The sequence below is a fragment of the Pteronotus mesoamericanus genome, unplaced genomic scaffold, assembly GCF_021234165.1.
Source record: "Pteronotus mesoamericanus isolate MK-2021 breed Mesoamerican mustached bat unplaced genomic scaffold, CSHL_Meso_final contig_121, whole genome shotgun sequence".
NCBI classification, from domain to species: domain Eukaryota; kingdom Metazoa; phylum Chordata; class Mammalia; order Chiroptera; family Mormoopidae; genus Pteronotus; species Pteronotus mesoamericanus.
The window spans coordinates 2,044,011-2,113,379 of record NW_026555046.1 but is presented as its reverse complement, the minus strand read 5'-3'; the positions used below and the strand labels follow the sequence as shown (position 1 = coordinate 2,113,379).

The 69,369-nt window shown below is 45.8% G+C and overlaps 3 protein-coding genes and 1 pseudogene across 3 annotated transcripts; 2 read left to right on the top strand and 2 right to left on the bottom strand.

Moving 5' to 3' along the window:
- Nucleotides 1-15,072: 15,072 nt before the first annotated feature.
- SNRNP200 (small nuclear ribonucleoprotein U5 subunit 200) lies at nt 15,073-44,529 on the top strand. Its single transcript, XM_054585916.1, has 45 exons — nt 15,073-15,248; nt 15,637-15,800; nt 19,258-19,429; nt 20,169-20,361; nt 20,828-20,883; nt 22,190-22,288; nt 22,634-22,786; nt 22,890-22,989; nt 23,150-23,286; nt 23,837-23,920; nt 24,302-24,475; nt 24,762-24,899; nt 25,152-25,307; nt 25,873-26,043; nt 27,454-27,647; nt 27,846-27,969; nt 29,306-29,455; nt 29,696-29,806; nt 30,350-30,481; nt 30,651-30,839; nt 31,173-31,370; nt 31,739-31,891; nt 31,999-32,079; nt 32,349-32,432; nt 33,047-33,153; nt 33,496-33,614; nt 33,876-34,030; nt 34,145-34,334; nt 34,505-34,678; nt 35,564-35,724; nt 36,042-36,269; nt 36,614-36,805; nt 36,893-37,071; nt 37,297-37,448; nt 38,235-38,343; nt 39,819-39,927; nt 40,405-40,594; nt 40,690-40,854; nt 41,059-41,180; nt 41,398-41,541; nt 41,650-41,826; nt 42,113-42,273; nt 42,377-42,458; nt 43,905-43,997; nt 44,089-44,529. Exons 1-45 carry the CDS (start codon nt 15,204-15,206, stop codon nt 44,230-44,232), a joined length of 6,411 nt encoding a protein of 2,136 aa, XP_054441891.1. The 5' UTR covers nt 15,073-15,203; the 3' UTR covers nt 44,233-44,529.
- Nucleotides 17,136-17,821, bottom strand: LOC129080093 (solute carrier family 25 member 16-like; annotated as a pseudogene).
- Nucleotides 44,530-45,196: 667 nt separating the features above from the next.
- On the bottom strand, nt 45,197-51,163 carry CIAO1 (cytosolic iron-sulfur assembly component 1). Its single transcript, XM_054585901.1, has 7 exons — nt 50,892-51,163; nt 50,239-50,387; nt 49,997-50,108; nt 49,803-49,891; nt 49,368-49,569; nt 48,411-48,498; nt 45,197-47,550 (listed from the first exon to the last, which is right to left on the bottom strand). Exons 1-7 carry the CDS (start codon nt 51,028-51,030, stop codon nt 47,310-47,312), a joined length of 1,020 nt encoding a protein of 339 aa, XP_054441876.1. The 5' UTR covers nt 51,031-51,163; the 3' UTR covers nt 45,197-47,309.
- A 209-nt stretch (nt 51,164-51,372) lies between these two features.
- TMEM127 (transmembrane protein 127) lies at nt 51,373-66,051 on the top strand. Its single transcript, XM_054585889.1, has 4 exons — nt 51,373-51,487; nt 51,826-52,143; nt 62,687-62,851; nt 63,590-66,051. Exons 2-4 carry the CDS (start codon nt 51,900-51,902, stop codon nt 63,895-63,897), a joined length of 717 nt encoding a protein of 238 aa, XP_054441864.1. The 5' UTR covers nt 51,373-51,487; nt 51,826-51,899; the 3' UTR covers nt 63,898-66,051.
- Nucleotides 66,052-69,369: the final 3,318 nt, after the last annotated feature.

Here is a 69,369-nt window from a genome sequence, read left to right as displayed (position 1 = left end):
ATTACATTTTTATTTATATTTTAAGTATATTTTATTATGTTATTATAGTTGTCCCATTTTTCTTCCCTTTGTCATCCTCTGCCTTGCACCCCCATTCCCTCCAGCATTCCCCCCACCCTTTGTTCATGTCCATGGGTTGTACATATAAGGTCTTTGGTTTCTCCACTTCCTATACTATTCTTAATCTCCCGCAGTCTATCTTATACTTACAATTTATGCTTCTTTTTTCCTGTACCTTTTCCCCCATTCTCCTCTCTCCCCCTCCCTGCTGATAATCCTTCATGTGACCTCCATTTCTGTAATTCTGTGCCTGTTCTAGTTGTTTGCTTAGTTTGTACGGGGGACTCTGGCTTGCGAAGTCCCCAGATTTGCCATGGATGGAAGAAAGAGTCATTCCAGACACTGTTTGTCTGTCAAGGAAAGAGAAAGGTGATTCTCTCTCAAGGAGAATGCCCTGAGCCCTAATGCTCAGTGGCTTTTATTGAGAGGGTTACCAGCAGGGTGATAGTTAACAGGGATGTATAAGTAATCTAATTACATCAGTATCTTAAGTTTACAGAGAGTAGGTGATGTTTGAAGAAGACAAATGGCAGGAACACACCAAATTGTTTGGGTCCAAGATGAGTAACCAAAATAGAGCCAAATGGGATTTGTGTCAGGGTCCAGGGATTTTGTAAATTTCCTTCCCAGCCTTGAGGTGATTATCTGGTATAAGATTAACAGAGCTTGAGGGAGAAACAAAGCATGCTTCAAGGGTTATATTTTACTTCTAGGCCTTATTTCCCCCGGGGGCCCTTGGAGCTATTATTGGGTCCTGCCTATCAACCACATTACCAGTGTTCTGGCCAAAACTTATGGAGCCTCTCCCAGGCCCCAGCTTGCGCAGGACTACAGTCCCAATACCACTCAAAACAGTCCCCAACAAGTTTGTGTTGTTGGTTCAGTTGCTGATAGTTGTGAGTTTGTCGTCATTTTAATATTCATAGTTTTGATCTTCTTTTTCTTAGATAAGTCCCTTTAACATTTCACATAATAAGGGTTTGGTGACGATGAACTCCTTCAGCTTTCCCTTATCTGGGAAGCACTTTATCTGCCCTTCCGTTCTAAATGATAGCTTTTCTGGGTAGAGTAATCTTGGACATAGGTTCTTGGTTTTCATGACTTTGACTACTTCCTTCCAGCCCCTTCTTGCCCAGATGGTTTCTTTTGAGAAATCAGCTGATAGTCTTATGGGAATGCCATTGTAGGTAACTGTCTCCTTTTCTCTTGCTACTTTTAAGATTCTTTCCTTATCTTTAACCTTAGGTAATGTAATTGTGATGTGCCTTGGTGTGTGTTTCCTTGGGTACCACTTCTTCGGGACTCTCTGAGCTTCCGGGATTTTTATGCTTATTTTCTTCACCAGTTTGGGGAAGTTTTCTTTCATTATTTTTTCCAATAAGTTTTCAATTTCCTGTTCTTCCTCTTTTCCTCCTGGCACCCCTATGATTCAGATATTGGAACATTTAAAGGTGTCCCAGAGGTTCCTAAGTCTCTCCTCATTGTTTTGAATCCTTGTTTCTTCATTTTGTTCTGGCTGAATGTTTATTTCTTCCTTCTGTTCCAAATTGTTGATTTGAGTCCTGGTTTTCTTCCCTACATTGATGGTTCCCTGTCTATTTTTCTTTATTTCATTTTGCATAGCCTTCACTTCTTCCTCTATTTTGCAACCATACTCAACCATTTCTGTGAGCATCCAGACTACCAGTGTCTTCAACTCTGCATTTGATAAGTTGGCTAACTCCTCATTGCTTTTTTTTTTACACTATTCTTTTCTTTAAAGATTTTATTTATTTAGTTTTAGAGTTAGAGGGGGAGGGATAGAGAAAGAGACAGAGAGAAACACTGATGTGGGAGAAATACATCAATTGGTAGCCTCTCATACTTTCCCAACCGGGGACCTGGCCTGCAACCCAGGCACATGCCCTGACTGGTAATCGAATTGGCAACATTTCAGTTCACAGGCTGGCACTCAATCCACTGAGCCACAGTTGCCAGGGCCATTTTATGTAATTTTCATCTGTTCTTTCATTTGGACCATATTTCTTTTTCTTGGTGCACCTGTTACATTGTAAGGGGCAGAGCCTTAGGTATTCACCAGGGCAGGGCAACCATCTTCACTTTGTTGTGGTGCTCCATATGGAGTGGGCTCAGAGAGGGAACTGGACGCTTGCTCAGCTCTCGCTCCTCTTTCAGTAACTTCCTGCACTTCCCACAAGTGGATTGTGCCCTTTTAGGTACTGATTCCCAGGTGGGTGGGCTTATATTCATTCTAGGACCGTGTGGGCCTCTCCAGTGGACTCTCCTGTGAGACTGGCAGTTTCTCTAGTCACTGAAACCCCCAAAGATTTTTATAGCTAGAGGTGTTGAGACTTCATTTGCCCAGCGCTGAAACCCTGGGTTGCATGGTCTGTCTCACTCCCCAGTTGATCCCCCTGGGTTATGCACACCTAAATGTGGGATCGCCCAGTCTGTCAGGTGCTGCTTGTCGTGTGTCTTTTCCACCCCAGTTGCCCATCTCCACCCCTCCTATCTGTCTGGATAAATATTTCTTCTTTAACTCCTTGGTTGTCAGACTTCCATACAGTTCAATTTTCTGGCAATTATGGTTGTTTTTTGTTTTTAAATTGGTTGTTATTCTTCTTTTTTTTGTGCGAGGAAGTGAAGTGTATCAACCTGTGCCTCCTTCTAGGCCAGAAGTCACTAAGTCTGTTCTTTTGAAGTTAGTTCCTAGGATTCTTATATAAACATGCTGTTTATCTACAAGCTACATATTAGAGTCAGCACTTACAGAAACAATGTCAAAATAATTATGGGGTGAATTATAATTCCCAGCTACAATTTTTCACTGTTACAATATTGTGCATTTAATGCCATTTTATCATTCATATTCAATGCGATTTTGACTTGCATTTCCCTAATGAGAAATGATGTTGAATATCTTTTCATGTGCTCATTGACCATTTGTATATTATCTTTGGGAGATTATTCAAATCCTTTGTCCATTTTATAATTGGGATTTTTTGTCTTATAATTAACTTGTAAGAATTCTTTTTATATTCTGGATACTAGTCTTTAATCAATCTTTTCACTTTCCTGATGGTGTCTGTTAGAGCATCAGTATTTTAAATTTTGATGAAGTCTTATTTATTTTTCTTTTGTTGTTTTTGTTTTTGGTGTCATCTCTAAGAAACCATTATCTAACCCAAGGTCATGAAGATTAACCCCTATGTCTTCTTGTAAGAATTTTACAGTTTTAGTTCTCACATTTAAACTTATTATCCATTTTTCAGTTAATATTTGTTATGGTATGTGACAGGGGTATAAATTTATCCTTTTGCATGTGAATATCCAGTTGTTCCGACACCATTTGGTGGAAAAAACTCTTCCTTCCTTGTTGCATTGTCTTGGTACTCTTCTCAAAAATCATTTGTTCATAAATGTATTGGATTATTTCTGGACTTTCAATTCCATTCTATTGACTTTTATGTTTAGCTCTCCTTTAATCTTACAACAAACTGGCTGAAACTTCATTCTACAGGTTATGAGGAAAACAGAATCTCTCCACCACCAGAAGTCTGGGAATTCTCAGGGACGTATTTTCCCTCCATTACCTCTTGTACTACATTCTTGCTTTCACTGAGTTCTCTCTCAGTTTTGGGTCTTTTCTTCTGTGACCTAGCCTTTCCCTCTCCATTTCAACTTTCCCTGGACACTACTTCCAGTCCTTCATCCCCTTCATGAGCACAACAGTGTGCAGAAAACTCCCACTCAGGGTTTGCATAAATGGAGAATGCTGCAAAATTTATGTGGGTAGCAACCAAAAACAATTTGAACATCAATATCTAAAAGTTCATTACCCAATCTCCATGCCAGAAATTTTTTCTTTGCTTGTGGATCCCTATGCTCTTGACTGATTGTCATCTTCCTGGGCTCTTTTGCCTCCTGGCCACCTTTCTCTTCTCTATGTGCCAACCTCTAACTTCCACTCCTCTTCCTTTTCTTATTCAGTTCTGTCCTTCACTTACCCTCACCAAGACCCTCAGTTTCACCCTTTTCAAAAAGAGGTCCCATGAAGTTTCCTTAAACTGGCTCTACCAACAGAACTTCCACCTCTGACATAAGCATTGCCCTTTCCCTAGAGCAAGGACACATAGATGTCATTTTTTTTCCTTCCTGTACATACGTTTCTGTGTGATAATCCTTTCTTGGCTGCAGCCTCAAGTGGGAAGCTGAATTACTCTATCTTTAACGCTCTCTTCAGTTCTCATGACCTATGTAAATGTCCAAATACATCTAAATTACTAAATGGAGGATTAAATTTGGTAGAGACTACTTAGAGAGGAAAAGGAAAGACAAGGGAATTTTCCTTTTTTCCCCTGCCTCAGATTTCCGTGTGGCCCAGGCTTGACTGTGCACATGACTACCACTCCTAGAGAAATGAGGAACAGAATCCTGGAAATACTTTTCAAACCCTTTTGTGTTAGGTGGTTGAGCCACAGCATGACTATGGAATAACAATTAGTCTTGAAGATTCAGATTGCAATAACATTCAGTGAGCCCCCATCTCAAGTTGAGCAGTTTGTTAGTGGTTTTTTTTTTTTCTTTTTAGAGAGGGGAAGGAAGGGAGAGCCCACACAATGGGTCCTTTGTCTGGAGGCTTTTATCTCTTTCTTGCAGGCTGTAATCTTAGGGGAGGTCTGGAGGAGGGTTTTAGTAGAGTATTCATCAGTTTTCCAAGTGTGCCTTTTCAGGCTCATGATCTACACTGACTGGTAAGTGACAGGGCAGGGGGTCTATAGCCATTGCAGTTGGTTCTGCACTTGACCCCCATCCCTGGTTTTGTTGCTTTTTTGGGCCTGAAGCTGAAACACAACTGAGGCCTGGATGTTATCTCTAGGAAGGTGACCTTTTGTATCTGGCTATAAATTGCTCTGCCATTGTAGTCAGCTATTGGTCTCAGTTTTCCTATTCCACTTGCCTAGAAGTTTTCCTAGCTTCTTAACATCCTATCTCACTATGAGGAAAGTTCTATTGCCTCAGTTTTAAGGATGACAAAATAAAGCTCATACAGAGATACCAGGTAGCTACCTCAAGGTCCCATAGCCACTGGGGAGCAGAGCTGCCACGATGATGACTGTCTTTTGGAAGGCCCATTAGAGATCATCATCTGGTCATGGCTGCAAACTCCATAGCTGCAGGAACCAGGCAGGTAACACCAAGGAGTGAGGGAGCCAGGTATGAGAACACAGCAGCAGTAGGAGGAGCAGGGGGTGAAGCGTGAGTCCTCCAAGGCTGGCAAATGCTGATTAGCACTGGAAGGTATGCCATGTATGAATGTAGATCTCCAGTGGCCAGTGTAGATTTCTCCCTAGATGCTGGAAATCCAGGTTTTGTGTGAACTATCCCAATTTTTAAAGAAGTAACGAATAATGAGCCAAACAAATGACCTCTGTAGGTCAAATTGGGCCCAGGATGTTAGGGTGGTCCATGACATGGGCTGTGAAAGAATTCACAAAGAGAAGAAAGTGTAGAGAACAAAGTTTTCATTCACTCTCCAAGAAAGGAGAGGGGCATGGTGTGAAGACATGCACTAGCATTGAGCAGTACAGGCTTTGAGCTTTTATTGGATTATAATTAGATTAAAAAGAGGTAGGAGATTGCCATTGTGTGGTCCCTGGGCTGTTGGGGCATTATAACACAAGGCTGCCATTGGTTCCAATGTTATCTTCTGTCTGTGGCTGTAGGGAGCGGTCAGGTCTGTTCCTGCTTTCCAGTAATTTCCAGTCCTGGAGACATAAGCTCAGAAGAGTAAAATGGCAGTCATGTTTAACAAGATCATAGGCCTGCTAGGCAGATGGTGCCACAATAGCAAATGGGGCTGACCTTATCCTTTCATCCCCGCTCTGGTTTTAAAATGCATTTATTCTTAATGACCTGGCCCAGTTCTGGTTTTGCAGAGTAGGGGCAAAGTTCTTGTCTTTTGTAACTACTTCAGGTGGGCTAGGGCTGTAGAGATAGATGTTCCTGCCTGTGGGTCCTGGAGTGGGTCATTAAGGAGAAGAGGGTGGAATTGGACAGCCCCAGAAACAAGAGCTGTGGCTGGAGACCATTTGTGGAGAGAATATTCCAGAGCCCAGAGGCTCTGTTGAATGAAGGATATGAGATATTTGAGGAGACATGACCTAAAAACAAGAATAAAGAAAAAGGCTTCTGTAGGTCCTAGGAAGGAAACTAGTCAGGAAAACGAAGACCAGATATTGAACCTAAAGTCCCAAAAAGGGAGAGGCAGAGTAGTAGGTGAATCCTGTGTGGCTGACACTGCATCAGTAGCTCTCAATAATTCTGGGTCAAAAGACGAAAGAAAGAAATGAAACATTAGCTTGGAAGAAAACTAGGAAACTAGGATTCAATCAGTTTTTGGGTGCAATTGAACATTGTTATTTCTACTGAAACACAGTTTCTCTCCCTAAAACCACCCTCATTTTATTAAAGAGACTGTATATAAGTTTAGTTTCAATTTGACCTGAGCTAGGTTGATGGAGTCTTAGATATGGCACCAGCTTACTGGCTCTGTCAAGGGAGGGTTTCGAAAAGGGATAATGGCCTCTGCTCGCCTTCATGCCAGACACTTCAGTTTCTCTCTGTATGCCACTGGTGCCTTTCAAGCTGCTACCCTGGTGCTGGAACTAAGAGGGAGTCAGTCTGTCTAGTGCTGCGACCCGTGCAGAGTGGCTCCCTGAGTGGGAGTGACGGGAGATTGAGAAAGGACAACACAACACAAAGACAGAACACAGGACAATTTAGAGAAAAACGAGGGCCAGGTGTAACATTGTCCTCTGATGGAGAGACAATGACAATGACCACAGTCTCCACGTTTATTTTATAAGGGTTGGTTAGATAAAGCTCAAGGGAGTTTTGCAGACTTAGGGGAACACTGTGGGTGTGGATTGTTCCATTCCCAGGCTATCTACATGATAAAACTTTCTTCTGCAGAGGTTGCAGTCCTCTTCAGCGGAGCTTGCAGGTATCTACTCCCTTCTCAACACCCCTGAGCTTGAGCCAGCTTGGCCAGTTGCCAGCTTGCTCTGCTTTGCAGGTAACAAGCAGTCAAGGGTGGCTTTGCCAAGTGCTTAACCTGGCTTTTGACGTCAGCCTTCACCATCCCCCACAGTGTAAAGAGTCGCAGATTGACTCTGTGGGGTATGTAAACTACATGGGAATTAAGGGCAAGTTTTCAGTGAATGGAGTGCCATAGAAAAAGAAATGGGGGATGGACTGCAGAGTGCTGGTCATCATATGGATGTGTATGCATCTTCTATTGATGATATTTTGGAAGATGAAGAACATTATGCAGATCAGTTAAAGGAGTATCTTTTTTATGCAGAAGCCATACGGGAACTGTGTGCAGGAAACATGAACTTGTGCAGTATGACTTGGAGGTGGCTGCTCAGGACTTAGCATCCAAGAAGCAGCAATGTGAGAAACTGGCAACTGGGACTATGAGAACTTTTTCTTTGAATGGAATGACTGTGAAGCCCTTCAGTCAAGAAACTCCAGAGTAGAGAGAAGCCAGAATCAAGGTGCTTGAAGAACAAATAAGCGAAGGAGAACAGCAGCTAAGTCTAAAAATCTGAAAGGCAGAGGATTTGTGAAAAATGTTTGAGCAGGTATTGAAAGCTTCAAAGAGCAAAAGAACCGTGACTTAAAGGAGGCCCTCATAAGCTATGCAGTCATGTGGATCAATATAAGCAAAAAGGGAATTCAAGTTTGGACCAATTCTAAGGAATGCTTTAGCAAAATGTAATCTTGTGAATTTAATTTCTCTTCAATCAAAGTGCCCTAGAACAAAAGCACAAGTAAATCAAAATTTAACTTGCTACCCAGTCTACACAAAAATATATAAGTTGAGTCAATTCAGCTTTCTTTAATTTAATTGTACATGTGTTTATATAGCACAAAAGGATCAATTTAAATGAAGATTATATATAATAATTTGAGGTTTTGGGGACTGGTGCTGATTCCAAAAGTTAACTTGATTAAAATATACCAACAGATAGTTTTTCAGGCTTCTGAACCAATGACTGAATGTCAAGATGTTGTGTAATTTCTAGATGTTCATTTCAGTTCCAGTTGTTTTACATCTGTTTATGTAGAGAGTTTTTTCCTAAGATTAAATTCCTACATTTACTTGGTAATACCTACTAATCTGTTATAGGGAGTTATTTTTTCTTGCCTTATAGCTGAGCTGTTCGGTTTGACAAAGCTCAGCAGAAGCGCACCGTGAAATCGAAGGTCTCCTCCCACAGCCATCGATGCCCCTATAACACATGCGCACACCGGAAGAATGCCTTAGGTTTGTGTTTTACCAGAATTTTGGTACCAGTCAGAAGTTTTATGCTGCCAACAAAGAATCTGCTTCTCAGATATATAATGGAGTACATTGTTATGATCTAGGAATTGCTGTATAGAATTTGAGTATGTTAAAAATAAGCATTAAATTCTTCTCAGATAATTCCCAACTTCAGTGATGTGCCTGAATTTACTCTGCTTGGCTTTCTACATATGGCATTTCAGGATACAAGATGTAGAATTTCAATGTACAAGATATATGTATTGGTATCTTCATTATTAATGTCCTTCTTTTCTATTGCTTGGCTATAATTTTTGTAAAGATAAATCATGTTTTTTGGTGTGTGTTTTTGTGGTAATGTTCAGAAGCCAAGCACCCTTATTTTGCTAGCATTGCCGAATCTTACATATGCTCATTACTAGTAATTATGTTAAAAAAAAAGAAAATGCCCATTACTGTTCAGCATCTGACTTTTTTATATGTTTAAAATATTGTTGGATTTCTGTATTGTCTGCCAAATACAATAAATAAATGAAGTATACAATTTGGCCTGATTATTTGCATGAACACAACAAGAAGAACAATTAATTACATACACTTTTTCAAATCTGCTTTACTGGAATTTTCACAAAGAACCTTCAGATTGAGTTTTAGTCACCCTTCAAGGCAAAGAAGCCAAGCCACACAGTTGCCATCTGGTTTTGTCTGAAATGTCTATTAGTTTGAGAGGACTCCTCAAGTTCTTGAGGTTCCCCAAAAGTCTTGAGGTTCCTTCCTTGCCGTCTTTCAGGAAAACAACCTTCTCTCCTTACCTGGAAAGACTGCCATGAACCACATGACCAAACAAGGTACTGGGCCATTTCTGCAAGGGGCTCCTTATTTGCTTCAAAAGTCAATCTTAGCTCCTTAAGGCTTTCTGGTGACATCCGGAGCCCAGGCATGACTCTTTCAATCATGACATTCCAGACAAAGACTTGGTTAATAAAACCACATTTGGAAACTGGTGCTATTAAAAGAGAACAGATTCTTACTGGGTATATGCAAACAAGCATATCGCCATAAAAATAATACTTACGAAGAGTTGCCAAATTCTGGAGGGATTAAGTAGGGAGAAAAATATAAATGTTTCAGTATTGCTTACGAAGGTATAACTTACAAATTGTTCTAGGGAAGATAACAAGTTTTCTTATTCTGGAAAACAAAAAGATTGAAAATTAGCAATATTTTGAACAAAGTCGTAAGAATAACAATTATCTTTAGTTCATTTAGTGCCATATAATCAATATTGTTTGTCTTATTTGCCAGTATTTCCATGAATTTAGTAATTCTAAGGATTCTATAAATCTTTATTTATGTCAAAGATATAACCTACTTAGATACCTGCAATTTAGAGTAAATTACAGTCCTTTTCATGAACCTGTTTAAAGATACATTTACAAACTCATTAGAGTAAAACAGTGACTGTTTATAAATAACTAAATTTAAAATGACATGGTTATAAATTTTATTAAAATGCAATTGATAAAGAACTTTGATTTTTTGTAAAGTATAATATTTCAGGATAACAATTTCTTAATAAGTAATAATTACTATGAAATAACATAAAAGAACAATATAAAGCCCATATTTTTAGATTTAACTCACAATCTTAATATATATATAAAGACCAGTCTGTGAGGTTTTAAAATGCTGTATAGGAATTATCGGTACTGTTCATTGAGCATTGGAAACAATTCACAAATTCCCAGTGTGTGGATTACAAACACCCAGAGTCCCACTGCTTGGTGTCCCCACAGGGAACCATCACTCTTGGCTTGTCCAGTGTCACCGACAGGACACCTGTTACCCCTAAGAGCTTCCTCTTTGAACTTGATTTTAAATCTTTGCACGTTCCTCCCTACGGCATGCTGAAATTTCTAGAAAATCTATTTTGATAAAAATATATGTATACAAATAAAATAGTTATTATTATTCTGTTTGGCAAAGCTCCCCATGTAATTTTGAATATATTATATTGGCCTAATTAGCTCAAAAACTTCTTTTATTGTGTGAGGAGAAAACAAATCCTTGAGGTATTCCGGGGCCTCATTGGAATACTCAAAGTCATTTCTCAGTTTTTAAAATTTAAACTTTGGGAAGGTTGTTATATTTAACCAAAGGATTATAACAAACTTTTTGTAAAGCAACACATTTTTGTTAGTAATCCTAAAAGACATTAATCAAACCTAAAACCAGTTTTAATATCAAATATTTTGTCCAAACCACAGGATTCTGTTTAATTTATATTAGTATTTAATTCCATTAGGCCACTAAAGCATTATATCCTAGTTATACCATCTGGAGGCAGAAAATGTACCACATGTAACACACAAATACATATTACTTAAAGACTACTCATATGAAGATTGAACATATAAAGACCATACACACAATTTGAATTACTAACTTTTGTAAAGGAAGTGTAAGATTTCTGTTATTTGCTTTTGACAACTTTCAAGAAGACTGCAAAAGTGATGGAAGGCCCTAAATACCAAGCAAGAAGACCTGTTGAGACTCTCAATAAAAGCTTTAAGGACTATGAATGAGTGGTGGAAATAGTTTTTGCTCCAAGGAGTCTAGCACAGGGAAGGGCCTGGGTGTGGCTGCTTTGGCCCCTGAAAGGTTGGAAACCTGGTAATAGAAGATATATGCTTCAGATGGAAGACCAGGAGTTATAGTCCACACCAGCAGAGAAATAGAAAGAGATTGACATGTTTACCCTGTCCCTGAGGGTGAGGTTACAAATGAGGAGAGCATCAGCCAGCTGCCCTGGGAATGGATTTACCCCTCTCAGACAGGGGACTCAACTCCATACCTGCCTGTGGCTATGTTTACCTACTGCCCTGAGGGTAGCCTTACCAATACCCAGAGCACCAAACAAAGGGGAAGGAATGGGTCCCTTTGGACGTCAGGGGTGATCTGTTTCTGACTCACTGGACCCTGTGTCCCAGGTGTCACCTCGGGACGGTCATATAGGTTTACTCCATGTCCTTACCTTCTATCTCAGCATTGACAAAATGCATTTTGATGAAGGATTTATTCCACAGCTGACAGGTGGGTTTCCCCACACCAGTGAGGGCAAGAGAAAATGTAATGGAAACAACTCCAGGTACCACCGGAGTCATCAAAGAATGTCACCAGAGGGGAATTAGGCGGAGGAAGGGGCACTGGAGACTAAGCTTTCTTTTTTCACAAATTTAAAACTTTCACAACCTTCACAAACCTTTTAGCAGCTTTCTTACCCTTTAGAAATAACCATTTTTAGAATAACTCACTTTCAATCCCTGTCCTTTAAAATTGCATCCCCATGCCTTATGCCTTCTATTATTAAAACCATACAATTTTTTCCCAACTTAATTTTAACTTAACATTTAGAAACCTTAATTTCCCATAATGATTAAAAGTAAGCAACTGGCATTCCCTAGGTTGATTTATGAACACATCTCATGACTGTTAGAAACAGCTTTCTCTATTGGCAAACGCACTCTCACTTTCAAGAAACACAACTCCGATAAAGCACAAGACGTTCATCTACAACTCCAAATTCACTCCACAGTCTCTCTGTACTGAAAAGCCAAAAGCAGGTCTAGCAATCTATGTTTCAGTATTTTTGTTTTATTTCAAAATACCTAGACATTCAATAATCTTTATCAGAATTTACTAATTTAGAAAGGAATAGCTGAAATAAATTAAATTCATTTGCTCAGATATAGCTAAGGTTTTCCCCAATTAATAAGAAGCAAGCTTCTCCTAGAAGGATTCTAGTTTCATCAGGTGAAGGGGCAGAAAAGTGGCTTGAGTTTGAAATGACACTTTTTTCTCTGCATTGAGATGCAGGCCCAATTTTTCCCCAGGATTTAGCAGCTCCTTGGTCTCCAGGAGGAGAATATAGAGTGTTTTACACTTGAGTGTGTGTGAGATTTTTTTTCTCCCTTTTTGTACTCTTGTTTTTACTAGATGTGGGACCAGTGGAGCCAAGCCTAATTCCAAATGGTGGTTGAATGCGGGACTTGGGTTAGGCAGGTAAGGAATAGCATCACCCCTGCTGGGTGATACGGATTAAAAGAGCAGGATCTTAGGGGATTAGGGTGCTGCTCAGCTGAAAACAAATATGGGGGTGGAGGTGTGGTAGACTGAGGCAAATTTTAATGAAATGGAATAGTTAGGAGAAAGAAGCCTGGAATCCCCCTGAAGGTTAAAATCTTGTCTCCTCTCAATAACTAAACCTAAAGAGGAGATTGAGATGGCAACAGTAAAGGTCGAGTTGGAGGACAGTATTATAGTTAACAAATCCATTCATGGGCCAGACTTCCTGGTCATCCAGTTTGGACTGAGGCCAGGCCATGTTGCAATAGAAAAATCAAGCACTTGGGCTCGAGGTCAGTAAGTCTCAGAGCCTTCAAGTTCTTAAGTAGACAACTCGATGGGGGAGTCCCAGGGCAGGGTAGTATTGCCCATGGTGAAATAGGAAGGGTATCTCAGGGACGAGAATAACTGAGCAGGGGAAGGTTTGAAGAGGGTGTCCCCAACTCAAACAGCCGTAGAGATCTGTGGCCAGAGCTGAGTGTCCTTGAGCCTGAGGGTAGACCAAACACAAGGTTCTGCCTCAGAGTCAGGTGTCCCTGGGCCCTGACAGCAGAACTAACCAGCAGGAAGACAGTTGGAGGCGTTCCTCCCAGCCAAAACCCTGCAAAAGTGATAGAGCCAGTCCCGGGTTTATGACAGTGAGATGAGGGGATAAGCTATCACTGTCTATAGGGTTTTCTTCCCCAGATTCAGAGACATACCAGTTGCTGGCCGTGAAGATGGGTGAGGAGGAGGCTGCCTGCAGAGCCCAGACAGACAGAGGATAAGAATCCTCTCTCCCAACCTCATAGAGACAGGGTTAAGGGGTTTGCGTGGGTCTAACTTCCACTGCCCACTGCTCTCCTAGTTGCAAGTCTCAGGAGGCTGGAGGAAAGGGAGAAATAGAGAATGTCCCCGTATGGGCCACCAAAATGTTAGGGTGGTTGGTGATGCGGCTGTGAAAGAATTCACAAAGAGAAGAAAGTGTAGAGAATAAAGTTTTCATTCACTCTCCAAGAAAGGAGAGGGGCATGGTGTGGTGAGATACATTAGCATTGAGGGATGGGGGCTTTGAGCTTTTATTGGATTATAGTTGGATTAAAAAAGGGTGGGGGTTGCTGTCGTGTGGTCCCTGGACTGTTGGGGTGTTATAACAAGAGGCTGCTGTTTGTTCTAATGCCATCTTCTGCCTGTGGTTATAGGGAGCAGTTAGTTCTGTTCTTGCTTTCCAGTAATTTCCAGTCCTGGGGACATAAGCTCAGAAGAGTAAAATGGCAGTCATGTTTAACAAGATCATAGGCCTGCTAGGCAGATGGTGCCACAATAGCAAATGGGGCTGACTTTATCTTCTTACAGAGGGCTGCAGTTGAGGATAATTCATTTATTTTTAAAAAACAACAGCCTTTAAGTGAAGTACTCATTCAGCTGTTAGTTGCCATGTCACAGGTAAGAACTGGTTGATTAGGGGTGGGAGGGCAGGGGCTTTGTCATACAAGGGTGTCCAGCCTATTGGCATCTCTGGGACACATGTGAAGAAGAGTTGTCTTGGACTACACATTAAATACACAAACACTAACAAAAACTGGTGAGCAAAAATAAGGTTTTAAGGAAATTTACAATTTTGTGTTGGGCTGCATTTGTAGCCATCCTGGGCCTCGTGAAGCTTGCAGGCCACGGGTTGGACACACCTGAAAGGTTATAAATTAAATTCAAGCCCTGACTGGTGTGGCTCCGTGGGTTGAGTGTTGGCCTGCAAGTTGAAAGGTAGGTCCTGTTTGACATTTGCCTGGTCCGGGCACATGCCTGGGTTGCGGGCCAGGCTCCCCTCCACCCCACATGGGGACACGCAAGAAGCAACCAATTGCTGTTTCCTTCTCACATTGATGTTTCTCTCCCTTTCTCCCTCTTTTCCCCTCTAATAATAAAATAAATACAATTTTAAAAAGAAAGATATTAAGTTCATTGTCTTTAAGGAGTTAATCCCTGCCAGGAGGGCAGCTGCCTTCACCAAGGCTCCTGGAGAGAGCCCTGCTGTGGTACGTGACAAACGTTTGGGAGCGAATTGAGGGCTCTGGCTGGCCTAGGGCTATAGGTAGGGTAGATGGGGGAACAAATTTCTTTCAATTCTTAAATACAGAAGAGAAATCCAAAGAAAGCTACCAGACACACACACACACACACTCGAATCACTCGCTGGGTGCTTTAAATTTCAGCCAGAAATGAGCCCTTACGTGCCTGCACAGGTCACGGGAAAGTTGCTGGAGTGTCAGAAGCGAGTAGAAAAGTGCTTGGGTTAGGACACGGGGTGAGCAGGCATAAGTTTTGTCACGAAGCTGTCTTTGGAGTTGAAGGCTGGAGTCCGAGGTGTGAGGAGAGCATGGGACGTGGTTCTTAAGTGGCGGGTGGTGGTCGGACAAAGTCGGGGACGGGGCACGGGGTACAGTCCCTGCATTCCGGACTGGGAACACGGCAGCCTCACCCAGAAGGCCACGGGGCACCGCCGCGTACCCGCGCATCCGCTCAAAACCGACCCCACTTGTACTTTCGGCCCGCGATCCGGAAGCGGAAGCGGAGACGAGCTGGTTTGTTTCCGCCTCCAGTTCGTCTCTCCAGCGTAGTTCAGGCCTCGGGGGATCGCTGCGCGGTGGGCGACCGTCGCGTGAGAGTAACGAGAGCGGATCGCTGAGATCCCGGAGCGGCCGCCGCCATGGCGGATGTGACCGCCCGAAGCCTGCAGTACGAGTACAAAGCGGTGCGTGTGGAGTCGGGGAGGACTCCGGGCTCGGGAGCCGAGTGGGAGCGGGAGGCTGGGGCAGGTGGCTTAAAACTGAAGGCCTACAGGAGAACCACGAACGCGGCATGCCCACCCCCTTGTAGATGCCACCCCCAACGTGCCCAGCCCTTTCTTTCTCCTGTGGGGGCTTTGATGGGCAGTTAGGAGCGGCAGTGGCCTACGGATTTGCTTGCGGGTTGCTAACGCACAATTTTGCCATGCTGTTTTCTTATTGAGGAAAACATCTTTGTTATCAGCGCTTAGTTGCTCCGATTTTCACTTCGTTATCATCCCCTGGTATCCTTGTGATATTCCGGAATTGGCCTTGCTCATGTCAGAACTTGGATAATACTGTGATCTGTTTCAGAACTCCAATCTTGTCCTCCAAGCTGACCGTTCACTCATTGACCGGACCCGCCGGGATGAACCCACAGGAGAAGTGCTATCCCTGGTTGGGAAGCTGGAGGGCACCCGGATGGGGGATAAGGCGCAACGGACCAAACCGCAGATGCAGGAGGAAAGAAGAGCCAAGTGAGTACCAAGGGGAGAATGATTTTTCTTCAAATGCAAAGACCACCCTTTCTTGAACATTTCAACAGTGTTTTTGCTGAAGTGCTGAGTGCAAGATGAGACATCAGTGGCGTTAAAACAACTTAATGAGTGTAAAAACAACATGAGAGTTAAAAGGTTCTTTGGTCTTAACAAGCATACCTGAAGTAGAAAACAACTTTTAGACTTTTTTTTTTTTTTTTTAAAGATCCTTAACGGAGGATACATTCATTGATTTAAGAGAGGGAGGGAGAGAGAAAGAGAAAAAAAATCAGTTCTACAAATCGCTATTTCTGATGACAAAACTACAACCCCTCCCATTTGTCATACTTAAAACACAAAAAGTACTCTAAACACAATAAATGGAATTCTTACATTTTAAACCATTTTAATAAAAAGAATAGCAATTCAGTTCATTTTACATTTCTACTTAAAGTTTTTATATTGCACTAAAATTATTTATATGAAAGAACTAGTTGATGTATCATGATGATACTTGAGAAACAGTCTTTGACATTCACATCTATATTGATGGATATTTCACAGTCCACTTAAATAAATTTTCTAGTATACAACAAATCATCTAACAAAGCAAATCTATAATGCTAATCTATTTTGAGAGAATATAGTCAGTATTTACTATTACTGTCTTTAGAAAATACATCGACTTAAAAATATATCAGTCATAGTACTTGCTAATAACATTTGAGCAATAACTGAAAATTTGTCATTTATTGTTGAGTCTCTGTATGACTACTTTTTAAATACAATGTTTATTTTTTTTTAAATGAAGAGAAAAGATGTTTGTCCTTTTATCTAGTAGAGCAGAATTTTATGAAGAGAAATAATAAGAATAATACTTTAATGCTGACTTCTAAGCTATGGTTTATATAACTTAAAAGTTCAGTTTTCATCATTCTGCTGCAAAGCCTGTGTGTAATATAATAATCAATGTTAGAGTCTTTGAAAATTATTATTATAATTTATAGCTTAGAACAGCATGGAAAAGCTAATGGCAACCTCTCGAGTCCCATTTTAAGTTATTTGTACTTCTAAATGACACCTTTAAATGATTTCAAATCACCTAACTGATTAGCCAGCATCAGTTTAGGACTTTTTTGTCATTGCTCTGTGGTGTAACTTTTGGCATCAAAAGGTAAAATAAGCAGTTTTGATTTGTGATGAATAAAATAATCAAGTACTTAAATAATCCCAGTGGTTCAGGTGAAGGTAAATATCCCCCTTCAAGAAATGTCCTGCCCAAAATTAAAGTAACATTTAAATTTCTTTCTCTGAGAGTTTATTAAGGAAAGGAAGTCACATTTTTTTAAAATTGAGGTGAAAAAACTGCTACATAAGTTCATATGTTGTAAAAGCCACTGCTTGAGAGGGAATACAGTGAATGTAGTTCAGAGATAAACCATGATACAATCCTTTTTGAACTCTATGGTGTACTCTATGTACTTAATAGTCTCCTGCATGGTAAGGCACTTTTCAAATTCTGGAAGAACAGTTCCTAATTGCATTCGCCTACAAGTTACATCAAATGGGTAGGATATAGTCAGTGCTATTGCTCCAGCAATACCACCACAAAGTAAGTTTATGTGAGTTTTCTGATGAAGGTCTGCCAAGGATAGGAGCATGGGAAGGCCCTACACTCTTTCAGGTAGCAAAAGTAAAAAACAAAACACCTGTATAGGGAGCCATTCCTAATATAGTAGGCATTAGGCCTCTGTAAAATTCAAGGAAACCACCTTCCTTTGCATAAATTCTTTTGAATTCATGAATAATTCTGTTTAAGTGTGTTCCCCTTTCACCTGGAATGCTAAGCTACTCTAACCATGTCAAGAGGGTAAGTACAGAAAACTGCTGTCATAGCTGCCATGGATCCATCCATTAATCTCTGCACATGGCCGGAAAATCCCAGATTTGTAGTAATTTACATTTTATAATGCTCAAATGCCGTAGGGAAAGATTTGGATCATCATTGCACCGTTCCCTTTATATGGATCCAAGATCTCCTTCCTTTTGGGGAACAACACCATGCAGAAAATACTCCTAAATGTTTGTATGGTGATTGTGAGCTTGTAATAAAACCTTTACTTAATCCAAAAGAGCAACTGTTTTAGCTCAGCATCCTGCATTACCAGTGATCAGGATCCTTCCAGTAGAAGTAGAAGAAGGGGAAGCCAGTGGTGAGCTGGCTGTGGGTCCTCTGCCTGTGGCATTGCAGCAAGAGGCTTGGGTGCCGCCAGGGCTGTTGCCGCAGCATTCAGAACAAGGGCTGCATGGAGCTTCAATTGCCAATTTACAATCCAAGGACTGAGACCATGACCATTGCTGTCACAGAGAGGGCACTTGCTGGCCTCTAGGGAGGGTGGGGTCCAACTTTTAGGTCTTATTTTATTATTTTTTAAAAAGATTTTATTTATTTAATAATTTTTTAGAGAGACGGGAAGGGAGGGAGAGAGGGAAATATCAGTGTGTGGTTGCCTCTCAAGCCCCCCCCTACTGGGGACGTGGCCTGCAACCCAAGCATGGGCCCTGCCTGGGAATCGAACCAGCGACTATTTTGTTTGCAGGCCAGCACTCAATCCACTGAGCCACACCAGCCAGGGCATTTTTCTTTTTAAAACAAATTATTGATTTTAGAGACAAAGGAAGTGGGGGGAGGGAGAGGGGGAGAGAGAGAGAGAGAGAAAAACATCTATCTGTTGTCTTCCCATATATGCCCTGACCAGGAGTCTTCCCTCATTTGTCTTTCCCATTGGTCTTCCACTTTGCAAAGTATGACTTTTTTTTCAGTTCTGGTATAGTTTTGGGGGAATTGATGGCAGTAGATTACTTTGAAGCTATAGTTTCTCTGGCTATAAAAAGAAAATGTATTTAAAAAATAGTCAAAATCACATTGTATAATGTCATACAAAATAAAAAGGGTTTTTTTAAAAAAATTTAATTTATATTTTTTTATCCTCACCTGAGGACATTTTTTTGTTGCTTTGAGAGAGAGAGAAACATCAATCAGTTGCCTCTCGTTTGTGCCCTGACCATGGACCAAACCCTCAACCTAGGTATGTGCCCTAACTGGGAATTGAACCTGCCATATTTTGGTCCTCAGGATGATGCTCTAATTAGCTAAGCCACCCTGGCCAGGGCAAAAAGGGTTATGTTTTTTAAATGAATGAGCTGTTTCATTGTAACATTCAGTGTGTCTAGTGAGAGAATGACAGGGGAATCTCTATTACTTTGTTCCTATAAAGAAATAACTCCTGCAAATGACTAAGGCCAAATGAGAATTATTTATTGAGATACAGATTCATGTTTTTAAATATTACCTGTGTGCCATGAAGCTGTGAAGGAGAGGTGGGTGGGCTTGATTTAGTCTTGTCTCTGGGAAGGAAGGGTCTTCCTCTTCACCATCACACTTCATGTCCATTAGGCGAAGAAAGCGTGATGAGGACCGGCATGACATCAACAAGATGAAGGGGTACACTCTGCTCTCAGAGGGCATCGATGAGATGGTAGGCATCATCTATAAGCCTAAAACCAAAGAGACCCGGGAGACCTACGAAGTGCTGCTCAGCTTCATCCAGGCTGCCCTTGGGGACCAGGTAAGGCAGCCAGAGAGTGAAGTCATGGTTTTGAGGGAGAGAGACACAACTGGAAGGTGCCAGAAAAACTTTACCGGTGGATGTTCCTTTGTGGACTCTGCCAATATGCAGAAGTGGCTAATGTTTCTTGAGCACTTACTTTATCTGGGATAATACCATATGTGTCTTTTAGAGTCCTCATGTTATCTCCATGATTAAGTGCTATTAATACTCATTTTCAGTTTTATTGAAGAAAGATGTGAGACAAAGAATAGTTACATAATTTTCCCAAGTCACAAATTTTGTATTTGGCAGAGCCAGGATAAGAACCAGGTAGTCAATATCCAGAATTGGCTCTTAACCATTATACATGTGTGGTTAGATTAAGAGCCTTTATGAGTCCTGGAGAGGCTCTGGTTGAGGTGGGTGTTAGAGGAGGCGAGAATGGAGAATTACTGAAAGTTGAGCAGGCTAGAAAAGACCAGAGTGCCTTTGCCACCTGGAGAAATGTGGCAGGCTCAGAAATGTAGTGGAATTTGTGTCCTTTTACTTCCTAAGACCAGCTACCTAATCTTTTTAATATGGGTTTTCTTTCACTTGTGTAACTTGGTGGCATTTTTTATTTACGCTAATGAAATGCTCAGAACCTGGGATGCAGATTTTAAAGATGTATTACTTCACATCCAGTTCTCACATGATGCTTTATCAGTGATGTTCTGCCTCTCATTGTTCTAATTTTTATTTTTTTTTTTGCTTCTAGCCACGTGATATCCTTTGTGGGGCAGCTGATGAAGTTCTAGCGGTCCTAAAGAATGAAAAACTTCGTGACAAGGAAAGGAGAAAGGAGATTGACCTCTTGCTGGGGCAGACAGATGATACCAGATACCATGTGCTAGTGAACTTGGGTAAAAAGATCACAGACTACGGCGGAGACAAGGAAATCCAGAATATGGGTAACTGAGCTTTTTATGCCCTGATCCTATTAACTGGTTGCTGTTGACCCATAAATGTGATCTTCTAGCTTCAATCATTAAAACACCTGAATGTGTCAGTTCCCATGATCTAGTGTTTTTTGAGGAGTTATGATTGATGGATACGAGAATCCCTAGAATAGAAGCCATTACTTACTCTGGACCCTTTTCTTGTATAGAACATCAGGAAAACTTGGGCAGAACCTGGGGGACTCAAGTGGCTGAGCAAGCAGAGCAGGGTTGTACCCAAGGTTGGCAGGTGGTAGGGGGCCTCGCTGGTGGGAGTACAGATGACTCTGTTAATGTTGATCCTTGAGTGTCTATTGAGTCCTTGGACCTGAGATCTGTCCTGAGGAGAGGAAGTCAGCAGCTGGGGAGGAAGTGTGCTCCATAGCGCCTCAGTTCACTGACTGTTCACCGTCCTCTTTCTTTAATCTCATTGTTTCAGATGACAACATTGATGAGACATATGGTGTGAATGTACAGTTTGAGTCTGATGAGGAGGTGAGTGTTAAAACAAATGGACCTAGTTTATTCTTATTTTTTGAAATTGTTACAATGTAAGGAAGCTCCCTAACTTCCTTATAGGAAGGAAGCCAGATAAACTTGATGGTGTTGTATGGGTGTTAAACTTGGGCATAAGTATTATTTTGCTAAAAAAATTATTATGGTCATCTTCAGGTTTAATAAAGCAAATTAAACTTACAATTATAAATTAATACAATAATTTAAGTGCATCAGAAACAAGAAAAAGATAAGTACAGTATATACCTTTTTTGAAGGTGTATGCTACCACATTTTACTGCATTTTAACTTTACTGTGATAATGTCCCACTGGTTGGTGCTCTGTCCCACGGCCAGTTTCAAAAGAATGTATATTTGCCCAAGAGCATAGGCATGTTTTGTACATGGATGTTTAAGTAACACTTGCAGCATCCACTGAGGTTTGCCACCTAATCATAATTCCTTGACTATAACTAAATAGGAACAAATAGAGATTTTGAAAATCTTTGCAAAGTTGCCCTATAATTCTTGGTGTGTGAGTTTGACTCAGGAAGATAAAGTACTGGACTTGGAATTCCATGTGCTAGGACTGGAAAAAGGGGCAGTATAGGAGAGTCAGGAGAGAGCATCAAACTGGCAGCAGGAGATCTGAATTTTGGTTCTGTATCTTGGGCAGGTCTTTTGCCTCAGTTTCTCCATCTAGTAAATGAGATGAGTGAATAGTTCACTACTAAGCACCTGCCTTTAGTACAGTTAATAGAATTTTTTATTTTTAGCATCAAGAACCTGAAAGAAGGCTTTGCTCTTAGAGCGCCTTCATATAACAAATGCTTATTATTAAGTTCCTGCTTTAAACATAATACTGTGCTGAGTCCATGGTATAGTGTGAGCCAGTGGGTGTGGAAAGACTGTTGAGCAAGCCAAATATGGTCTGCACTTCTGGATCCAAGCTTGTTTCTCCTGAATAACTCTTCTCTCCTGCTTGCTGTGAGCTCTTTTTGAATATGCATTGATTGTGTGTTTATGAGAGAGAGTGTAGTCCATTTGGTTGCTTTTGTGGCAGCCTCAGGTGAGAAGCAGAAAAGAGAGCAGAATCACCTAATGAAGCCATGCCATGTAGACTGAGAGTATTGAGGTCATGCCATTAAATGTACTCTGGCTAAGGCTGACCCTGGTCCCAGTAGGCTGTTGGTTTCATCCTGAAGCCATCGTTGTAACCAATCTTTAAGTGATTCAGGGGAGAGATTCTGTGGGGATGTCAGGATCAGCTCCAAGTCGTGGATTGGGGTTGGTGCTCTTTCCACAGGAAGGTGATGAAGATGTGTATGGGGAGGTTCGAGAAGAGGCATCTGATGATGACATGGAAGGGGATGAGGCTGTGGTGCGCTGTACCCTCTCGGCTAATGTGAGTAAAGTCTGCTCTTTCCCACTGCAGCAGGCCAGGTTCTTTCCCATATGGAGGTCCTGTTATCTCATTTATTGAGCTCCCTTTTAGGGTAGGCCATAACAAACATTTAATGTCTTGATTTTCTTAAGATTTTAGTCAGTCATCCTCCCTCCCAAAGGCATTTGTTCATGAGATCTTAGTTTGGTGTGCTCTCGAATTCACTATAGCAGGCTTTTCTTTCCTCTGGAAAGTTCCCAATAGAAGGTGGGCTACAGGTGGTGAGTAGAGCTTTGTTGTGGGATGATGGAAAAGTAGTTGGGGCAGCCAGAAACGTGGTCAGCTCAGTGCCTGGTATTTGTGCAGCTTGTAGCCTCTGGTGAGCTGATGAGTTCTAAGAAGAAGGATTTGCACCCTCGGGACATTGATGCATTTTGGCTACAGCGGCAGCTTAGTCGCTTTTATGATGATGCCATTGTGTCTCAGAAGAAGGCAGACGAAGTGTTGGAAATCTTAAAGGTATGGCCAAGGTCATATTTTTGCATTTAGTGTATCTTGGGGTATGGGGCAGTGTATGAAGCAGACAGTTGCGTCTTTAATCCTGGTGTTATCTTCTCTGCAGACAGCCAGTGATGATCGCGAGTGTGAAAACCAGTTGGTGTTGCTCCTCGGTTTCAACACTTTCGATTTTATTAAAGTGCTGCGGCAGCACAGGATGATGAGTGAGTATACAGTGGCCCCTCCCGTAGTGTGTGTGCACATGTGTGATGGAGACTGTTGCCTTCATAGCTTCTGCACATGTTTCATTCATTTACCCCAAGGTTGAAGGTTGATTTAATTCACTGCCTCCTCACCTTCTCTTTCTCCTTTTGCCCTTGGCAGTTTTATACTGCACCTTGCTGGCCAGTGCACAGAGTGAACCTGAAAAGGAAAGGATCATGGGAAAGATGGAAGCTGATCCAGAGCTGTCAAAGTTTCTCTACCAGCTCCATGAAACAGAGAAGGAGGATCTGATCCGTGTAAGGGCCAGGCTGGTTTTCCTGTCTGATTCTGGAGCTAGAGTGTTTGCTTTAGAAGAGACATTAGTTAGAAGATTGCAGCATAAAGCTAAATACCTATTAAGAGGAAGGTGAAGAAGTAAAGTATTTCTCTACATTTTTTGATATTTGTCAGTGATACACATTAGAATTTACAAATTCACAATTGATGTGGCTGAGAGACCCCTGACCTGCTGTCTTCGCCTGCACTGTGGGCCCTTTCCTGTATGTTTACATACTAAATCATGGTATCTCCTGAAAACAGAGGAAAGGACATGTGTTTGCTGAACAGAGGGAGAGCCTTGACACTGAATTGTTGACCATCTGTTTTTGAAACCCCTACACTATGCAGTCTCTTAAAAAGCCATTTCCTTGCTTTCATCTTCTGGCAAGTATCAACATAAAGGGCTGTCTTTCTGTTTTGGAACTTACTGGTCAGCAGCCATGAGTCAAGCTGAGCTACGGACGGACTGAGAAGGACAAGAGCCTAGAATGGTGATAAATTGTTGCCTTTTTTCTTTCCCCACTACAGGAGGAGCGGTCACGGAGGGAGCGAGTGCGGCAGTCCCGAATGGACACCGACCTGGAAACCATGGATCTGGACCAGGGTGGGGAGGTCGGTGTCAGGGCCCCTTTTCCAAGGCTGTGTTGGAGAAAACTCATTTGCTCAGCCTCCTGACTCCCTCCCTCCCTCCCTCCCTCCCTCTCTCCCTCTCTTCCTTTCCTCCTTCCTTTGTTCCTTCCTTCCTCCCTCCCTCCTTTCCTTCCTTCCATTTTATTTTTTATTTTAGAGAGGGGAAGGGAGAGAGAAAGAGAGGGAAAGAAACATGAATGTGTGGTTGCCTCTTGAGCGCCCCCTACTGGGGACTTGGCCTGCAGCCCAGGCATGTGCCCTGACTAGGGATTGAACTGGCGACCCTTTGGTTCACAGACCAGTGCTCAGTCCACTGAGTCACACCATCCAGGGCCTGACTTTCTTTGTTTTTCCTACTCTCAGGCATTGGCTCCAAGGCAGGTTTTGGACTTGGAAGACCTGGTTTTTACCCAGGGGAGCCACTTTATGGCCAACAAACGCTGTCAGCTTCCAGATGGATCCTTCCGTCGCCAGCGCAAAGGTTATGAAGAGGTGCATGTTCCTGCACTGAAGCCCAAGCCCTTTGGCTCTGAGGAAGTGAGTTAATTGTTTTTCTTGGTTTTCTCCTCAGGTTACCTCCCTTTCAGTTTGGATTTCAACCCATTGACCACAATGGGACCTCATCTTGTAGACAGCTTATCCCAGAAGTGGAAGCTTTTCTCCTTTGATTTTGAGCCTAGGGAACAACACTGATCCCTCTGGTCTGGCTTTTAGTGGAGAGTACACAGGGAGCTTGCCAGGAAACGTAGTCCTGGAGATCCCTCAAGAGCACAGTCTGCTCAGGGTGCTGCCAATATAATACGAATGCCCATCTTCCTTTCAGCAACTGCTTCCAGTGGAGAAGCTGCCCAAGTATGCCCAGGCTGGATTTGAGGGTTTCAAAACGCTGAACCGGATCCAGAGTAAGCTCTACCGGGCCGCCCTGGAGACAGATGAGAACCTGCTACTGTGCGCTCCCACTGTAAGCACTGCCCTGGCTGTTGCTTTGTTGTAGAATGTGGTGTATGTTTTTGGTGGCAAGAGTGCTCATCTTCACCCAAACACCCCTTTGATGAAATCAAATCTTCATCCTTTGATGAAAGAGATGTTAAATGGTTGAATAAAATTCTTGGGACATGCTCTAGTCTCTGCTTTGATGGTAAGCCCTTGGGAGTTAGGGCAATGAGCATTCCCAGGTAAACAGGCCTATTCTCATCCTTGACCTCTGTCTCAGGGTGCTGGTAAGACCAACGTGGCCTTGATGTGTATGCTCCGGGAGATTGGGAAGCACATTAACATGGATGGCACTATCAACGTGGATGACTTCAAGATCATCTACATTGCTCCCATGCGGTCCTTGGTGCAGGAGATGGTGGGCAGCTTTGGAAAGGTAAGGATAGAACTCTCTTCCAGAAGATGCTGGCTACGCTATCACAGGTTAGGGGCACGCCTGGTGCTTCACTGCTTCTTGAATCAGGGCATCTCTGCAATGCCTCAGATGGTGTTTTTTCCAGTTCAAGCATGGTGCCTGACCCAGGTAACAAAGTGTTTCTGAACCAAGAATGTCTTTGACCTATCCTGGCCTTTGCAAGGGTTTATCGTCTTTCTGTCACCCTCTGTATAGCAGTTTTCTCCCGCTCTTACCGGCACTGTGGGAATAGTTATGAAGCCCTCATGTGGCTGGAGTTGATAATAGACCTGCTGGTGTTAGTCTGCATCCTGTGATCTACACATCTCCATTTCTCCCTCATGTGTGAAAGCTCCCAGAGAGCCTCTGTCTGCTACATTTGCCCGAGTGTAAACTTGGATTTGTTCATAGGGTCAATCTGATTCACAGGATATTTCTCTAATAGTTTGATACCTACTTCCAATACCTTGTGCTCAGACTTTTTAGACAGTTTGGTGCCAAGACCCCCTGCAAGCATTCTTGCCTGATGTGCTTTTCCTCCACCCAGCGCCTGGCCACATACGGCATCACTGTTGCAGAACTGACTGGTGACCACCAGCTGTGCAAGGAGGAGATCAGCGCCACCCAGATCATTGTCTGTACCCCTGAGAAGTGGGACATCATTACTCGCAAGGGTGGGGAGCGGACCTACACCCAGCTCGTACGGCTCATCATTCTGGTGAGCAGGGGGTGCTTGTTGGGGCACATAGATCAGTCTGGTCCAGAAACTTTTCTCTATTTACTGGCCTTCGTAGTGACCCCTATTGTCAGCATTGCTTTTACCATTAAATGAAAACCTGCACTTCATTGAAAATTTCCTAGTAGGTGCACAATGATTGCTATATTATTATTTATATCTTATTTATATCTGAAATATTTTGAGACAGATGTAAACAGACAAACGAAAAACTAATTGTGTCCTCCCAGAACATCAACAGGATTTATAAACATAAATAGTCCATTCTCAGAGGGAATGAGTGAGGAGTCAGGATGTTGTGTTCCATAGAAGCAAAGTGCCTGGAGACCAGTCACCGAATCTGAGTGTGGTTCAGGTTGTCTGGGAAAGCAGAAAGAAGGGCTCACATGTTGATTTTCAGTGTTCTAGAGAATGAGCTGGCAAGCTGTGGCTGCTGGGTTTTGTTTTATTGGAACGCAGCCATACCTATTGTTTAGATACTGTTTACAGCTGCCTTTGAGCTGTCTGTGACTGAATTGAATATTTGTAACAGGCTGTGGCCCACAGACCTAAAGTATTGACTATCTGGCCCTTTAAGAAAAAGTTTGCTGCCTTGGCTGGTGTGGCTAGGTGGATTGAGCACTGGCCTGCAAACTGAAAAGTTGCCAGTTCAGTTCCCTGTTAGGGCACATGCCTGGGTTGTAGTCCATGTCCCAAGTTTGGGGCATGTGAGAGGCGGCTGATCGATGTTTCTCTTGCACATTGATGTTTCTTTTCCCTTTTTTTCCTCTCTAAAAAAATTAAATCTTTTTATAAAAAGAAAAAGGAAAAGTTTGCCAGCTCCTACTTCAGAACTTTGCTACACAAAGTCTTGGTAGAAATAGAGTCCCTGGTCCCACCTCAGAGCTACCAAAATGCAGTGGGCATTTTAATAAGGTCCCCTGCTGCTTTGTTCCATACAAAAATTTGAGAAGCACTGCCTGAGGCCGGATGAACTCACCATTTTATGCACAATATCTTTTGTTCTTGGTGAAGGTAATAACCCAGAGGTGAAGCCTTTATTTGATATAAATGTGGTTTGATCAGAAGCTTTGTTTTCAGTAAAGAAGTAAAAACCTTTGCATGAAATTATGAACCACTTTACCTGCAGTGTCAAGTTTTTTTTCCATAAAACATTGTTTTACTAAATTGTAACAAAACAGCTTGTTGCAGAGCATGTTATTTCCTGGACAGGCTTGGGGGAGTGCTTATGGTGAATTTTGTGTCATCATTTGGTTTCTATACCTTGGGATCCCTTCTCTTGTCTTCTTTATTTGGCATATTAGGTATGTGTCTACAAAACACAACTATTGTCAGGAAATGGGGCTCTATTTCTCTAGTCCTGGAGGTAATTTGCTGTTCTCCATTCCTTAGGATGAGATCCATCTTCTCCATGATGACAGAGGTCCTGTCTTAGAAGCTTTGGTGGCCCGGGCCATCCGAAACATTGAGATGACCCAAGAGGATGTAAGACTCATTGGGCTTAGTGCCACCCTCCCCAACTATGAAGATGTGGCCACCTTTCTGCGTGTTGATCCTGCCAAGGGCCTCTTCTACTTTGACAATAGGTATGAGGAGACAGGGAGAAGTTGAATGAGGTGACCTTCCTGTTGTCCTTCCCCTTTGCTATGGAGCTTTGTTGGTTTGGGTTTTGATGTGGTATGACTACAGAAATAGGAATATTGTCCCTGGGCAGTGAAAAGGACCATTTATTTCCTTGACATTTTGCGCCAAAAACCTCATTTGCCTAACTGTTGAACTTCTAGCTTCCGTCCAGTGCCTCTGGAGCAGACTTATGTAGGCATCACAGAGAAAAAAGCTATCAAGCGTTTCCAGATCATGAATGAAATAGTCTATGAGAAGATCATGGAACATGCAGGAAAAAATCAGGTCTGTCTGTGATTTCTTATCATTCTTGAACTCTGTTCTTTTGAATTCTTGGTTTAGTAATAACTAGGCAGGATTGACAGATATAAAGAGAGGAGACGCAAGCCAACAATATCAGGAATGAAATGGATATTACAGAACCTGTAGCCATTGAAAGGATAATAAAGAAATACTCTAAAAACGTTTTACACATAAATTTGACAACCTGGAAGAAATGGGCCATTTCTTTAAAAACTACCAACTACCAAAATTCAACCTAGATGAAACAGATAGACTGAATAGTACTATAAACCATTAAAGAAACTGAATTTATAACTTACAAACTCCCAAGAAAGAAATCCTGAGGTTCAGATAATCGGTCTATCTATCTGCATTTTCAAGGGTTTCTTCCATAAAAGGTCTGGGTGGCGTACACTGAAAATGTAACACCATAAAAATAAAGATAAAAATTAGCTTGTGAAAGAGGACATTTGACTGGAAAGTATGATACAATTTTTCAATTGAAAACTAGCTTTAGCCATGTTAACCAAGACAAAAACTAAGGAAAAGTGATAGATTATATATTTTTGTCTGATAAACAGCATTGAATTTAGGTGAAGAGATGAATTTAAATGAAGAGACAGATCTTTTCTTGTCACTAATACTTGGAGGACTTTATTTCCTACAAAATGGTGCTCACCTCATACTGAGCCATTTCTTTTTTTTTTTTATCCTCACCTGAGGGCATTGCTTTTAGAGAGAGGGGGAGAGGAAGGGAGAGAGAAACATTGCTTTGAGAGAAAAGCATCAGTTCTCTCTGGGGGTTGTATACTCCTGGACTGAGGCTCGAACCTGCAACCTAGGTATGTGCTCTGACCGGGAATTGAACTCTCAACCTTTCAGTTACGGGACAGTGCTCCAACCAACTGAGCCATACCGGCCAGGGTCTGAGACATTTCTTAACATTCTTTTATAAAAGCCTGTGCTTGTTGTTTCATAAGTATTTTAGCTATTATTTTGCAGACACGTTCTTGTGGCTTATTGAACACAAATTCTTAACTGAGATTCCTGAATTTGCATCCTTGTTGTATGTAAATTTGCTATTCATACTAACGATGCTGAGAGTTAAGTTTCGTTTCCCAGTTCGAGAACTACCTCACTGTTCTGGATGATTCATTCTCTTAGGGTCTTACCAGCTCTGTTTAGGCTTCTGAGACAGTCCATTCCTGCCATGGCTCCTCTTCAAGACCGCCACTTCTGGCCTTACGAGGGTTCCAGCCTCTGGTTCTTGCTGCTGGTGCTGTGGGAGGGACTGTAGGAGCTGTGTCTATTGACTGTGGCAAACCTGGTTTCTACTTAGGTGCTAGTGTTTGTCCACTCCCGGAAGGAGACTGGGAAGACGGCCAGGGCCATCCGGGACATGTGCCTAGAGAAGGACACTCTGGGTCTGTTTCTGAGAGAGGGCTCTGCCTCCACAGAAGTCCTTCGGACGGAAGCTGAGCAGTGCAAGGTGAGAAGAGGCAGGCCAGTTCTGTCATTATCGTCTGGGAACTGCCTCAATCCAAGGTTGTCCAGACAGTCTCAGGACTGTACCCTCGTGCTGCTGTTTCACACCGGTTAAGGCTGATTATCTGGATGTGGATGTATGGAGTAGGTAATGGGAGGGTCTCATGTGAAGATATTTATTTCCTCTCTGGGAGAGTTCCCACAGGAAGGCACACCTCTTCACCTGTTTTTTTCTGTTCCACAGAACCTGGAGCTGAAGGATCTCCTGCCCTATGGCTTTGCTATTCATCACGCGGGCATGACCAGAGTTGACAGAACACTTGTAGAGGATCTTTTTGCTGATAAACACATTCAGGTGAGGGGGGATGAAGCACAGGCTTCAGAAGACTCAGAATGTCAAAGGTTGTGCAATATGTTTGTGCCTGGTGCTTTGTTGTTTCTGGCTCAGGTGACCCGTGTCAGAGAGTTGTGGTAGGCACAGTTGTGGTCCCACCTTTCCTAGCTCTTCACATACTGCCTGGGGGAAGGTGAATGAGTTTAAGGAAGTGTCTAGAAGCATAGCATGTCGGTGACTCCAGATAGTGCCAAATAAAGCATCACACAGTCAGGGCCTTCCTCAATTCACCACTTCCCCTGGGAGAGCCTGTGTGTTTAACTGTTTGGAAACCCTAAGTTGATTAATATAGGTCTGCACTTCTGCCTGTTAGGTACCTGTAGGTCCTTGAAAGGTTGTTTGTTGAGTAGATGAGGTATCTGAGGACACTGTTTCCTCTTTATTTTGGTGTTGCACTAATAAGGATAGGACCCACTTTGGTGCTGTTAGAAGCTCTGGGACTGGTTGCCTAGAGAAGTTGGGGATATTGACCCTCTGGTGGTAACATCTGTTTTGTCTCTGTAGGTTTTAGTTTCCACAGCAACTCTGGCTTGGGGTGTGAATCTTCCCGCACATACGGTCATCATCAAAGGCACCCAGGTGTATAGTCCAGAGAAGGGGCGCTGGACAGAACTGGGGGCACTGGACATTCTGCAGGTACAGATCCTTTGAGTCCGCTCTGTGTGGGGAAGAGTACCCTGTGTACAGAATGCAAGGATGCTGCAAATATGGCAGATGGAAGGCGAAGGTCTATAAAGGAGAAACCTGGAATCCCACTCAGCAGCCCTGTGTCCACAGCCCTCTTGGTTTGCTATCTCCATCCTAGATGCTGGGACGTGCCGGAAGACCCCAGTATGACACCAAGGGTGAAGGCATACTCATCACATCTCATGGGGAACTTCAGTACTACCTGTCCCTCCTCAACCAACAGCTTCCTATTGAGAGCCAGATGGTGTCAAAGCTGCCTGACATGCTCAATGCAGAAATCGTGCTGGGCAATGTCCAGAATGCAAAGGTAGGGAGGGCGCTGCTCTTGGTGCCTCTTACCTTCTCCAGAGAAGCCAGGGTACCAGGAGTGGGATGGACTGTGCGGTGCTGCAGGCCACCAGCATCCAGGGTCCTCCAGCTTCAGTATGAATAGTCTCAAGCTGCTTGAGTCTGTGGCTGACAGTTCCCCTTGTTGCAAGATCTTAGAACGGACTCCCTTTTTTGTAATGAAATATTGTAAACCCTCAGAATATATTTAATACACATTCTTATAATTGAAAATTAATTTCTAATGATTCTTGGGAGCTTTTCATTTGGACACCAGTTCTCCATGGTAAGATCCAGGAGCTGTCTCTTGTAGGATGCGGTGAACTGGCTGGGTTATGCCTACCTGTATATCCGAATGCTCCGATCCCCAACCCTGTATGGCATCTCTCATGATGATCTCAAGGGAGACCCCCTGCTGGACCAGCGCCGACTGGATCTGGTTCATACTGCTGCCTTGATGCTGGATAAGAACAATCTGGTCAAGTATGACAAGAAGACAGGCAACTTCCAGGTGAGTGGGCTGAGGGATGGAAGCAGAGATCTCAACAAAAGTCATCACCCCAGGAGATGTTTTCAAATCACTCTTAAATTTGAGGCCTGCCTCATGCCCATTGCTTGGAACAGTAGAAAACAGGTGGGGTTGCACTGTGCTGATTGACAGTGTTTCCTTTCTGGAACTTTAGTGGAGGTGGCTAATTTATCTGCCTTTTCTGTGTGGGTATCAGTTCACTGTAGGTCGGATTATTGTGCCATCTTTCTTCACGTGCTTGGGCCAGGCTCTTGTATTATGATGTGTTCACGCAGTGGGCTCCTGTTGTCTGCAGTGAGAGGTTGCAGTCTGTTAATGCTTGCAGTGGATTGTGTCTTCCTGCTTCATAGGTGACAGAACTGGGTCGTATAGCCAGCCACTACTACATCACCAATGACACAGTGCAGACCTACAACCAGCTGCTGAAGCCTACTCTGAGCGAAATTGAGCTTTTCAGAGTCTTCTCGTTGTCTTCAGAGTTTAAGAACATCACTGTGAGAGAGGTGAGCCCACAGCATGTTGCGATGGGTAGTTGGTACCGCCAGGTCGCTGGATGGGTTCTCTCCTTGGCCATTGGGCGTTTTCTTGACCTGTTTCCTTCTTGTGGCAGGAGGAGAAGCTGGAGCTGCAGAAGCTGCTGGAGAGGGTGCCCATCCCTGTAAAGGAGAGCATTGAGGAGCCCAGTGCGAAGGTGAGCCCAGCACCACTACTTGGGATAAAGAAAGGTGGTTTTCAGAATCTTGTGAAAGTTGGACCTTGGATTGGGATTTGTGCTTGGTAACTTGCTTCGTCCTCCCAGCAGCCTTTTCATGTGTTCTTTTCATATGGAGCAACGGTTACTTAATGTCTATATCAAGAGCTGTGTGATTACCGGGCATGGATGCGCAGAGCAGAAGGGTGATTTTATTTCCTTGGACTGTTCATGATTGGCTGCCTTCTGGCCGACCTTGCCTTTTCCAGATCAATGTGCTTCTTCAAGCCTTCATCTCGCAGCTGAAACTGGAGGGCTTTGCACTGATGGCTGACATGGTGTATGTCACACAGGTGAGGGCAGAGTTGTGCCGCGTGGAGAGGAGGCATGAATAGTTCACTCCTCTGTGTGCTGTGTCTGTCTTGGAGAAAGCAGGCTGAACACAAGTAAGGGTGTGGGAAACGCCGAGGTTTGTTTGCCCTAGCTGGCTCATTGGTTGATCCATGTGTGGTACAGCCAGTCTGGTTTACTGCACTCGAGCATGTGGGAAAGTATAGGCCTCAAGAAAGTGCCTGGAGGGCTCCACAGAGAGATTCACGGGACACAGCATCAGCTTCCCTAGAGAGTGACTTCCTACTGTGGCTGCTGGGCTCATAAATAATCCAGAATTGGCAAAGGTCTTTACAGCTACTAGAGCCTTAAATGCCAAATGAACTAAAAAGCTTTAAAATCACATGGTGAGCATCAGGTTAAAATGTGTGGTGAGCTTAAGCTGCCTTTTCTAATTAGTCTGTGTTTAGCAAGCACCTGCTACATGAAGGGGGAAAGCGTAATTACAAAGGGACTTTGTTTTTGAGTTGGTGAAGCTGATGGTATCAGAGTGAGGCAGTTAAAGTGTGTGTAGAGTAGTTTCATTAGTCTGGGGACAGTGGGGACTTAACAGAGGGAATGCTTTGTCTTTCCGCAGTCGGCAGGCCGGTTGATGCGGGCCATCTTTGAAATCGTCCTGAACCGAGGTTGGGCACAGCTTACAGATAAGACCCTGAACCTCTGCAAGATGATCGATAAACGCATGTAAGAGCCTGGGGTGCTGGCTGCTCGTCACCATGTTGGGGTCCTCAGGCAAAGGTGGTGGGAAAGCCATAGACTGCACCTGTCCTTTGGTCCTGATGCACAAAATTGGACATGCACCAGGGGGGTGTTGAGAAGAGACAAGGCCTTGAGGGGTGGAGCCACGGAGTGGGCACAGGGCAGTGGTAAAGTTTGGTTTTCAGATCCCACAGCTGGCACAGTTTCAAATGTCTTTAACAGCTGTGTCTCATGTGGTCACAGCTAATCTGTTGGAAGCCATGATGAGGGCAGTTTGTTACAGGACCTGCACAAGGGACTAAACAGTTATGTTTTCTTCCCTGATAGGTGGCAGTCCATGTGTCCACTGCGTCAGTTCCGGAAACTCCCCGAGGAAGTAGTGAAGAAGATTGAGAAGAAAAACTTCCCTTTTGAGCGTCTGTATGACCTGAATCATAATGAGATAGGTGTGTGGGAAGCCGTGATCTTTCAGGGTGTGCAGCCAGATGTCTTTTTAAGCCTGTGCTCTAATGTCCTGGTTACCTCTCATGCCCTCTTATACACTAGGCCAGCTCCTGGTCTAGGCCTTTGACTCCTACGAGCTCTCCTGAGAATGAAGGGAAGGGCCTGACACATTGGAGTAGAATCTGCCACTTCCCTTTGGCCTCCAGTGTGCAGACATGTTTGGCAGGCTTGGTGTGAGCCCCTGTCCCCTCTTGTGCCCACAGGGGAGCTCATCCGTATGCCAAAGATGGGCAAGACCATCCACAAATATGTCCACCTGTTTCCCAAGTTGGAGCTGTCTGTGCACCTGCAGCCCATCACCCGCTCCACCCTGAAAGTGGAGCTCACCATCACACCAGACTTCCAGTGGGATGAAAAGGTAAACTCTTGCTCGGTAGAGGCACTGGCTTTTATGAGATTTTGAAGAGAGTTGGGTTGGAGGTGCTGTGCGCTCACAGTGGCTCACGTTTCTCCTGTTTGTGCATGTTTCCAGGTCCATGGTTCGTCCGAAGCATTCTGGATTCTCGTGGAGGATGTGGACAGTGAGGTGATACTGCACCATGAGTATTTTCTACTCAAGGCCAAGTATGCCCAGGACGAGCACCTCATTACGTTCTTTGTGCCTGTCTTTGAACCACTGCCGCCTCAGTACTTCATCCGCGTGGTGTCTGACCGCTGGCTCTGTGAGTTTCTCCTCTGCACAGCCCCCTAGGGACAGATCCTCCCAGAGCAATTGTAAGAATGACCTTGTGGGGGAGAGCAATACATCTGCTGCCTCAGGGTTCCAGTGTGCATGTTGGGGATCTGGAAGCCCTTAGGTAAAGAGGGCTGCCTACTGTTTCTCTTCTGGCAGCTTGTGAGACCCAGCTTCCTGTCTCCTTCCGACACCTGATCCTGCCAGAGAAGTACCCACCTCCCACTGAACTTCTGGACCTGCAGCCCTTGCCTGTGTCTGCCTTGAGAAACAGTGCCTTCGAGAGCCTTTACCAAGATAAATTTCCTTTCTTTAACCCCATTCAGACCCAAGGTAGGTGTGTTGGTTTTTCTGGAGGCCTTATAAGGTTACCAAGGTATTTCCTGCACCAGAAGGGAAGTAGGGTGCTCAGGCCTCGGCAGGAGTGGCGGTCCATCAGCGCTGACTGAAAGAGCGCACCCATATCCTCTCAAGTCCTTTGTTAGGGTTAGATTTGCTTTGCTTCTTTGCGTGTCTCACCAAGGAGGGTTGGTGGGGCATTGTTGTTTCTGAGGCTCAGGAGGCTGCCTGCCCCTGACACTCAAGAAGTATTGGGCAGAGTGTCCAGCATTGACTGAGACCTCTTCCTCATCACTTTGGATAACAGCTTACATCCACATAGCATGCCCATGAGGGCATCATGGACGTTTTTTCTTTTATTCCTGCCACCAGTACTGTGAGGCATTTAATATGTGAGATATTACTGTCAGTGTCCTATTTGACAGGTGGGGAACTGAGGCAGAGATGCACTCAATTGAACAAGCTAATAAACAGGACTTGGACTTTCACTGAGTCTCGAAGCTGAAGTTACGCTGTTCTCTTCTTTCCTCATTAGAGTGTTTCTAGAAAGGATGAGAGCATTGGAAGCAGAGAAAGGCACCCAGGGCTCTTTTGCTCTGCGTCTGGTCCCTGAGAAGACCAGCTAAGAAGCAGAGAAGGAGGCTTGACCTCCTTTGCTTCTGTTGTCATCCTACGAGTCTCCATCAGACTGCAACTCTTGCTGTTGGTCCCCTCCTTCCTTCTCCGTGGGAGAGAGACCCTTAAGGGGACAGCTGGGCAGCCCTACTGTAGAGAGAGGCCACATGCCATCTCTGCTGGTTACTGGCCCCCATTGTCTCTGTGTGATGAGTGCTCTGAGTGTCTTCCTCGGTCTCATGCCGCTTCACCGTTGGTTTGCAGTGTTCAACACGGTGTACAACAGTGATGACAACGTGTTTGTGGGGGCACCCACTGGCAGCGGGAAGACCATATGTGCAGAGTTTGCCATCCTGCGGATGTTGTTGCAGAGCTCGGAGGGACGCTGTGTGTACATCACCCCCATGGAGGCGCTGGCAGAGCAGGTAAACAATGGGGCGCTGTCACCTGAACCTTCCCAGAGGCTGTTTCCATCTGTGAATGCAGGTTAAGCTTCACTAAGTCACTAGATTTGCAGGGTCACTTGGGGCAGGACTGTTGGCTTTCTCTTGGTCCTTCCTTCAGTTTGTGAACTAAAGAGAAGCCTCCCATTGCTTAAAGGTTGGTGTGGGTTATAAAGTAGCTCAGGAGCTACAGAGAAACAGGTCTCTTTCCCTTGGCCTTCTAGTCTTTTTCTCCTAATAAAGGAAGCATTGCCTAGCCCGGCCTGACACTTTCTGTCCTTCCTCTCCCGGCCTGCCAGGTGTACATGGATTGGTATGAGAAGTTCCAGGACAGACTCAGCAAGAAGGTAGTGCTCCTGACAGGCGAGACCAGCACGGACCTAAAGCTTCTGGGCAAAGGCAACATCATCATCAGTACCCCTGAGAAGTGGGACATCCTCTCCCGGCGCTGGAAGCAGCGCAAGAATGTTCAGAACATCAACCTCTTTGTGGTGGACGAAGTCCACCTCATTGGGGGCGAGAATGGGGTATGGCCTGAGTGGGCAGCGAAGAAGGGGGGCTGCAACTGGCTAGGTGACCTTGGCATTGGGCCTCATGTTTGAGTCTGAGGCCAGGGACTAGGGTGCTTGACACCTTCCCGAGGCATTTTCCCGAGAGGATTCTTCTTGTCACCTTATTCCAAAGGGATGATGTGAGACTTTTTGAGGCACTCATACTAGGGATTGGCTGCTGTGGAAGAATAGAAGCCCCTAATCGAGGAGGAGCTAGGAGATCATTTTGAGGGCTTTGGGCTGTACATGAGGGGTGACTCAGGGCTGAGGGTGGCACCTGGGCCTGTGGTGACTTCTCTTCCCCCATCCCTCTCTCCCAGCCTGTCTTGGAAGTGATCTGCTCCCGGATGCGCTATATCTCCTCCCAGATTGAGCGGCCCATTCGTATTGTCGCACTTAGCTCCTCGCTCTCAAATGCTAAGGATGTGGCCCACTGGCTGGGGTGCAGTGCCACCTCCACTTTCAACTTCCACCCAAATGTGCGCCCTGTGCCCTTGGAGCTGCACATCCAGGTAGAACCTGCTCTTCCCATTCCTCTTGGCCTTCTGTCCAGAATAGCAGGTCTTGTAATCTCTGTCTCCTTTCTTTGTGGTGCCCAGGGCTTCAACATCAGCCACACACAGACTCGCCTGCTGTCCATGGCCAAGCCCGTGTACCATGCTATCACCAAGCACTCTCCCAAGAAGCCTGTCATTGTTTTTGTGCCATCTCGCAAGCAGACCCGCCTCACCGCAATTGACATCCTCACCACGTGTGCAGCGGACATCCAGCGGCAGAGGTAGGGAAGGGCCAGGCTCTGTCCCCTTCGTCTTGCCTGGCCTGGCTTCTGGGGACGGGGCTGAGGGGAGCTGGGTCAAGTGAAGTTGGCCCACCCTGAAGGATAATCTGTTCATGAGGGTGGGATTAGCCCCTGCTCTGGCTAGGGGCTGGGTGACTGCACAGTTGGAGGGTGGTTGCCACGGCAGGAACCTCTCTGAGCTGAATCAGTGCCTGTGCCACTCAGGTTCTTACACTGTACTGAGAAGGATCTGATCCCATACCTGGAGAAACTGAGTGACAGCACACTCAAGGAAACACTGTTAAATGGGGTGGGCTACCTGCACGAGGGGCTCAGCCCCATGGAGCGACGCCTGGTGGAACAGCTCTTCGGCTCAGGTAAAAAGCCTGTGGCACAGAGTGAAATTGTGTCCAGGGGTACCGCTTGTGATATGCCTTAAACTCTAGGGTGTGGGTGCCAGTTCTCTGCAGCACGATAGTCATTCTCAAAGTACTTTATTGATTATTAAATCTGTTACCTCATTCGATTCTCCCAGTAATCTTGTGATGTTTGATGTTGATGGGACAGATGTTAATCCTTATTTGCTAGAGAGAAAGCAAACAGACACACAAGGCTGTATCATTTCAGAACCTGGTTTTCTAGACCAGCATCTTCAGCCTCTATACCTGGTTTTCCATGGACACCCGACTTGCCAAGGTTGTGTAAATGGTATTATCATTTTGGCAGTGGTGGAGCCACAGTGGGGATGGTTCTACCAGAATCCCTTCCTATCAGTTTTAGACCACTGAGTCTGTCTGGTTTGGGGCACACTCAGAGAGCTCAGTTTTGCTGCCGGAGACTGAGCTAGCCCATGCCTGAATTGGTACTTACCAGTGAGCAGGGCCAATCAGTCAGGCAGATGTCAAAGCCTAGCTTTCCATGGGCTGGGAATTTTGTTCCAGGATGACCTCATTGCCTATAGGATAGTCCCTCAAGCAGGTGACACTGGCAGGGAGCCACCTCTCAAAATATTGCATTACCCTCTTAGTCATATCAGACCTGTTCTCAGCATGCTTTGCTCTGGGTTCTGAAATAACATAAGCCTCTGCCTGCCCAGGAGGCAGTAAACCCTTCCTCTGCCAAGGAGCCCTGCACTCAGTCATCTTCTCCCCTTTGCTGCTCAGGGGCCATCCAGGTGGTGGTAGCTTCTCGGAGTCTCTGCTGGGGTATGAGCGTGGCCGCTCACCTGGTGATCATCATGGACACCCAGTACTACAATGGCAAGATCCACGCGTGAGTCTAGCTGTGCTCTGTGCTAAGAGGGCCTTTACTAAAATGGACATAACACCTGCAAATCCAGAAACTAGCTATTAGGAGGAAAGGTGTTTGGGCAATCAACAGCTAGCCGAGGTTCCAGCACAGCCTTGTTTTGGGGAGAGTTTTCAGTCTCAGGATCTAGGCTCACATTGGCTTTTATCGTTGTCCTGTGTTTCAGTAAGAAGAGAACCAGGGAGTTGAAGCTAGAAAGAACCTTGAAGTTTATGTAGTTAACTTGTTTCATGAATTGGGAAACAGACTTGGTCTGCATCACACACCCTTGGGTTGATGAGAAGTGGGAAGATTTGGTGTTTCTCAGAAAAAGCTCAAATAATTTAACTCTTAATAATAATTTTTCCCAAAATGCAGATTATTTTTGAAATGAGTTCTATTTTTAATTTTTTTAAGGTTATTTATTTTAAGACAGAGAGGAAAGGAGGTAAAAAGAGAGGGAGAGAAACATCAATGTGTGGTTGCCTCTTGCGCCCCTGCACTGGGGACCTGGCCTGCAACCCAAGCATGTGCCCTCACTGGGAATCAAACCGGCAGCATTTTGGTTCACAGGCCGGCGCTCAATCCACTGAGCTGCACCAGCCAGGGCAAAATGAGTTTTGTTTTTAATGTTTGAATCTACTTGTCAGTTTGGATATAAGTCAGGTTACTTGATAATGCATGAAATACACAGCAGTTACGTTTGTGCAGCTTTTGCCCTGGCTGAGTGGCTCAGTTGGTTGGAGCACTGTCTTACTGCACCAAGATTGCGGGTTTGATTCCCAATGAACGCACATGCAGGAATCGGCCAGTGCATGCACCAATGAGTGGAACAACAAATCAGTGTTTCTCTCTCTCTCTCTCTTTTCCTCCCTCCCTCTCTTGCTAAAAGAATCAATTAAAAAATCAATAATATAAAAACGGGTTTGGGCAGCTTACTTATATATGTGATCTTTTACTAGGGGGTCGCTTGGTTTTTGGCATTAGGTGGATTTGTAGCCTTTATTTTTTTAAACTTTTATTTATTTATTTTTAGAGAGCGAGGGGAAGGGAGGGAGAAAGGGAGGGAGAGAAACATCGATGTGCATATATCAATTGGTTGCCTCTTGCATGCCCCCAACTGGGAACCTGGCCTACAACTCAGGCATGTACCCTGACCAGGAATCTAACTGGCAACCTTTCAGTCCATAGGCTGGCGCTCAAGCCACTGAACCATGCCAGTCAGGGTGGATTTGTAGCTTTTAATGGAGGACCCGGAGCAACAAAGTCACAACTCTTAAACATGAAAACTGCAATGATGTATAGATAAGCAAGTGAAACTAGTGCCTAAAGACAAGAACTCATAAATCCAGAGTTTGCTATAATGCGCCCATCTCTCTCCATGTTTGCAGTTTATTCTGACATTAGGGAGTCACAGCCTGTGTTGATGCGCTCTGCCTCTTTCCTCTCTCTGTCACTAGGTACGTGGACTACCCCATCTATGACGTGCTTCAGATGGTGGGGCATGCCAATCGACCTCTGCAGGATGACGAGGGGCGCTGTGTCATCATGTGCCAGGGCTCCAAAAAGGTCAGTCCTGGCCTCTGCCATCTGGGGGTCCTGGGCCTTGGAACACAGGCTTTCCTCTTTTCATAGAGGTTTTAGTTAGTTTTTACATTCTTTCTGCCAGCTGCTTCTTTCATTTTCCACATTGCTTTGTAATAAGCCTCTCAGCCACAGGGAATTTTGTAGCCTTTTATTTTTGTTGCTCTTGTTGCCTCCGTTCATTCTCTGGCTAGTTCCTTCTTCCTCCTGTGTCGCTCAGACTGCATGATTCCAGGTACCCCCTGTTCCCGCTGTAAAAGTAACCAGTGATGCCAGTGGGAACAGGCATACACTCCCAGCATTCCAGGTCTAGACCCAGCTCATTTGTCTGCAGCTGCATTCCTCCAATTTTGTGTCAGCTGTGTCTGTCACACGAGGGCATTCTCCTGTTAATTGGCCCTTGGCGTTTCTTTGTGACCATGATATAATTGACTATTACTACCTCCCCTTCCCAATCCACAGGATTTCTTTAAGAAGTTCTTATATGAACCCTTGCCAGTAGAGTCTCATCTGGACCACTGCATGCATGACCACTTCAATGCTGAGATTGTCACCAAGACCATTGAGAATAAACAGGATGCCGTGGATTACCTCACCTGGACCTTTCTGTACCGCCGCATGACACAGAACCCGAACTACTACAACCTGCAGGGTCAGCAAACCTTGATGCATACTGTCCTTGTGCGGTTTTCACAGCTCTTGCTGGCCGTCTCCCTGTGACTCCTCACTGACCACTCTCCTTCACAGGCATCTCCCACCGTCACCTGTCTGACCACTTGTCGGAGTTGGTGGAGCAGACCCTGAGTGACTTGGAGCAGTCCAAGTGCATCAGCATAGAGGACGAGATGGACGTGGCACCTCTGAACCTGGGCATGATTGCTGCCTATTACTACATCAACTACACCACCATTGGTGAGGCACTGGCAAGGGCTGCTCTTTGTCTGTGGGGAGCCCCGCTCTGCAGTGGTGCCGCTCTCCGGGACTAGATGACGGGCTTCTAGTGCCTGTGTCTGTTAGAGGGATGTGCCGCAGGGCTGGGCAGGGGTGCCCAGTTAACTTTCCTCCCTGCACCATTCTGCTGCTTTTGACTCCTCCCAAATCTTGTGTGTCTGTTAGAGCTCTTCAGTATGTCCCTGAATGCCAAGACTAAGGTGCGGGGGCTCATCGAGATCATCTCTAACGCGGCTGAGTACGAGAACATTCCCATCCGGCACCATGAGGACAACCTCCTGCGGCAGGTGGGGACACTTTGGCCTCAGGAGAGTGGCCTGTGTGCCCGGAGCACACGGGATCTGTCACCACAGGAAACTCCCAGCAGGCCCTTATCATCCACCCCCACCTCCCTCTGAGCTTTGAAAGGCTGTGAGCCTGGGATGGCTAGTGTTTTGTGCCTGAGAGCTGGTCTCAGGCTGGGTCACCTGTTTCATCACCAGCTATTTCTCTTGTGCTTTCCAGTTGGCTCAGAAAGTCCCTCACAAGCTGAACAACCCTAAATTCAATGATCCACACGTCAAGACTAACCTGCTCCTGCAGGCTCACCTGTCCCGCATGCAGCTGAGTGCTGAGCTGCAGTCAGATACCGAGGAGATCCTTAGCAAGGTAGAGTGTGGGTGCAGAGTGGGCATGGTTGGGAGCACCCACAGGGGCCTGTGAAGGAGCAGTTCTAACCCCTCTTCTTCCCTGCTCTTGTGCTTCTACCCCACTCAGGCAATCCGGCTTATCCAGGCCTGTGTGGATGTCCTCTCCAGCAATGGGTGGCTCAGTCCTGCTCTGGCAGCCATGGAACTGGCCCAGATGGTCACCCAAGCCATGTGGTCCAAGGACTCATACCTGAAACAGCTCCCACACTTCACCTCAGAGCATATCAAACGTTGCACAGACAAGGTGAGCTAGGTCCAGACTTGGCTGAGCCTGAGAGTTGAGTGTCCTGGGCTTGGGGTGGGGGGTGCGGTGAGTCACAAGAGGGGAGACCTCTAGTTCTTTGTGGTTCCTCTGAAGGTATTATACATTGAGTTGCTAAAGAGCCTGACAAATGCAGGCCGTATTCTCTGTGAAGCCTTGTCTTTAGATGGCTGACGTGTAGGGTAGAAATTAGCAGCCACTTAGAGCCTGTTTCATTTGTTGTTAGCATGTGTTCTCTTCTACCCTGACCTCTGAACATCCACTGCAGGGAGTGGAGAGTGTATTCGATATCATGGAAATGGAGGATGAAGAGCGAAATGCACTGCTTCAGCTGTCTGACAGCCAGATGGCAGATGTGGCCCGGTTCTGTAACCGCTATCCTAATATTGAGCTGTCTTATGAAGTGGTGGATAAGGACATGATCCGCAGGTGAGCCAGAGAGGGCCGGGTTCCCTGCTGTGGGGTCCCTGCTGGTGTGCTGTGACTCTGCTGCCCTGGTACTGATGTGCTGCCCTGCTTTTCTCCCCATCAGTGGCGGGCCTGTTGTGGTGCTGGTACAGCTGGAGCGAGAGGAGGAAGTCACAGGTCCTGTGATAGCACCTCTCTTCCCACAGGTATGTCCTAGTAGCTGGCTTTTCCAGGTGTCTGCTGGTGGCCTTTTATCCATCGGTAGTGTCTGAGTACAAAGATCACTAAGGAGGGAAATTTAGAATAGTAACGAAGTCACAAGTTATAGATTAAGAAGTAATGTTGATGTTGGGGCTATTGGTGTTTTTGTGGGGGGTTTGGTTTTTCTTTTGGTCTTAAAACAATTTTTGAAAAAAAATCCTCAACCAAGGACATTTTCCCATTGCTTTTAGAGAGGTAGGAAGAGAGAGAAACAATGTGAGAGAAAAACAGTCGATCAGTTAGTTACCTCTTGTATGCTTCCGGACCTGGGAGTGTGTGGTGCCTGTTCTGGGGATTGAACCTGCAAGCTGGGCATATGCCTTGACCAGGAATTTAACTTGCAATCTTCCAGTTACACGATGATGCTCTAACCAATGGAGCCACACTGGCCAGGGCTGCCTTAAAATAGTTTAGGTCCTGGCCAGTGGGGCTCAGTGAATTGAGCACTGGCCTGCGAACTGAGAGGTCATCGGTTCAATTCCTGATCAGGGCACATGGCTAGGCTGCAGGCCAGGTCCCCGGTTAGAGCCGTGCGAGAGACAGCTGATCTGTGTGTCTCACACACTGATGTTTCTCTCCCTTTCTTCTCCTCTAAAGGGAGATAAATAAAATCTTTAAAAAATTTTTTTCTTTATAAAAACAGTTTGGATGACTGGTCATTGTAAAAAATAGCAGTTGAACATTATCGTCAATCTGTGACTATTAAAACACAGTTGTCTTTAACCTTAAATCAAATGGCTCCAGGACAGTTGGACTTTTCTAGGTATTTCTTCTCATTTCTCACTGCCACTTGGTGTGCTTCCAGTTGTTCGTTTCTTACCACCAGAAAGAAAAGCCAAATCCTTGTATGGGAGAATAATTGAAGTTTGAAAGCAGAAACCAGATATACTAAGTTTAATTTTACAAACTAGCTTAATACATTCTGAGAAATGATGCTTTGATTTAGAATTCTTGGACTTTCTTAGAGTGGAGTGGCCAGCAGAAGTTTCTTGATAGAGGCAAGGCCCACCTCGGATCCTCTCTGTGGGCAGCTTGGCTCCATGTTTATGTTTTAAATCTGGCAGATGTGCCCTAGAGGTATCTGGAGAACTCTAAAGCTTCCAGGCCACATAGTCTAGATCTTTAATAGTAGAATCTCAGTTGCCATGGCAAATATTGAATGGAGAAGGTACTTTGGGACAAGGAAGCCTGAACAAAAAAAATGAGCCTACCTTCTACTTAAAAACTGAGTTCATTTGAGGTACCATGTAACAGTTTCAAAATCTTAGTTTTATCAAATTATATTCCAAGAGGAAATTTTAGAAAGCTGTCTGGTTTTCTTCTGTAACCATCCTCACGGTCTCACATGACAAGTTTTATGTGCTGAAATTTTTGGCTTTTGGTCACTGCAGAAACGTGAAGAGGGCTGGTGGGTGGTGATCGGAGATGCCAAGTCCAATAGTCTCATCTCTATCAAGAGGCTGACCCTGCAGCAGAAGGCCAAGGTGAGTGTCCACTGGCCCTGCATTTGTTCTGAGACGGGCAGGGTGCACTCCCTGTGTGCTGCTTCCCCTGATTCCTGCTTGTTCTCTCTAGGTGAAGCTTGACTTTGTGGCCCCGGCCACTGGTGCCCACAACTATACTCTGTACTTCATGAGTGATGCTTACATGGGATGTGACCAGGAATACAAATTCAGCGTGGATGTGAAAGAAGCTGAGACAGACAGTGACTCCGATTGAGTGCAGAGGCCTTACAAAGAGAAGCTGAATTTGAGTTAGGAACTTGGACAGTTGTATGGGATGACAGTTGCGGAGACCAGGTCTGATGGCGGGGAGAACCGCCAGTCAATGAAGGTGCTGTTCCAGCCCGCTTCCACTCCATTTCCCTCTTGCTACTTTGCCATCCAAGCTTTGAATCCAGTGTGTGCAGGTGTCACGTAGCTGTCAAGCATAAACTGTACAGCATTTTTAGGCATGTTCTTGGTAGTTCTTTGATTATAGAATCATACATTCTAATAAAATAAATTGGAGAAACCATTTGTTTTTGTGGTAATTCCAAATCAAGTTTCTTTTGTCTAACTTAAGGCTCCTGGCCAAAACGGTTTTAACCACTGAATTTAGGATTAATACTTCTGGAGAACAATGCTGTTCTTTAGGCTGTCACAGGCAGACATTTCAGGAGGTTCAGAGGGGGTTAGGGAGCTTTTTAGTCAGTATACATGGGCCCTCACCTCATTCCCCAGGTGCCACCACCACTGCAGGAACTAACACTGAGCTGCAGGGACAGATCACAGGCTGGAAGTTTCTCAAGATCTGTAGTCTGCCCGGCCCCACCTGCTATCCCCCTAGGAGGAAGCAGGGGAAGGACTGAAATGCACCAGCTGGGCGTGGCCCAAGTTTGGTACACTTATATTGTGATCTTTATCTGCAAAATTTCCTCCTCAAATTCTTGCCTCCTGTTCTGTAGGAGTAATTGCGTAAAATTGAAAGATGATTCTCAAGGGTAACTTCCTTGGGTTAGCTGTTGGCAAATGATTTGGTCTTAGGAACCTTTTACACTATAAAAATTAAGAACCCCAAAGAGGTTGTTATCCACTGATATTTACTATATTACAAATTGAAAACTGTATTAAAAATGATTAATTTATGTTGAATTTTTATAAAAAATTGCTTCTAAAGCAAATACAGGAAGAGTGGCCTGTGACATTTTTATGTATCTCACTCCTGATTTAAAAGAAGACAGATTCTTGTAGTTAACTTCTACAATTGTGTATTACTTAAGTTGAAGTAAAACTGATTTTCGCATACAATTGGAGTTTTTAATAGCCTTAGAAACTGGCTCTTTGATGCTAGACTGAGACTCCACAAGTGATAGTTTCATAAGTGCAATGTGAAATCAAACCTTATCAATGAGCTTCCTATACCATTACATTAAGAGCACGCGTCTCTTACCTCTTACCCATGATTTTGTAACATCACACTTTAATCATTTGGAAAATGCTGATTGACTGAATCATGCAGATCTTCCAAATGTTGACACATTTCATCATACAAACTGCATTTGTTAGTATCACCAATCTCATCAGAAGAATCGTAAGTACAGTGGTATCTCAATACACGTCATTAATTTGTTCTGGAACTCCTGATGAATGCAAAAACTCATACCAAACAATGAAGCATTTTCTCTTGCCAGGCGGCATGGTGACTGATACGAGTTTTAGCAAGTGCTGAGTGCCAAAACAATTTTTCTGGTCAAAATGATGAGCATGGGGTTTGACGAGTTCTGAAGCTGAGGAGTATGGAGGTATGAGTGTACTGTAAAGATGTCAAGCTTGTGGTTATCCAAGTTTTCCAAAATTCTGATTTTTGCTTCAATGCTTGATCATTGGCAATGCCATCAGTTGCCCTTGAAGTGATTCATTCATTTCACAGAAATCATCTTCCAAGTAGTGAAGTTTTGATGCTGTAATTTGCTACAAGTAAAAATGGTACATAGCTCATTCAGCTTGCAGTTTAACTACACAACTACTTTTCCTTAAGACTCACTTCATTGTGCTGTCTGCATGCTGCCATTGTCACAGGACATGGCAGTGTTCCCAAGTGTCGAGATTTTATACAATTAATTTGTACTGGTTCTCAAAAGATATTTCTAAGTGAAGTAGGCAGTACTTTTGCTGTGAGCAAGGCAGTAAAGACCACCACTACTAGTTGCCACTGCCATGGCTCCTGCCAATATGGCAACAGCTCACCTCTAAGACTCTCTAACCCCTAGGCACTCAAACTCTGCAGATCCGATCTGCAGAGTTCATTTGAGAAACATGGCTTTTGGTATTGCTGCACCTGTCTCTTGAGTCTATGGTCATTATATCTGTGGTATAAAAAATTAATGAAAGATGTAGCTTTGGGGAACAGTTCAAGCCAAAACCCTTATCAGGTGACAAGACAACTTGAGTGTGATGAGATGGCAGAAGGGATCGCCTATGGCAGTAATTCTCTACCTTTTTTCATTTTTTTCTTAAGGAGCTGTATCAGTTATCTTTTTCCTACTTGCCCTCACCATGAAAATTTAATACCACAGATATACTGTGTGTTGTGTACTGTGGTCCCTTAGATGACTACAAGGTATTGTCTCTAAGGTTTTTTTGTCTTCCACCCAAGAACCAATTTTCAGCCTCATTGAGAGTGTATGGCCTGTGATCAGTAACAACTCTACCTTTTAGGGTTCACACCCTTCCTCGTTTATTTTTTTGGCATTCCCCGCAGGGACATAAGATACATGAGGGTTTTTAAGGGAAAGCAGAGGTGTCTTTAGTCTACACTAAAAGTATTTTTCCTTTAATATTTATCAAATGCCTTAAATGCAAAGCCTTGGAAATCAGGAAGGCAGGACCTATTTCAGAAAAGAACCCGTTATGGAAATGTTTTAAATTGTGAATGTGCTAACTATATAAATAGGACTTGGGACTCGGATTAATCCTCTAAGGCTGACAATTTCAGAAAGGTCTGAGATACAACCCTCCTACACATGGATATGGTGGTTATAAGTAGTACCCCACCCCAACTTTAACAGTGTGAGCTAAAGGGAAGCAAAATCTGTGGCATAACTACAAGGAACTGCTGTTCTGTAGTTGTTCATAAAGGGCCCCATGGCAAAGGAGAGAAACAGAAGACTCTGTGGCCCTGCAAGCCCACCCAGGTCTGACTGGAAGACAGCCAAGTTAAACGAAGGTCAGGCTGCTCCTTCAGGTCCACTTGGGCTAGGAAAAGTCTTACGACATTTTCTGGGAAACCATGGTTCTGTCCAAAGTAGAGGTGGCTCAGACGCCTTCTGGCCGCTGATACTTCCAGAAGGCCACCTCCCCATCATCACTGCACGAGGCCAGGAGCCCCCGTTCCTTGGGGTTCCAGGCCACACAGTTGACATCCTGGGAATGCGCCTGAGGCAAGTGGGCTGTCAGAGAGAAGGTGGGCTGTTGTGGATCTGAGCCAGGGTCCTCTTCAAACACTCGGATGGCATCGTCCCCACAAGCTGTAGCCAGTGCCCCTGTCAGCGAACACCTGGGAGGAACATGTGCATCAGGGCTTGTGCTGGTGGCTGATCCCTCCCCAACCCAGCAAGTTAGTATAAGATACTGATTCTAGAGTTCCTGGCTGGCTTTCTTCCCAAACTTCGGGCTTCAGCTAACATCTCTTATTAAGGAACTCCCCTAACATACAGCCACAGACATCACCCACTAAGCATTCAAGTGCTGCCATCTAGGTTACCCCCCCAATATAATTAACCTAAAAAACTACGTAAGATTCAGAATTATACTTTTGTCACTTCACATAAACAATTTCCTTTGTCATGAAGTTTGTGTAAGCATTTTTAAAAAGTGATATAATGGGCCATTGAATTTTATCAAGTCTGTTTCTGTTACTCTGAAATGTTTGCTAATATAAATAAAGCTTAGAGGCACATTAACCATTTTCATTATTTAGGATTATTTCCTAGGTATAGATTCTTAGGGCCAGAACTGCCCCTGACTGGTTCTCTCATATGAATGGTATTAGCTTTTCTTGACTCTATAAGGGTAGAGTCAGTGTTATCAAACATAAAAATCCTGGCCATGGATCATTTCATTGAATATTTCTGGATGGTACAATACTGTGTGATATTCTGCAAAGGCTAATGCTTACCTCACTGCCTGGGAACTTAATGCAGGGGCAAACCTGGGTCTGAGTCTGTTCTGGACTCCCGTGAACCTGTGCCAGCCAGCTCTAAGCCAGCATGGTGGACAGTTTGGCCTGCTCTGAAGAAATAAAGGTGCTGCTTTCTATTCCTGTGCACTTTCAAAGGGGGCAGAGGTCTGTTTCTAAAATGTCTCCAAATTGCGGGGTGGTGGAGTGGAGATGGGGAAAGGAGATGGAGGCCTTACCAAGCGATGTCATAAATGGTCCTGGAGTGGAAGCCTGACAAAGTGCAGACACATTTCCAGCTGGGATCAGAGCTGCTGCATGCCACCCCTGCATGACAGACTTGAGTTTAAGACACATCTGTGTCCCGGGCACCTCAGAGAACTAAATTAAATGCCCCACTGCAGAGGAGATCCTAACTTACCCTCCCTCACTCCAACCCTCAATCATGAATCTTCACCTTTGTTCCTGTCCCCATCCTCACCCATCTGCCTTACATACTGTGGCCAGACTGGCATTTTACAGAATTCTGAGAAGGAAATGTCCTGTTCTTTAAAACAAACAAACAAACAAACAACACAAGGAAAACCCTTTTCATGCAGACTATGTCCGATTACTTAGCCTGCCTTTGAAGGCCACCCAAAAGCCAGTCCAACCCACCGTATTTCTCCCCAAACATTTTATATACCCTATGCTTCACCTAAAGGAATCACTGCTCCTGGAGTAGATCTAGGCTTTCCCATCTTTAATGCCTTTGATCATGCCATTGTTTTCACCTAGAGTTCTCTTCTTGTGTTGAAATCCCACACACACTGCCCTGGCTGGGTAGCTCAGTTGGTTGGAGCATCATCCCTGCACAAAAAGGTTGTGGGTTCATCCCCAGACAGGGTGTGTTCGGGAAGTAACCGATAGATGTTTTTTACTCACATTTATGTTTCTCTCTCTCTCTCCAAACAATAAAAACATATCCTCAGCTGAGGATTAAAAAAAAATCCTAAAATCGTATACACCCCTTCAAATTCCAGTGAAAACAGCCTTTGCACATAGCCTCCCTTGATTCTTCCAGAGCTCTCTGGTGCCCTCTCATGGCACATCTCTCCTTCTACCCCAGCTTGCTGTGCTTCATCTGTGTCTTAGCCCCTGAGTGGACTGTCAATCTCTTGGAGAGGAGTCTTTCAGCTCTGCATCTGTTCCCTCACCTTGCTCATTGCCTGGTAGATACTGGTGCCAGATGCGCACGGTACGGTCATCACTGCAAGACGCTAGACGCTGGCCACTAGGGTCAAAGGCCAAGCTCCATACGGTGGATTCGTGGCCCTCAAGGGTGGCACAGCATACCCAGTCATCCTCTTCCTCCCGGTAGAGCTTCACTGTGTCATCATAGCTGGCAGAAGCTAATAGCTGGGGACACAGGAAAACACAGCACTTTTGTCCCAGGAACTGCCTGTGGTTCCAAAACCTCTCCCTGCTAGAACAGGACAGTCCCAGGAAGCTTTACAACAGGGATTAATGTCTCTCAGCCACAGATAGAGCTTCCTGTGAAAACCAGGCTAAGGCTGAGGGGCAGAAAGGGTTTGGGGACAACCTGCCATACCAGAATTCCTTTCCACTGAGATAATTTGTCAGACTCTTACCTCCTGGCTTGGGTGCCAGACCACATGCTTGACATCCTGTGTATGGGAGTTGAGGACACTGACACATTCATACTCATCTTCTTCATCAACTGCGGGAAGAAAACAGAAAGGAGCCCATGAGCTAACCCTGTCAGGGTCACATAGTGGGTTCTGTCCACTGGCTCCCAACTGCACCTAGAGGGACCTGTACTTACCTTCCCAGACCCACACACTCTTATCTCGGCTGCAGGTAGCAAGGAGGTTGCCAGATGGGGCCCAGGCCACTGACTTGACTTCATTTTCATGGCCTTCCAGAGTGGTCACACACTGTGAAAGGGAAGAGGGACAAGAATCAACAGTGACCCCTGACAGCCCACTGGCCCAGGCTGGCTCAAGTTCCTCAATCAGCCCTGAAGAGCAAATGAGCAACAATCCTGGTCCCATCCTGCCCCGTTACCTCAAAGTCATCCTGATTCTTCTTCCAAATGCAAGTGGTAGCATCAAAGCTGGCAGAGGCCAAGTAATTGCCACAGGGAGACCAAGCCACCTTTCGCACAGTGCGTTGGTGGCCTTCAGAAAGGACAGATTTGCAGACCCAGTTGTCACCTAAAAGCAAAGGCCAGGCCAGGCATGGGGCTGGGTGTACAAGAAGACACTGAAACACTATCAATGCCATCTGACAGTTGGGGCTAGCACCGGAGCCAAGGTGGAGGCCAAGCAATCCCAATGGGCATATTTAACAATATGCTTTTAGGAATAAGTAACAGACCCTATGGGGAGTCACCTCCTAATTTAAATAGTCAATGGTTCCCAAATACCCTCGGGATAAAATTTAAACTTTGCCGTTGTCGCAAATTACTCTGCAGGTCACTTTCCACTGCTCTTCTGTTTTCCTACCTCAACAACTATCGCAATTTCCTCAACAATTCTAGGCTGTCTGCTGACGTTTTTGCTTCTAGTACAGATCCGAAAAGTCTGTCTCGGAGTTGCTCGAATCCACCTCGAGGTGGCCTCTCCCCACTCTCCCTGGGTGCACCCCTAGCCCGGCATCCACACTGCACGCACGCGGAACTCCCGGCGGCGGGCTCCCGCGCCCAGGCCGAGCCTTACCCTCGGTGCCCCAGATGCGGACTCTGCGGTCGCCCCCGCATGAGGCCAGCAGAGTTCCTGCGGGGTTCCAGGCCAGGAACCAGCAGCGCGAGTCCGGGTGCGCCGGAACACGGCCCAGCAGGACCAGCGAGTCCTTCATGCTGACGCAAAGCAAGACGAGGAGAAGGTGGGCAGAGCACAACCAGCGGGTGCCAACGCGCAGATTCCCGCGACCGCGACAGAGCCTCCGGTGGCCGGTCGGCCGCTTCCACTCGAGGACCGGGTCCACCTGGGAAATGAAGTGCCCTCTAATGCTGCCGCATTTACCCCTGGGAGTTGTAGTCGACTTCCAACGCAAAGTGAAGCGTCGGGGGACCCCATCGAACTACCAGTCCCGTGAGGCCCCACGCAGGGGGGCGGTGATGCGTCAGCCTGTAGCGCTCGCGGAGACTGGGCGGGGAGCGGGAGGAGGCGGAGGCAGAGGAAGGGGAAGCGGAAGTGGGTCCGACTCGGGTCGGTCTGGGTGTTTGGTTTTAGGGCCTGGGATCGCTCGGCTTCGGGCTGCTGAGGAGCCTGTGACGGGAAGGAACGCCGCCATCCCTGAGGCCTGCTGACTGGTGAGGAACACCGATTGGTGTGGGAAAGGGCCTTCATCAGGCAGAGGTCGCATCCCAGAGCGCCGTTCCTGGATCCTGGGTCCCGGATCCCCGCGGCCCAGCCTAGTCCTCCGTCCCTCGGCATCCTCTGGCTGAGACTCCGGGTCCGGGTCTCTCTCCCACTGGTAACCCATATCTCCGCTCCCCACCCTCCACTCCAGGGACCCAGTCACCGTCCCCGCCTCCTGAATCCCTGCAGCCCTCTTGTCTCCGCTCGGTCCCTGGTCCCAACCTCCCCAGCCTCCGGTGTCGGCCCTGGTAGCCCTGCACCTTCCTTACCGGCATCCTCCCTGGAACAGGCAGACTCTGCGCTCTCCGCGGAGGTCGGCGGCGAGCATCAGCGACCCCGGAGCGACGGCGGGCGGCCCCGGGCATGTACGCCCCCGGAGGCGCAGGGGTGCCCGGCGGGCGCCGGCGGAGGAGCCCGGGAGGCAGCGCTCTGCCCAAGCAGCCGGAGCGTAGCCTGGCCTCGGCCCTGCCTGGCGCCTTGTCCATCACGGCGCTGTGCACTGCCCTCGCCGAGCCTGCCTGGCTGCATATTCACGGCGGCACCTGTTCCCGACAGGAGCTGGGGGTCTCCGATGTGCTGGGCTACGTGCAGACGGACCTGCTGAAAGGTGAGGCCGCCGCTTGCCGGCCCCTCTTCTTCCTGGGCTAACCGGGCTTCTCGGTGGGGAGCAGAATGTAGTGCAGACTGGAGCTGTGATAGCCAGGGCAAGATTTGGTTGAAGGGAACAGCCTCATTGTTGCCTGGTATTCATGCCCACCAGGTGGCTCTGTTTGGGGTCCGGCTTCTCGTTTATTAGATGTTATTCAACCAAGCACCTACTCTTCACACCATACTAATCTGGACTGCTGCTATTTTAGGATTCTGCCTGAGGAAGGGAGCTGTATACCGAGAGAACATTAGGGTTCTGGATATTGAAATTAGCCATCCCCTTCTAAGGAACCTCTGGGATATACGAAGACTTCTTTAGGGCAGCTGATTGATGGAGAAAACAGAACTTTTAATAAAGCTAGATTTTGAAATATATTTTTGAATTCTACAGTAGTTGGATTTTTACTATAGAAAAGGGGAGCCTGGCTTTTTAGGTAACTGGGAGTAGTCAGTTCCAGCCTCAGTAATACAGTTGGAATTTGGCTCTTGGAATCATACATCTGTGCCTGACTGAGGCAAAGTTTCTTTGCTCTTCATGCTTTCCAGCCTGGTAGGCAGAGAAAAAGGGGGAGGGAACTGGTAACCTTATTGACACAGGAGAGGCCACAGCCTGGGTGGGGGGCAGTGGCTGCTGTCCAAGGGAGCCCCATAGCTGCTCCTGCCCACCCCTCTCTTTCTCCAGCAATGAGGGTATACAGACTGTGTGGTGTTAGCGCAGGACTGTACTGCCTGGGTTTTACCTGAAAAATGGTCAGTGGACCCACCACAGCCCTTAGTACCAGCACAGTTCATCACCCCCACGGTCTTTTAAAAAATTTTTTTGGGGGGTGACTTTGGTTAGTAGGATCATAAAGGTTTCAAGTGTACGTTTCTGTGATACATGATCTGTATATTGCACAGTGTGCCCACTACCTAAAGTCAAACCATTTATTGTCACCATATATTAGGCTACCTCCACCCCCACCCCCACCCCTCTGGTAGCCACCACATTGCTGTCTGTGTCCATAAGGTATGAGTGACATAAGGTTCTCATCTTTTTCTCACCGACTTATTTCATCCCCCAGTCCTTTGAACCATTCTTGAAGGTTTTTGAATTTTCTCCCAGTACCACTCTCGGGCTGTGATATGCTTCGGGTGTTTGCTGCCCCATGTCTCAGAAGCCGTTTATGTTCGATATCTTCATGTCATCTCTTTAAGTACTCAAACACTGGGGTTTGGTGAAAAGGTCAAGTTCTCCTCTGTGCCTTGGATTTTATACCACTTCTACTTGTCTAAGCTGAAAAGCTGTATCCTTGTGGCCTAATGTTATATATCTCTGAGAGTTCTCTGACTGTTTTGCATCTCCTTAGAGTTTTTGAGGGATTAGGATGATTTAGAGAACAGGTTGGGGGCTTCTGGTTTGTTTCCAGACTCTCCCTTGATGATAGTCTTTGCTGGGTTGGCTCCTTAAGACAGAAGTTACATACACGATGGAAGCTTTGTGACATGCATTTTTTTCTCTGGCATGTAGGTGATGACAGAAAGGCCATCAAGCTGGAGTTGAGTCTGGATAGCTTTTCTCTTAGCATGTTCCCCTTATTTGCCTTCTTTGAGGCACAGCTGCCACCATCACTTCATTTAGACCATTGCACTGGATTCCCTGGTATTTCAGTGTTTCAAGGGCTTGTTGTCACCTACAAATTGGGACAGAGTTCCCGATGTTTCTCCTGTTCAGATCATTCCTAGGGAGGCTCATGAAAGTCATGTGATGGAGGGAGAGGCAATGTGATCCCTGGTCCTTATTTCAGAAGTCCAGGAAGCTGTGTCTCAGAGAAGTGAAGTCGCATCTCTCCAGCACCACTCGCTTGGGGGTGGTATAACTGCATCTGTCTCATCTACTGACTCAATATAAAATGACGTTTTTTATCCTTAGTTTTACTTCAGCTCTCATAGGAATGATCTCAGGGTTATTCTACTTTGGTGTGCATCCTTGTCAAAACCATGTAACAAATAAAAATAAACTCTTGGTGCAGGTTCTTCTTTGATCACATGTATACTTTTGGAACTTTTTTTTTTCTACTTTAAGTGCCCTGACTGAGGGTTAAACCTTCAACCTTAGTGTATTGGGACGATGCTCCAACCAACTGGCCTACCCAGCTGGAGTCCACATATATATTTTTATATATAAAGCCTGTTGCCTTAACCTTTATGTTTGCTCATCTGTTTAGGGATCTTAACCATGGAAAGTTTTGATCTCTGGCCATCTCCTTGGTCATTGCAGCTAGAAATACTTGTTCATTAATAAGAGAGTTGACATTGGCACCTCATGAGCTATCACAGAAGGTGGCAAGGAATCAGGAGGTCCTTGATTGCTTCTCTTCTTTTTCTCTGTAGTGGTTGGGCTTTGGACATGCTCTCCCGTGTGATGATGCTGATCCTCAGGGCCTCACAGATGTCCTAATATAATGGAAGCCATGCCTGGTGCCTACAGATGCTTCCAGAGGGAGAACAGACCCTACTAGGTCTCTGCAGGTGGCAGGAAGTAGGCCAGGTCAGCAGGCTTTGGAACAGTACCTTCCTGTTTCTCTGCCCCCTGCCTGAGTGACAGGCATTGTGCTTGGTACACTTCATGCCTGCCTTCAGTTTCTCCTAAACATCACCTTCATTTGGTAGGGGCTGTCATCACCACTGCTTCACAGTGGTCTGAGGCTCAGGGAGGTCAGGTGACTTGCTCAAGGCTGCACAGCTGATCTGCATGGCAAGGCCTCTACTCTTAACCCCACATCTTAGTGAGCTCTAGCTTTTCCTTTTGTCAGAGCCGTCCAAGTCCCTCATCACTTCAGTGTTCGGCTCAAGTGGATGCTCTTGAGGCAAAGCCACTCACCCTCCTTCAGAGCCCTGGAGGCTTTAGCAAATGCAGACTGGCTCAAATAATTCCGTCCTGAATTCTCCCGCTTCCCAGGGGTGCCTGCTTCTCACAATGCTCTTCAGCCTGGGCTCAGGTGCAGAGATATGCCCAGGTCTCTAGTGGCCCCAAGTAGGGGGGCTCTAGATAATTATTCCTTCTGCACATTAATTCCTCTCTGCTTCTCAAGTGCGGCCAGTGAAGGGCAGCACTGACAGCAGCCCCGGGAAGCACCTTTGGGGAGTGAGGAAGTCTGGGATTTGAAGTCAGGTGAATCATGACTGACAACAAGCCATTGGAAGTTCAAGGGCCAACCAGAGGGCCAGTGTGCCTGAGGAGTGGTGACTGATGCAGCTGGCACTGCCAAGTCTTGGGGGGCCTGTCCTCTGAGGCAGCTTGGCTAGGACCATTGGTATCTGCGGTGATGGGCCAGGCCAGGCGCTAGGGGACCCTATTGGAGTCCTTTGTCAGAAGCCTGCCTGGAAGCTAACGTCAAAGTGGGGAGAGGCTATGCAGGTGGGGAGGATGGATGCTGAGAAGCTCTAGGTGGTAGGGAAGTGCCTCCAATTCAAAAGGACTCAAGGGAGGAGAAGAGAGGGGGTGGGACAGGAAAAAGGACCTGGCCAGAAGCACTTTAATCTTCCTGCCTGCAGCCTGTTTGGGTGGGAAGGGGTGAGAGCAGTGGGCAGGTAGACAGGAAGAGCCAGGCCTTCAAAACAAGTCCTCCCCTATGACTCACCAGTGACCCTGGGCAAAGTCAGTGCCTTGAGATCCTATTACACAGCAGCATCCTTTTTCCTTGGTGGCTGGAGGGGACATCCAAGCAGTAGGTACAAAAATAAACAGCACAACTGGAGGATAGAATGGATTATCTTATCACACTGTGGTGGACTGCACCACTGGTTTGAATTAATTAATTAATCAGTTAATTAATTATTTTTTTAAAAATGTATTTTACTGATTGTGCTATTACAGTTGTCCCATTTTTTTTCTCCTTTTTATCCCCTTTCACCCTGTATCTCCTTTCCCTCCAGCATTCCCCCCTCCCTTAGTTCACGTCAGTGGGTTATACATGTAAGTTCTTTGGCTTCTCCATTTCCTATACTATTCTTAACCTTCCCTGTCTATTTTATACCTACCATTTATGCTTCTTATTCCCTGTACCTTTTCCCCCATTCTTCCCTCTCCCCGCTGATATCCCTATATGTGATCACATTTCTGTGATTCTGTTCCTGTTCTAATTGTTTCCTTAGTTTGTTTTTGTTTTTTAGGTTCAGTTGTTGATAGTCATGTTTGTTGTCATTTTAATGTTCATAGTTTTGATCTTTTTCTTAAATAAGTCCCTTTAACGTGTCATATAATAAGTGCTTGGTGATGATGAACTTTAACTTGACATTATCTGGAAAGCACTTTATCTGCCCTTCCATTCTGAATGATAGCTTTGCTGGATAGAGTAATCTTGGATGTAGGTCCTTGCCTTTCATGACTTTGATACTTCTTGCCTGTAAGGTTTCTTGCCTATAAGGTTTCTTTTGAGAAATCAGCTGATAGTCTTATGGCGACCCCTTTGTAGGTAGCTCTCTGTTTTTCTCTTGCTCCTTTTAATATCTCTCCTTACCTTTAACCTTGGGTTATGATGTGTCTTGGTGTGTTTCCCTTTGAGTCCAACTTGTTTGAGACTCTCTGAGCCTCCTGGACTTGTATGTCTATTTCCTTCTCCAGATTGGGGAAGTTGTCTTTCGTTATTTTTTCAAGTAAGTTTTCAATTTCTTGTTCTTCCTCTCCTTCTGACACCCCTATGATTTGGATGTTGGAATGTTGAAAGTTGTCCCAGAGGTTCATAAGTCTCTTCATTTTTTTAAATTCTTGTTTCTTCATTCTGTTCTGGTTGAATGCTTATTTCTTCCTTCTGCTCCAAGTTGTTGATTTGAGTCATGGTTTCCTTCTCTTCACTCTTGGTTCCCTTTATATTTTGCTCTGTTTCACTTTGTATAGCCTTCACTTCCTTTATTTTGTGGCCATACTCAATCATTTTTGTGAGAATCCTGATTACCAGTGTTTTGAACTCTGAATCTGATAGGCTGGCTATCTCCTCATCACTTAGTTCTTTTTCTGGAGTTTTGATCTGTTCTTTCATTTGGGCTACATTTCTTTGTCATGGTGCACCTGTTATGTTGTAAGAGGTGGAGACTTCGGTATTCACTAGGGCGGGGCAACCCCCTTACATGCATTGTGGCGCTGTCTGCGGGGTCAGGGTCAGAAAGGGAATAGAATAATACCGCTTGCTGGGGTCTTACCCCACTTTCAGTCACTTCCCTCACTTCCCACAAATGGATTCTGCCCTTTAAGGTTCTGATTCCCAGGTTGGTGGGCTTGTGTACGTTCTAGGACCCTATGGACCCCTTGAGGGACTCCGCTGTGAGACTGGCAGTTTCTCCCACCACCATAACCCCCATGGGTTTTTACAGCCAGAGATTCTTGAGGCTTTATTTGCTTGGCACTGGAACCCTGGGTTATGTGGTCTGTCTGACTCCCCAGTTGTCCCCCGTGGTTTATCCTAATCTGAATGTGGGACCACCTGGTCTGCCAGTCGTCCTCTCCTCCTCATCTGCCCTTCTCCACCCCTCCTACCAGTCTGGATGAATGTTTCTTCTTTAATTCCTTGGTTGTCGGCCTTCCATATAGTTTGATTTTCTGGAAGTTCTGGTTGTTTTTTGTTTTTAAATTGGTTGTTACCCTTCTTTTGGTTGTGCGAGGAAACAAAGCATATCTACCTATTCCTCCATCTTGGCAGAAGCCCATATATGGTTTGAATTTAAAATGGGTACCTTGCCCCATGTGCCTTTTCTCCCCACAAGTGAAATAATACCTATGCAATATTGGGGGATTCTGTCCTCTCAAGGAAACAGATATTCATGGTCTGCTCTGCCACACTGATGTCTGGCAGGGAAGGATGAGCTCAGCTCTAAGCATGTCCAGCATCCTCTTTCTTCTCTGTGCACTGAGATCCTCTGTCTCATGAGAGACCACCTGGGCTTTGGGGCAGGCTCCTGGGGTATCTATTAGCATCGCTCCAGGGAAATTCACACTTGGCTTTCTTACTAAGCCCGATGGTTTACTCACAGTTTTTGGAGTGGGGAAAGGCAGTCACATTGAGACAAAACCTGTTTGGGCCTGGCCAGTGGGGCTCAGTTGATTGGAGGGTCATTACCATAACAGAAAGTTTGTGGGTTCAGTTCCCAGACAGGACACTTGCTCAGGTTGCAGGTTCAATACCCGGTCCTGGTACATACGGTTCCCTGTCTGGGAGGCAACCAATCCATGCTTCTCTCTCATATTAATATCTCTTTCTTTCTCCCTTTTTCTCTCTCTAAAAAGCAATGAAAAGAAAATGTCCTCAGGTGAGGATTTAAAACAAAAAACTTGTTTGAATTTGAGTTAAAAGCCCCTTGTTTATACCCCATCAAACTTCTGATGGGGCACATCCTTAGTCTGGCTTTAGTGGGTTTTTTCTCTGGCCCACACAGGCTGTGAACAGGAAGGGCATGCCAGGACTGACACTGCTGTGGCCAGTGTGGAGGGGCTGGGGCAGTTAACACTGCTGAGCCTCCGTATGACAGATGAGAGAGCAGAGACCAAGGGCAGTTAAGTGATGTGCTCTAGGTACCACATATTGCCTTTCTGGTTTCCCTATTGCTTCCCAGAGCCAGACTGATGGCTACAGTAGCTTAGACCACACCAACCAGTTTTTGCTCAGTAATTCTCAGTATGTGCACTTCTCATTCTTTAACGTCCCAAACCTGTCTTGCCTGGAAGGGATTTTGTGCTTCCAGTTGTTCCCCTCTTGTGCTTAGCGGCTGTTGGCTATGAGGGTGGCTCTGAGAGCATTTATACTAACTTTTGACCAAATGCAGTGTTTTAGGATTTGATGGATTATCCCCATCAGGGAAAGATAAAATGGCTAACTCTAGGACTTGGTGATTCTGAGCATCACAATGCAAGAGAGCCTGTCCTGGGTTTGGAGACTAGCTCTGTAATGTGAGACCTGAAAGAAGTCACTTAATCTCCTCTGGCCTCTAATCCCTCATCTGAGCTGCATAGAGTGGTAACTGACCAGTGTGGCTTAGTTGGTTGGGTGTCATTCTGCAATGCAAACGGCCACAGTCTGCTCAGGGCACATGTGTGAGTTGCAGGTTCGGTCCCCAGTCAAATGTGTATGAGACGCAACCAGTTGATATTTCTCTCTCACATGGATGTTTCTCTCTCTTTCTTTCTCCTTCCCTCCCCTTCTCTCTAAAAAAATAAATAAATAAAATCTTTAAGATAATGTAGTGTGCATAGGCTACTCCTGGAGGGGACAATAGAAACTGCCAACAATGTTTGTCTCTTGGCAGGGGCAGTTCAACATCTGGAAGAGAGAGATGTTCTCTCTGAAACTTTTTATCATGTACTACTCTTCCTTATTATTAAAATACGTGTATTATGAAACACAAGACACAGTGGGAGAGTATTCAAGGGAGGTCCCCCCAAAAACTGGTATTACCTTCTGGAGGGCAGATGCCTGGTAGTAAAGGCTTCCCCCACTAGGTATGTGTTCTAGGAACCCATCTCTGTGAGAGGCTGGCGTTGTGAGAGACTGCATTTCTTTGGCTTTAGTGAAATTTTTTTGAAGACTGTTTCAACGCTTTTGCCCATTTCATGATGGGTGATTTAAGAGCGCACCTGCCCACACTACGCTGAGTATTCAGCAGTCTTTGACCAAAAACTGTAATACCTCTGTGCCCCACCCTCCCTATTCACCCGATCTTACCTTGGGCAGCCTTTTTTTGTTTCCTCACATGAAGAACCCTCAAAGGGAAGTGTTTTGCTGATGTGGAAGAGGTGAAACAAAAACAGTAAAAGCACTAAAAGGCATTAAAGTTGAAGAGTTCAAAAACTGTATTGAGCAATGGAAAAAAGTCTCCATAGGTGTATTGCATAAAATGGAGACTACTTTGAAGGTGACTGAAATTTAAACATGTAAGAATAAATATGCACTTTTAAAATAAATTCTGGGTTTTTTTGAGTCCCCCCCTCATATAATAGATGTACGTTTTTAAAAATTTTTTAAAAAAGATTTTATTTATTTTTAAACAGAGGGGAGGGAGGGAGAAAGAGAGGGAAAGAAACACTGACTGGTTGCCTCTTGCATGCCCCCAACTAGGGATTGGGCCCACAACCCAGGCATGTGCCCTGACTAGGAATTGAACTTGCTGCCCTTGGATTCCTAGGCCGAAGCTCAATCCACTGAGCCACGCCAGCGAGGGCTAGGTGTACATTTTTAAGGACAATAATAAAATGAACTTCCTGTATTTACTATGCAGTCTAAGAAAGTAGCTTTGAAGCCTTACTGGGTATTACTTTTTTTCAGTTAAGCCTAGTGGTTAAGTTAAAACTTAGTGGATTTTTAAGAACCACAGGAAAGCCCTACTCCAAGTGCCTAGCCACATGAAGTAATCTGAACACAGTCCGCTGTGGAATGGAGTGTGCTGTAAGCCCTTGCACCCTGCTGCTGGCAAGTTATTCTTGGGAGCATTAGAAGAAGACTTTTGTCCTGCTCCATCCCTGCCTCATGTCATGTGGACCACAAAGAACTGCCTCAGAGAGCTTTTAACAATATTCAGAGTAAACCCAGGAGACAGTCCCTGTCTCCAGGAGCTTTTTCTTCACCAAAGCCTCCTGCAGGTCCACAGCATGATCTCTAAGCTAAATGAGGCTGAACGAAATGGAGGCTGGGACTGGTTTCTGGCAGAGCTATCACACAGGCAGGTTTTCTGGGAGTAAGCAAACACTAGGCTGGATGATTGGGCCCAAAACAGATGGTCAGCTGACCAGAGTGACAGATAGCTCTGTGGGCAGCCTGCTGGACGACCTAAAGCCATATCACGGGGGCATGAGTCTAGGGTGGGCTCAGCCACCATCTGCCTAGAGAATTCTGAGCCTGAGGCAGGGAATGTATGCTGTCACAAAGGCCCAGAGTCTCCTGGTATCTGCTCTGGTTCTGTGGTCTAAGTTCTGTCCAAGACCCCATGATGCCAATGTTTCTTGGTTTGAGTCTGCTTTGTTGGCCTCAGGCCTCCTCCTTGGGTTCTTGGACTTTTCTTCTCAGTCCCTCTTCTTTTAGGTCCAGGATTTATGTTTCTTGGAGTGGAAGGCCTGGGTCACCTGCATGGGAATTACCTAGGCTGTTTGTTAAAATCCAGATTCCTAGGCCTTGCTCTAGACTGAGAGCTCGGAATTCCTGGGGCCTGGGAATATGCTTCCAGCCATTACCCTGGTGACTGTGATGTGCCCTGGAGAGTGATGACCACTGTCTCCCAGTCTCTCAACCTGCGGACAAGACTCAGGAAGGGAGCCTGTAGTCTACATCCTGCCAGCCCTTTTCAGAGTTTCCTAAATCACTTGATGACCCATGACCTAAATGAAAGCAGACCTTGCCAGTAGCTGGAATAGCAGAGGGAGAGGAGGTTAAGGCACATTTCCTACTTTTTATTGAGGCTTACAATGGCTTCTTTTTAGATCAGCCTTTATTCTGTCTATGTGTTTCTGGGAGATATGGCAGTTTGCGTAGATATGAAAGGGGTCTGACAGTGTTGTCTAGACAAAATTTAAAAGAAATGAGAATGGTATTATGGTCCTAGAAGGAAATCTAGATGCTCTACGTGTCTGGTATACAGATGTCATCCTGGGCTCCCCTTTCACCATGACCCTGGGGACTCTGAATGTTGGGTTTCCTTTTTCAGCATCTTTTTTCCTTCCTTATTTCAGTTGAGTGTGCACCCCTCAACAGCTTTGCCCTCATTTAAAAAGTATTTGGTGCTGTCAGTTTCTGAGCCTTTCAGGATTTTGTGGTGTAAATCTAGTCATGTTTTAGCTTTCCCACTTTGAGCTGACGCTTCGGCTTACCTGGTCTTCTAAGTCAGTTCTAAGTCCCTTTGCTTTCCAGTTTCCAGAATTGTGTGTTGCCCCTCTCCCTTTTGTGTGGGTTTATGCCTTTAAAATTTTTTGTTTTGTTTTAGGTAGAGTTCAGGGAGCAAACAAAAATAAATGTTAAGCTCCTACCTACCATCTTTCCTAACCTATTTAGTACTTTCTTGTAAGGATACGTTTTTCTAAATGACTAACACAATGGGGTGAATGAGTGGCTGGATAGAGAATCGACACTAATCAGCCTCTGGCCTTGCCTCTCTGGCCATCTCAGCTCAGTAGTTAGTAGCTCTTCCTGCAGCACAGAGCATGCTTTAGCAGAATGCATGGACATGTCAGATTAATTGTCAGAGTCTTTAAAAATGGTTAGAAGACTGTGGCAAATACAACAAAGTGGAGGTCTGCACTTAGACTGGTTTTGTTGGAAGGGAAGAAATTGAGTGCATGGGAGTAATGACCAGCGTTCCTGTCTGCTAATTCGGGTACTATTCTACCTACTCTGTAGGCCAGCTGAGAGCAGGAGTTATGACTGCTCTCCCTAGGAGTCACCTGACTCTCTAGGACTATGACTGAGGGGAACAAACTCTCAGGTGGGGACTTCCTGCTTTGGGGTGATGCTTGGGGTCCTGAAAATTTGGTTCTCCCCCTGCAGATTTTTGCATGAATCTCCAGACAGTACTGCTCCTGCGGGTCATTGCTGCCTTCTGCTTCCTGGGTATCCTGTGTAGTCTCTCTGCGTTCCTTTTGGATGTCTTTGGGCCCAAGCATCCAGCCCTGAAAATCACCCGTCGCTATGCCTTTGCCCACATCCTCACAGGTAAGCCCAGGCCTGCTCCAAGTGGGGAGGAACTGCCACGGGGCAGGGGCAACCCGCCTGGAGTTGCAGGCGGGGATGGCAGGGTTTCTCTGAGCAGACACCAGTCCAGATGCTCATTGCAACTCTAGCGTTTTCAAGAGCACTAGGGCAAGACAGCAGCTTGCTTTCAACATTTGCCTGTGCACCTGGCCAAGCTGCCGAGAGGGAATAGTGTTAGAATTCCCCAAGATATCTCACAGCTCTCCATGGGCTTGAGGCTCAGCCAGGCTCCCAGGACCTGGAATGAGCAAGGAAGGGAGCAGAGTGTCTTCACTGTGTCTCCCCTGGAGAGCACGGTCTCATCAGATCCTTTCCTCCCCTTTTTGCTTCCCTGCAGACTAGCTTCTGCCATGACCAGGCTGGCTGTTGATTTGATTGCTGGTGGTGCCAACTCCAACTGCTAGAATGCATGACCTTGTCTGTTCCTTTCAAACACTTAGTGATTTCTAGCAGCCCTCATATTTCAATTCCAGATTCTTAGGACCTAGAGACTCTGGCTGGCCCGGATGTGGTCAGGCATCTGTTCCCCACCTCAGCCTAAGAACCTCATGACCTAGAGAGCTCCCCCTTGCAGGATCCCAGGGCTTGCAGGATCTCTGACATTGGGGTTTGGGTGGAGAGGCTGCAGGTGGTTCCTCAAGCATCCCAGCGGCAGGGTGCCTGCTAACGCCCTTTCTGTGCTCTCCCTCTGTCCCCCAGTCCTGCAGTGTGCTACCGTCATCGGCTTTTCCTACTGGGCTTCCGAACTCATCCTGGCCCTGCAGCAGCAACATAAGAAGTATCATGGTTCCCAGGTGTATGTCACGTTTGCTGTTAGTTTCTACCTGGTGGCAGGAGCTGGTGGAGCCTCAATCCTGGCCACAGCAGCCAACCTCTTGCGCCACTACCCCACGGAGGAGGAAGAGCAGGCCCTGGAGCTGCTCTCTGAGATGGAGGAGACCGAGCCCTACCCCTCGGAATATGAGGTCATCAACCAATTCCAGCCGCCCCCGGCCTACACACCCTAGCGCCAGCCCGGGCTTTCTTCCTCTTGCTCCTACTCCACAGCTCCTCCCGCACCCAGAGGGGTGCCGTCCCCCGGCAGGCGACACTGGTAGGATCCCGACCACCTTCACCACACCTTCCCCAGGAGAGACTGCCTTTTGAGTTGTTCATGTATCCCTGCTCTTGAAACCTGGGGTTCACAGATTTTATATCATGCACTTTCCCCCTCTTGCCACCTTCCTGTCCCTGACCAACCAGGGATGTTCATAACAAATTTTCTCCCTTCATGGACCATATCTTTCAGACCAGAACTTTCCTTGGGAAGCTGCGGACAGTGGGCAGTCCCAGATAGAAGTGTCAGCAGGGTCCAAGGGAAAGGGGACTATGCCCTGCAGGCTTCCTTCACGATGGTCAGTGATTGTTCCACAGCGGCCGCTGTGGGCCGACCCTGCCCCCGTTCCTTCCCAGAGTGCTCAGTGCCAGGCCTCCCGCTCTGCGGAATTCTCTGCACTTTAGTCTTTGGACTTCCCATTCTCTGGTTCTGGTTTGATGGGGAGAAGGAATTGCTGATGGGAAGCAGAACCAGCCTTCTCCCCGCCCCGCCCTGGCTTGGGTGGCTGTAACCCAGGCAAGGAGAGAGCACCGGTGTGGGCGTGAAGCCGCCTGGTGCCCAGAAAGGATTAGAGTGAAAGGGTCTGAATCTCCCAGCCCCTTCGCCTTTTAAAATTGAGTGGTTTTAAAAGGAAGAAACAAAACCGAACAATAGCAACAATAATCTGTTTTTAAACTAGTGAAAAGACTGCTGTCATTTTTCTGATATTTATCCCATTCTTTTCGGCTCTGCAGTGTTTTGGGCCATAGCTCCCTCCAGCCCATAGTAGTTCATCCCTGAACCTCTCCTAGCAGAATGCAGCCCCGTTCCCTTGCTCCCTCCCTCCCAGCGGCCTTCCTGTGGAACCCAGAGCCCCATCAGCAGAGGGGCTGAGGACTATGGCCTGGCTGGCCGGCCAGCGTGGTGCTCCTCAGGACTGTGCCACTGAGATGTAACCTGGCCTCCGTGCAGGGACAGGGGCCACAGCAGGGCAGGAAACCCACCACTCTCCACACAGGAACCACAACCAGCGGGCCCCATTGCGTGAGGTGTCAAACTGGCAGACCTGGTTGTGTCCTTCAGGCTTAGTGCCTCCCCTAAACTGTGACTTGGGGCAACAGCTTGCTGTATGCCCCCTCCCCTTCTTGAATGCACTCTGGTGTTGCAGTGTGCTACTTATTGGCTCTTTCTTGCCCAGCCATCACTCTGCTTTCCTGTTTGCCACGCATGGCTGGGTATGGATGAATTTTCTGCTCTGAGATTGGCATAAAAGTCAGAAAAACTCGAGAGACCTTCAGTGTGGATCCTGATGGCCAAGCTTCTTTGGAAGCAGTGTCCAGTGCTGAGCTGAAACACAGGTGGATCCCAATCTCCTGCTACAGGCGACAGAGCAAGACTGGAGAATGGACACCACTGTTGAACTGTGGCTAGGAAGGAACTGTCATGCGTCTCATCCCAGACTGCCTGGGGATGTCTGGACAGGTGCCTGTGTGGGTAGTGAAGGCCATGTCTGCACGTGAATGAGTGGCTGTCTGGAGTTCACTGTGATGCCAAAGTGTGTCCCATTGTGACCCTCACACTTCCAGACTCTTCTGTTAGGCAAGAAAGACTTCGGTGTGATACCTTCGCACAAAGCCAAGGACTACATTGTCTTGTGTCTCTGTCAAGTCCTAGTTTGTCTTTCGCAGAAATCCAGGGTGTGGCCAGCTCTCACTGACCTTGGGTGTCTGAAGGGAAGATCAGGAGGCCAGGCACCAGACACGCATGCCAAAGTAACTGGTCATCTCATGAGGCCCCTGACACAACTCGGTGGACTGTTCCATATGATTCAAAACCCACTTTTTATTAGCCTTCCACGTCTCTGACCTTTCTCTTTCCCCCACTGTCCTGACACTGTCATATACATTGCCCTGGTTGTGTTTTTTTCTTTTTAGGAAAAAAATAAAAATAAAAAAGCAAAAACAACAAATGAACAGAAACCACAAGTAAAAATACAAATGCCAGTGGCTCCCTGTCATTTTTCTGTCAGTTTCCCTGAGTTGGTTTGTTCCCTTCTTCTTAGAGAAGCAGGAGAAACTGATAAAGTGTGTAATTTAAAAAGTCAGAAGGAGTACATGTGACTCCGAGCAAGGAGCAAGGCACTTCCACCTGGACTTGATTGTAACCTGACACCATGCACAGCAAGGCCCCCATGGGGAGCCCAAGTATTTGGCTGCAGGCCCTCTTGTCTGAGTCTCTTGTGAGTTGTAGAAGGGAACCCTTGTTTTGTGTGGAGAGAAATAAACCCCAGGGCTAGGATTTGCCAAAGAAACTACTTTTGAAATCATAGTTAGTAGTTACTTCTCTACTGGGAGGGGCATGTAAATGCCAACAATCTGGGATGTAACTGGTAGGAGCACCTTCAGTGTCAGTGCCTTGCATGGCTACCCACATTTCATTCATTCATGCTTTCATTCATTTCTACATTCAGCTGACATGCTAGGCCCTAAAATGTGCGGCACATTAGTAGAAGATCTTAGGACCCCCTTTGAAGAACAACCTGGTTTTTTGGATTGGTTGGTTGGTTTTCATTCATAGGAAGAGTACACATTTTAGGAGCTAGGAATGTTTTCTCTCTTCAGACGGTTATAAAAGGTGCCTTGTGTTTTGTACAAAGCATGTGAGGCGCCGTGAGAGAAACATGACTACCCTCAGGGTCCTGTCTCCAAGGGCTTTATTCTCAGTCCTGGAGATGGGCCTGTCCACAGAAAGGCAGAGTGAAGTGGGTGATCCAGTGGACAGCTGGGAGAGGGGCTCTGACCGGAGTGAGTACCAGAGGTTTCATGGCAGCAACTAGAGCCAGGCTCAACGAGAGAGTATTTGGAGGAGGGTGGGGGTAATTCCTGCAGAGGGGCCAGCAGGATCAAAGCACAACTGGTGGCCAGGATGTGGTGAGAGCAGAAGTTAGCAAGGTGAGGGGCCCACTGAAGGCACTAAAAGCAGTGGGGAGCCCAGGCCAAGTTTTTCTTAATGACTGGTGAAGTGTGAAGAAGGTCGGCCTGGTGTTAGTGAAAGAGTCTGAGGGCCTGGGAAGTGGGAACGGATGGGAGATGTTTGGAGTCCTGGAACCTGGTGGAAGGGGAAGAGGAGAGCAGTCACGGTTGGCCCCAGGGCCTGGTATCTCAGCAAGAGTTGAGGCAAGAAGGAGCCCAGTAGCCCCAGTCCCTGCTGACCTGTCAGGAGATGGAAAAAGCGGGGCCAGTGCTGCAGGCCGAGAAGGGCTTGGCATGAGAAGATGCAGGATGTGAAGGGCAGCAGGAGAGAGAGAGGCCCCTGAGTCCAACATGTTCTCAAGAGTTTGGTAATGGAAGAACTCTCAAAGAGACATCTGTTTCCATCTTGTTGAGGCAGTCAGGCTCTATGAGAATGGGACCTAAAGGGGCAGCGCAGGCAGGCAACCCTGTTTGGAAGCTTTCCGCCTTTCTGTCTCTCTAGCAGAATTGCAGCTACCTCTGTGAAGGGCCACTTCATGGCGATGTCTGGCTACACCCTGTGGCCCAGTTTCCCCCTTGGTTTGACCTTGCTCTTGGGGTTCTCTTGCTTAGATTTCTAGTGCCACTGCTGTAGATGGAGAGTTTCCTTCTGGAATATCCTTGGGATGGAAAGCAGGTTTTATTTTAATAAGGGGGAGGATGTTCTATATTTATCTTTACCCTGTTTGCCTCCCTGTGGTTTACTAAGAATGATGAGGGAAATTTGCATGTGTGCATACTTACAGCCACACACAAAATTTCTAGTCTGTTGACAGGCTTTATGTCTTTCTTGTTATTAACTTTATAAATTCATTAGGGCCAGGGAGTCATGCTTTCTTATGCAACGTTTATTCATCAAATACACTGCACACAATGTGCTTTATAGAGGAGGTAGATATTAAGGTACATAGTTCTTGTCCTCCAGGGCCTTCCAATCCAGCAGTCCGGAGGAGGGAAACCTGACAAGGCAGAAACCTGCCACATGGCACTTGATGCTCCTTGAGACTAATGGTCCAGGAAGGCTTTGTGGAGGAAGAGACAGAATTTTGGCCTTGAAGAGTGGGTAGGCCTTCATGAAAGAAAAATGTAATCAGTGGTGTGAAAGCAGAAAAGAAAGGGACAGGCTTTGGGGAACACTGAGCCGGTGTTTTGAGCAGTGGTGACATCTACTGGAGGAAAGTGATTAGGTGGACGGGTCCTGCCTGGGGCGGCCTGGAATACCACAGTATTGTCAGAGCACTTGCAGCTGCAAGGTGCAGAACTCCTAACAGAAATATCTTTTTTTTTTAAATTTTTTTATTTTTTATTTTTAATATATTTTATTGATTATGCTATTACAGTTGTCCCAATTCTTCCCCCTTTGCCCCTTCCACCCAACACTCCCCATTCCCTCTGTCAATCCCTCCCCCTTAGTTCATGTCCATGGGTCATGTATTTAGTTCTTTGGCTACTCCATTTCCTATGCTGTTGTTAACAGCCTCCCTAACAGAAATCTCTTAATTAAGTGGAATTTGTTGGTTCCCAGAGCTGATAAGGTGAGTTGACTGAAAGGAAACCGTGATTTCTCTCTCTGTCTGCTCTGCTTGTGGGCTCCGGAGTCTCTCCCCAAAGGTAGTGAAGGTGGCCACCAGCAGCCTCAGGCTCACACTAAGCTCTTGTTTACAGACTGGATGAGTCTCTTTTGCCCAACTTAGAGCAGGCCCTGTGGCCAAGAATGTGAAGCTTCATCCTATGGCCCAGGATGAGGAAGATTATGTAAGCAGTCTTGGATTCAGAGATGGAGTCACTAATGGCAGTTGGCATATGTGAGTCCAAGTCGGGAAATCTACACCAATTAAAGATCCTTGCTGGCATGAGCCTGTGAAGCAGAAATGAGCCACCCATAGTCTCTCCCTCAGCCCTCCTTACTGTGATAGCAAGGCTTGTGGGCACCGGCCAGCTCTGCTTTCTTGAGAAGTTCTGTGTCCTATCTGACCAGGGCTGGACCTTGAATTCAGGTTTGCCCACTGTTAAGCAGGCAACCTGGTCCTTGATTACACCTGCCCTGGCCTTGGGAACTGTGTCTTTTCTTTCCTTCCTTTGCTTGCCCCTTTCTTCCTGCCCCATTCCAGTCAGGAGAATTTATTACATCATAGAGTGGAGCGTCACCATTTTGATGCCAGTTCTCTGAGCCTCAGTTCTCACAGGGTGATGTGAGGAAGGCCAGATGGCATCTGCACACACACCAGGTGACATCACAGAAAGGGAACAGTGAACTTAGGAAATACATCTTTAGTAATGGGCAGTAGGAACACCTACCTGCCTTTGCTCAAACGGATAAACCATCTCTTCTCTTTCAAGGCTGTACGCAAGCCTGCCCTTTGCCCAAGAGGCGGACATTGTCTTCCAAGGAT

What these genes read in the sequence shown, in the direction of transcription:
- SNRNP200 (XM_054585916.1), top strand. Translation starts at nt 15,204, where the DNA reads ATGGCGGATGTGACCGCCCGAAGCCTGCAGTACGAGTACAAAGCG. An exon ending in GCGGACATCCAGCGGCAGAG is followed by an intron (nt 37,072 to 37,296) that starts GTAGGGAAGGGC and finishes TGTGCCACTCAG; the next exon opens with GTTCTTACACTGTACTGAGA. An exon ending in CATCAACTACACCACCATTG is followed by an intron (nt 40,855 to 41,058) that starts GTGAGGCACTGG and finishes TGTGTCTGTTAG; the next exon opens with AGCTCTTCAGTATGTCCCTG.
- TMEM127 (XM_054585889.1), top strand. Translation starts at nt 51,900, where the DNA reads ATGTACGCCCCCGGAGGCGCAGGGGTGCCCGGCGGGCGCCGGCGGAGG. An exon ending in GCAGACGGACCTGCTGAAAG is followed by an intron (nt 52,144 to 62,686) that starts GTGAGGCCGCCG and finishes CTCCCCCTGCAG; the next exon opens with ATTTTTGCATGAATCTCCAG. An exon ending in CTTTGCCCACATCCTCACAG is followed by an intron (nt 62,852 to 63,589) that starts GTAAGCCCAGGC and finishes TCTGTCCCCCAG; the next exon opens with TCCTGCAGTGTGCTACCGTC.
- CIAO1 (XM_054585901.1), bottom strand. Translation starts at nt 51,030, where the DNA reads ATGAAGGACTCGCTGGTCCTGCTGGGCCGTGTTCCGGCGCACCCGGAC. An exon ending in AGAATCAGGATGACTTTGAG is followed by an intron (nt 50,109 to 50,238) that starts GTAACGGGGCAG and finishes TCCCTTTCACAG; the next exon opens with TGTGTGACCACTCTGGAAGG. An exon ending in GAGTGTGTGGGTCTGGGAAG is followed by an intron (nt 49,892 to 49,996) that starts GTAAGTACAGGT and finishes TTCTTCCCGCAG; the next exon opens with TTGATGAAGAAGATGAGTAT.